We start from the raw sequence: 69,798 nt of genomic DNA on the forward strand, positions 1-69,798 counted from the left end.
AACAAAGTGGTTCAGCTTTATATATATATATATATATATATATATATATACACATATATATATATTATTTTTCATAGTCTTTTCCATGATAGTTTATTACAAGATTTTGAGTATAGTTCCCTGTGCTATACAGCAGGACCTTGTTGTTTATCTATTTTATATTCTTTGCATAAATGTTTAGTAGTTGCCCTAGGTATTACACTATCCACTCATAACTTATCACTGTCTACTGGTCAAGATTTTACCAGTTTCAGTGAAGTGTAGAAAGCTTATCTCTCTTTACATCCTTTTAGCTTCCTCATTTATAATATAATTTTCTTAAATATTTATTCTAAATACTTTTAGAACTACATCAGTGTTACAACTTTTGCTTCCACTGTCAAATATAAATGTATAAAACTCAAGAGAAGAAAGAAAATGTTTTTACTCATATTTTTAGTCTTCTCATTGTCCTTTCTTCCTTTCTGATGTTCCAGAATTCCTTCTTTATCATTTTCTTTCTGTTCAGAGAACACTCTTTAGCCACTCTTTCAGGGTTGGTCTGCTGGTGACAAATTTTTTCAGTTTCTTTTATCTGAGAATGACCTGATTTCTCTTCATCCCTGAAGAAGGTTTTCACTGGATGTAGAATCCTGGTTGGGAGGGCTCTTCTTCAGCACTTGAGAAATATTGTGCCCCTTGTTTCTGGCCTCCATAATTTCTTTCTTTTTTTAAAAAAATTTATTTATTTATTTATTTATTATTATTATCATTATTATTATTTTTGGCTGTGTTGGGTCTTTGTGGCTGCACATGGGCTTTCTCTAGTTGTGGCGAGTGGGGGCTACTCTTCGTTGTGGTGTGTGGGCTTCTCATTGCGGTGGCTTCTCTTTTTGTGGAGCACGGGCTCTGGGCATGCAGGCTTCAGTAGTTGTGGCATGCAGGCCCAGTTGTTGTGGCTCGCGGGCTCTAGAGTGCAGGCTCAGTAGTTGTGGTGCATGGGCTTAGTTGCTCTGTGACACGTGGGATCTTCCCGGACCGGGGCTTGAACCTGTGTCCCCTGCATTGGCAGGCGGATTCTTAATCACTGCACCACCAGGGAAGTCCCTGGCCTCTGTAATTTCTGAAATTGGTAACATTCAGATTTTTTAAAAATAAATCTTTATTACTTTTTATCAAATTGTTTTTTTTCTATTATACGCAAGATGTCAGATCTCTCTCATTGCTTTCAAGAGTTTTCCATATTTTCAGTTTTTAGAATCTTTGCTATGATATGTCTGGGTGTGTATTTCTTTGGTCCTATCCTGTATGTTCAGCTTCCTGAATGTATAGGGGTTTATGACTTTTGCGGAACTTTGGGAACTTTTCAGTCATTGTTTCTTCAAGTACTTTGTAGCGCCATCCTCTTTCTCCTCCTCTTCTGGGACTCTAAGGACAGAAATCTTTTGTGTAGCCCCGCAGGTCCCTTGGGCTCTGTTCACTTTGTTCCGTCTGTTTTCTCAGTGTTGTTTGAATCGGGTGATTTCTCTTGTCCTACCTTCCAGGCCACTTATCCTTTCATCTGATCGCTCCAGGGCGGTTTAAAATTTTTAGTTATTTAGTTAAGTTCATTTGGCCCTTCTTTATATCATGTATATGTATATATATTCATATATGTATATTTGTCTTTTGCTGAGACTTTCTCTTTTTTTTGGCCCTGTGGCATGTGGGATCTTAGTTCCCCGACCAGGGATCAAACCCGTGCCCCCTGCAGTGGAAGCACAGAGTCTTAACTGCTGGACCATCAGGGAAGTCCCCCAGAGACTTTCTTAACTGAGAGTTGCTAACTTTCCATTTGTTTCTAATGTGTTTGTAATTGCTCACTGAAACACTTCAAATAAGGCTGCATTAGTCAGAGTTCTCTAAATACACAGAACCAATAGGAGGTTATATAAATAATATGTATTTGTTATAAGGAATTGGCTCACATGGTTATGGAGGCTGAGAAGTTCCAATATCTGCAGTCAGCAAGCTGGAGACCCCAGAGGAGACAAGGTTTCAGTTCAAATCCAAGGGCCGGAAAAGATGTCCCAGCTCAAGGCAGTCGGGCAGGGGGACTTCCTCTCGCTTGTGGGAGGGCCAGCCTTTTTATTCTATGCGGGCCTTCGACAGATTGGATGGCTCTTTTTGGCTGTGCCTGTTGGTGTTTCTGTGTCGCTGGCATCTCCAATAGCAGGTCTGGTGTATGAAAGGCAAAAATTACAAACAGAACGAAACAGGGGACTCATCACCAAGTTTTTCTGAGGGCCCTGGCTGGTCTGCCTTCCCCTCTCTGCCTTTCAGAGTTTCCTTATATTAGTTTTGTATATAATGTCCAGGGGTTTGAGTTAGACTTAGCTAGAGGAATAGAGAAAAGCACATCTATCATTTTCCCAGACTAACACTGCTGCTTTCGAGCATGTGTTAAATGTACGCTTGTCCAGCCTGTGCACAGCTGCTCAGGTGGTTTTGCCATGACAGAAGGTTCTAGGGTTTCTTCACTTCCTCCTTTGAGTAAAAGGTGTCAGCGAGAGGACAGCGGGCATGCTCCCTTCCCTGGATCCCAGGTGTGCCAGGTGTGCCGGGTGTGGACAAGGGCCCAGGAGCCCCACCCAGCTCAGCCCGTAGTCCATGGTAGCGAGAGCATGAAGGAGGCTGGTAAGTGATGTGTGGATGTGTGACTCCAAGACCCACAGGAAGCAGTTATTTGGCACCTACTGCGTGCCCGCCAGTGTTCCAGGAGAACAAAACAGACCAAGCTCCCTGCCCAAGAAGCTCCTGCTCTAGTGGGAGGGGATTGAGAGTGCACAGAACAGGTAAGAGGCCCGTACGTACTAGAGGCACAAGTGCAGGTGAGGAAACAGGACAGCGAGGAGGAGGGGAGGTGGGTGTGGGGTGTGGGGTCCGGTTTTACAGCAGCGGGAGGGGAGGCAGCCTGAGAGGAGGACTCTGAACCAAGCCCTTGAAGATGTGCTCTCTGGGGAACAGGTGTTCCAGGTGGGGGGGGGGCGGGGCGGCAGCAGGTGCAAAGGCCCTGTGGAGGCACCTGCCTAGCAAGGAGGCCAGTGTGTCCTGAGCAGCAGTGTGGGCAGGAGGGAGCAGCGGGGAGCGGGCAGGTGATAAGAGCTGCAGACTTCATCCTGGGAGTCTGACCCTTCTCAGAGTGAAACCAGACAGGGAGACTCAACAGGAATCCACCCCAGTGACCAGAGAGCCGATGGTGGCCAGGACCAGGTGGGGGGGTGGGGCACAGTCCAACACCGGGTGTGTCTGGGGAGGGATTTGCTTAATGTAGAGAACAATCTTATGGGGACCAAGGGGGGAGAGGCGAAGGGATAAACTGGGAGGTTGAGATTGACATATACACATTACTATATATAAAACAGATAACTAATAAGGACCTACTGTAGAGCACAGGGAGCTCTGCTCAATACTCTGTAATGACCTCTATGGGAAAAGAATCTAAAGAAGAGTGGATAAATGTATCTGTATAACTGACTCACTTTGCTGTACAGCAGAAACGAACACAACATTGTAGATAACTATACACCAACAAAAAATTTTTAAAATAAAATAAAAATACTAAGAGACAGAGGAAAAGGAAAGGTTGGCTGTGGGTGTGAGAAGCAGGGAGGAGCCCTGGTAACGGGAGGGATGGGGTCATCGTCAGCTGAGACCGGGAAGCCTTGGGAGGGTCAGGCTGGGAGGCGGACCACGTGACGTGAGACTGAGGGCTGGCCTGTGGACTGAGCCAGTCACAGGTCACCAGTGAGCTTGCCGACCCCAGAGCCATTTGAGAAGTGGGGTGCAGCCCCGGAGAGGGGGGCAGGTGGGGGCAGGGCTGCGAGGTGCACACCCCCTGAGAGGGCAGCAGGGTAGGGGGAAGGCCAGCACGTGTGCACCTGGGGAGGGACCCAGCCCAGGCGGGGATCCCATGGTGGAGCTGGGAGGGAGGCCTGGAGCCACCAACGGCCTCGCGTGGCCCCCGGAACGTGTGGCTGGGAGCACGGCCAGTTCACGGCCCACCCCTCTGTCTGGCTCAGGCCTCCACCTCAAAATGTGGCTCCTGGGGCGTCCACATTGCCTGGGAGCTGCAAGTGCAGAGTCCCAGGTCTGCAGAGTCGGATGCTCTGGGGAGGGTCCAGCAACCTATGTTTCCACAAGGCCTGTGGGGTGGGGTGGGGCAGGGCTGGGTGCTGACATTGGAGAGGGGGCTCTGAGCAGGGGGAGGGAGCAGCCGGGAAAGGCAGCACCGGGGACTCTCTCTTGTTCTGCTCTTAGACCACTGGTTCTATAAAATCGACCTTTATTTTCGGTAGAAATTCTAGAGCGCTACAGCCGTGACAAGATGAATCTGCAGGCTCCTCTCCTTGGTGAGTCCCCGTTTTGCCTTTACTGAGCTATAGTTTCCCTGCCGTGCCGTGCACGGATCTGAGTGCCTGTCTGAGTCTGGCAGGTGGGCCCACCCGTGTAACTCACACCCCTATCACCGTACAGAACATTTCCATCTCTCCAGAGAGTTCCTTGGTGCCACCTCTTGGTAGGGACCTCTGATCTACCTTGGGTCACTGTGGATTCCTTTTGCCTGTTCTGGAACTTTCTATAAAGGGAACAGTCTGGTATGAAACTTTACCCATTTGACTTCTTTCACTCTGAGTACGTCTGGGTTCTTCCATGTGGCTGTGAGTGCTGGTTCTTCATTCCTTCCACTGTCTGGAACTCCCAAGCTTGTTCATCCGCTCACCTGTTGAGGACATCTGGGCTGCTGTGGACAAAACTAATGTGAACCTTCTTGTCCAAGTCCTTGTTGGACCAAGGTTTTCAGTTCTCTTGGGTAAGTAAATAGCTAGGAGTGGAATTCCTGGGCCATAGGGTAGATATGAATTTAGGGAGCGCAGAGTTTTCCAAAACAACTGTGCCATTTTGCATCCCCACCAGCAACATGTGAGGGTTCCAGTTGTTCCACATCCTCACAACTCCTGGTGATGTCTGATTATGGCTATTCTGCTGGGTATATGGTGGCATCTCACTGTGGCTTTGATTTGAATTTCCCTGATGACTAATATTCTTGTGCTATTGGCCACTGGTGTATCTTCCTGTGCAAAATGTCTGTTCAAGTCTTTTGCCTGTTTTAAAAAATGGTTTGCTTGTATCATTAATTTGTCAAGAGTTCTTTACATATTCTATATATGGATATTTGTCAGATATTGTGAAAATGTTTCGAGTATTTTCTCTGAGTCTGGGAGTTGCCATTTCATCTTCTTAGGTTTTGGTATCTCCTGGCCACAGCCTGCAGCCCTGCCCAGCCCCTGCCAGGCCCATCCTCTGCAGGATCAGGACATGTTAAGTGGACAAGAGGATGAGCCCTCACCCAGCTGGGGAGCCAGCCTGGGAAGTGCTGATGGCCTGGCGCTGGGAAGAGCATGACCTTGGAGTGACAGGACGGGGACCCAGCCAACACTGCACAGGAGCAGAAAGCGTGGAGGGAGTTTCCAGGTCAAAGAGCCTCTGGCTGGCATAGCCACATCAGTGTCCTCATCCGCCTCCGCCTGTGGCCCTGAATCCCCTGTGCAGATGCTGGCCACCCACTGGCCCCACCGGGAGTCTGGCAGGCTGGGACCTGGGCCATGGTGGGCCGTGGAAATGCACACTGACACCAGTGTTCTTTGGGGACATCCCTTCCAGCAGGTCCCCACCAACTCCCGTCCCGCTGAGTGTGCAGGGAATAAAGCAGAAAAGTGACCTGCTCCGGGGTCAAAGAGGAGCCCCCTGCGGATTAAGTGTGAGGGAGAAGGAAAGGAAACCCCCAAAATGACCCTCAGCAGAGACAGGTTAGCATCAAGGCCACCCCTCCAGACAATGGCCGAGCCAGGGGGAAGGTGGGGCGGCTGCAGGGTGTGCTGCAAATTTCCATGCGGTGTGTACAGGGTGACTCGATTATTGTGATGAAAACAAGAGAAGGAAAAATAAAACCTCTCCGTCTGGAAGGAGACAAAACAGGTGCGAGCCCTGGGGCAGGCGGGAGATGGTGGGATGGGGCTTCACTAGTTCATCTGTACACTTAAATATGATTTGAATTTAATAACATGCACAGATTAGTTTTTACATGAAAAATAGGAAATAAAGTATAATGGAAAATATTCATAGCACCAAGTAAAATATCAGATAATTAGGAATAAAGATAGGAAGAAATCTGCTGTACCCACATTTTACGTTTTATTTATTTTTATTATTTATTTATTTATTTGCTTGTATCTCTTTTTATTAAGGTATAATTAACATATATAATTTTTTAAAAAGAAGGAACAGAAAGATACACCATGCTTCTGGATTTCATTTCTTAATTGCATTTTAAAAGGCAGTTCTTCCTATCTACGGAACAGAAACAGACTCACAGACATAGAGAACAGACTTGTGGTTGCCAACGGAGCTGGGGGGTGGGGGATGGATGGAGTGGGAGTTTGGGGTCAGCAGACGCAAACGACTGTATATAGAATGGATAAACAACAAGGGCCTACTGTAGGGCACAGGGAACTATATTCGGTATTCTCCAATAAACCATAATGGAAAAGAATATGAAAAAGAATATATATATGTATAACAAATCACTTTGCTGTATAGCAGAAATTAACACAACATTGTAAATCAACTATACTTCAATAAAATTTTTTTTAAAAGGCAGTTCTTCCTTAATTATTCTCTAAAGCTAATGTAATTCCAGTTGAATTACTAAAGGGGGTTTAGAAGTTGAGTCTCATGTTCTTTTGGAAGATGAATGGGCAAGAGACAAGACACTTTTGAAGAGGATCAAGCTGCCTCAGATAAAGTAGTAAAAAGCTACAGTGAGGGCTTCCCTGGTGGCGCAGTGGTTGAGAGTCCGCCTGCCGACGCAGGGGATGCGGGTTCGTGCCCCGGTCTGGGAAGATCCCACATGCTGCGGAGCCATGGCTGCTGAGCCTGCACGTCCGGAGCCTGTGCTCCACCAACAGGAGAGGCCACAACAGTGAGAGGCCCGCGTACGGCAAAAAAAAAAAAAAAAAAAAAAAAAAAAAACTACAGTGAGGAGGGCGGGAGGACTGGTGCCGTGAGACACAGATTGCTGGTGTGAAATGCAAAGCTTAGCACGATATCCAAACACAACTGTGGATTGTTAGGTAACAAATGCCTTGCATGGAATATGTTGGAGGGGGGACTAGATGGACCCGTTGATGAATCATCTTCAGACAAACTAATCAGTGCAAAAAGCGTGCCAAATACCAAAGAAGATCCTGACTAGAATAAAGATGTGTTTACCAAATGAAATAAAAAATGCTAGTATCATTCTGTGGTGGAGAGGGAATGTTTAAGTATGATAGGAAAAGCAAAAACCATGACAGAAAAGACAAAGGCAAGATACTTGTGTATAAAATATTAAAACATTAAAATCAATATAACAAGCTGAAGAAAGTAGTTGTGACATGTATATGAGGATTAGGTAATATCTTTAACATAGAGAATTCTCAAATCCATAAGAAAAAGACAAATACTCAAGAGTTTAAAAAGGAAAAGAAACAGAGAAGAGAGACCTGATTTTCCTAAGTTTTATTCCACAGCCCAACAGCAACAGGGGCTGGAATCCAGCATCGTTTCACCATCAACTTTGGGACTTTTTGAATATCAGTCTATAAAAACTTATAGCCTGTGCACAGATAATAAAAATGGTGTTTTCCACTGAGTGTTTATAAATGTACTGTAAGGGGACTCCCTTGGCGTAAGTGGGCTTGGAGGAAGGGCAGGTTAAATCCAGTAAGCTGGTGGGTCATCGCCATGTTCTCAGGGACATCAGTGCAATGACGTCACCATGAACGGGGGGGCCCAGACAGCAGCCCTGCTCCCAAGGCTCCCCCACGGCAGCTCTGGATGGGGTGCTGTTGGGAAGGGGAGGTGCAGTGACCTGGTGGTGCCCTAAGGCCTCTCATCAGGCAGTTGGGAAGATGTGCAGTCACCGTTTTAGCCAGAAGGGGGGGATGTCTGGTCACTTTTGTGGGTGGCGGAAGACCTGGCTTTTGTGCTCAGACAGATTGGGAAGGGGTCTTGTCTTTTCCACTCCCCTCATCTCTGCACAGAGTGGCCTGTCTGAGGCTGTGCCCTGTGAGGTTGATGGCATCCACCGGGACCACCAGGACACCTGGCTGCAAGGCCAGGCCCTTCTGAGCTGTCAGTGGCTGCCTTCTCTCTCTCTGCATATTTAAAGCATCATTAGTGGTCAAGACAGCGGCAGGCTGGGCGGAGGGTCGGACCAGAGCCTGAGGACCAGTGGGTCACCTTGTGGTCACGCCAACACAAGGGCAAATTCCTCTTTTACCCCCACTGCACTTTGTCTTGGGGAGAAGAATGAATGTTCGTTCATCCATCCATCCATTCCCCCAAGAGCATCACAAAACACCACCACTCGCCTCCCACTAGCGTGAGGTGGGTCATGTGACCTGATATGGTAACTGAAACATGGGCGGGTCCCTGTGTTCCCTTCCCCTGCCCTGGCTGCACATTCCAGATAGAAGAGGGCACTGGCCGTCAGTCTGCCCCACAGGGGCCGGGACCATGAGGGTCAGGAGGAGGGCACAGGACACCAGCCTCTGCTGCTGCAGCCCTGGGCCCTGGGTCGTCAGTGCTGAGGCCTAACCAGCCCACCTGCCCACGTGCCCAGCCTTGGGCCGACAGCCGGCAGCTTCTCCCACCCTCCAGAAGCACGGTCATGGGCAGCCTTGGGAACAGGATGCCCTGGTCAGATTGGTTGGGGCCAGGCGGTATACCATCCCCTGCTTGGAGGTTCGCAACTTCCATCACTGAGCCTTCCATCATAAAGGCTCTGATACGTCCCACAGGAAACACACCCACTTAACATTCCACTTCCCTCAACGCTATTTCAACAGAGACTCTTCCCTTCATGGAACATTTATAGACACTGCATGTGGAGTTGTATGCCTGAAGCACCAGTGTGGGAATCATCTCCAGACCCGCAGGATGACTGAGCCCAGCCGGTCTCCCCAGGAGCCTGTCTCCCCGGGAGCTTACCGTGCAGTGAAAGCATGAAGGCCTGGAGTCGCGAGCCCGCTTAGTGGGGGCGCTGGGCTTTGCACCCCCCATTTCATCCCACGCCCTGGCCCACAGCCCGGGAGATGGGGGGTCTCTGCAGTGCCTCCGCCTGAATGACCTACAAGCAGCCAGGAGCCCAGGCCTGACACCTGCAGGCAAAGGAAAAGATCTGAACCCCAGTCCCTGATGGCCCTCGTGCTCTTGTGGCTTCCCTCATACAGCTTCTGGACAGTGCTCCCATCGTCCCCCACCAGTGTGCGCTCCCAGAGAGGCATGGCTCCACCCGCTGCCAGGCCCCCCCTCTGCTTCATGTGCCCCCCAATCCTCTCCAGATGCCTGTGAGACCCCCTGCTACTCTGGGGCTGCGCAGGAATGCAGAAGGACAGCATGCGGACCGAGCGGTGTAGGGGGTCTCTCCCCATTGCCAGGAAACCTGGTCGGTGCCCTGGCACCAGGACAGGATCCTCCTAGGCCGTACATAGCTGCCCCCAGACCCAGCCTTGGGTGAGGGGCCAAGCCCAACAGGAGTCAGGTGCCGTTCAGGATGCCTTTGGGCCCAAAAGCCTCTGAACTGAACTGAACTGAGATCAAGCTGTGGGTCACCCTGTCAGGCCAGCACCCAGAGGGTGACCACCAGGCCAGGCGGGACCTAACCACAGGCCCACCGTGGCTCTGAGGGTGTGGAGGTTCATGCAGGGGTGTCAGCAGGTCCTCACTGGGCCCGCGCCAGCCCTGCAGAAGTCCCGGCCAGGGAAGGCAGGGGTGTTAGGCAGACTGGGCTGTGTTGGGAGGGACTGGGTTTCACCCAGGAAGCTTCAGAACTGCCCCTCGCAGAGCGTGGCCACTGATGGGTGCGGGGCCATAGGGGGAGTTTGAGCTGGCAGGTGGTCCCCATGGAGATGGAGGCCTGCTTTGTGTCCTGCCCTTTGCTCCCACGCATGTGATTTTCGGGTTTCCTGGGGTGTCCATGAGTGAGGACAGGGGTACCCTTGGCCGGCAGAGGGTCCTGACATGTCAGGGTCTGATGCTGGTGGTGGCCTCAGAGACTGAGCTGGTCACCAAGAGGCCAGCTCCTCTGAGGCCTGTTTCCAAACCACTAGGGCCCCCCCACACACCCCAGACAGTGCTGGTGTCTGCCAAGCTGCAGCAGGGCATACGGTGACCCGAGACCCTGACAGGAAGGCACCTGCCTGGGAGTGTCCTGGGTTCCCCCCACCCCCGTACATGTCCATGTACCCTAGGTGGAACCTCTTCACGTCACCAGGTCAGGTGATCTTGCCCCCAGGCCACCCTCCCTGCTGTTCGGGTCCAACAATGAGAAGACAGTCCCTTCCGTGGAGCTGGAATGGGTCCCTGGAATTCCCACATTCCCCTTCTGTTACAGGAACAACATGGACAGGGCAGAGTGGGGAGCAGTGGCGTGAGATGGGAGTTGGGTGGTGTGGTCAGTTGACAGAGAGGCCTGAACCCCAGTCACTACTGATCCTTATAATAATGTTTAATCTGGTGTCCTAGTTAAAAAACAAAGCTAAATTAAGTAAAAGGAGGAGAAGGCAATCAAGACAATATACTCAAACATGGGGAAAATGATTTCATCGTCGTCATCAGTATTCTCTTCCCTCCACTAAAAAAAGTTTTAATAAACTCTTGTAGAATAAATATTCTAAAATATTTAGAAAGATATGCTCATGGATTGAAAGAATTAATGTTGTTAAAATAACCATATTAGCCAAGGCAATCTACAGATTTGATGAAACCCTTATCAAAATTCCAATGGCAGTTTTCACAGGAATAGAAAAAACAATCCAAAAATTTACGTAGAACCACAAAGACCATGAATTGCCAAAGCAATCTTGAGAAAGAAGAACAAAGCTAGAGGTGTCACACACCCTGATTTCAAACTATGTTACAGAGCTACTGTAATTAAAACAGTATGGTACTGGCACAAAAACAGACACATAGATCAATGGAACAGAATAGAAAGCACAGAAGTAAACCCACGTATATATGGAAAATTAATTTATGACAAAGGAGCCAAGAATATACAATGGGGAAAGAAGAGTCTCTCCAATTAATGGTGTTGGGGAACACTGGACAGCTACATGCCAAAGAATGAAACTGGACCACTATCTTACACCACACACAAAGATTAACTCAAAATGGATTTAAGACTTGAACATAAGACCTGAAACCACAAACTCCTAGAAGAGAACATAGGTGGTAAACTCCTTGACATCAGTCTTGGCAATGGTTTTTTGGATTTGACACCAAAAGCGAAGGCAACAAAAGCAAAAATAAACAAATGAGACTATAATCATACTAAAAAATCTTCTGCACTACAAAGGAAACCATCAACAAAATGAAAATGCAATGTACTGAATGGGAGAAAATATTTGAAAATCATATATCTAATAAGGGGTTAATATCCAAAATATATAAAGAATTCATATAGCTCAATAGCAAAACAACAAACAATTTGATATAAAATCTAGGCAAGGAATCTGGATAGATGTTTTTCCAAAGAAGACATACAGATGGCCAACAGGTACATGAAAATGTGCTCAACATCACTCATCATTAGGGAAATGAAAATCAAGACCGCAGTGAGTTACCACCTCACACCTGTCAGAGTGGCTAGTATCCAAAAGACAAGAAATAACAAGTGCTGGGGAAGGTGTGGAGAAAAGGGGACCCTTGTGTACAGTTGTGAGAATGTAAACTGGTGCAGCGACCATGGGAAACAGTATGGAGGTTCCTCAAAAAAGAAAAAATAGAACTACCATACAATCCAGCAATTCCATTTCTGGATATTCATCCAAAAACAAGGAAACACTAATTTGAGAAGATATCTGCACCCCCATGTTCAGCATTATTTACAGTATTCAAGACATGGAAACACCCTAAGTGCCCATGAATGGATGAATGGATAAAGAAAATATGGTGTATGTATACAATGGAATATTACTCAGCTGTAAAAAAGAATGAAATTTTGCCACTTGTGACAACATGGATTGACCTTGAGGGCATTATGCTAAGTGAAACAAGTCAGACAGAGAAAGAAAAATACCATATGATCTCACTTACCTGTGGAATTAAAAAAAAAAAAAACCTGGGACTTCCTTAGTGGTCCAGTGGTTACAACTCTTCACTCCCAATGCAGGGGGCCCAGGTTCGATTCCTGGTCAGGGAACTAGATCCCGCCGCAACTAAAGATCCCGCATGCCACAACTAAGACCCGGTGCAGCCAAATCAATCAATAAATATTTTTTAAAAATCATAGAAACAGAGAAGGTGGTTGCCAGAGGTGAGGACTGAGGGATGGGCAAATGGGTGAAGAGGGTCAAAAGATACAAATTTCCAGTTATAAATAAATTCCCATAGATACGGATGTGATATACCGGCATGGCGACCATAGTCAATAATACTGTGTTGTTAAAAACAGAGACTATTTTAGAATAGTTTGTATCTACGGAACATTTGTGAAGCTAGGACAGAATTCCCCAAAACCCCACCCCGTCTCCCCTATTATTAACATCTTGCATTAGTGTGATACAATTGTTACAATTAATGAACCCATACTGATACAACATTCACTACACTGAGAAGCCATAGTCTACTAGATGCCCTTGGTTTTCCCCTAATGTCCTTTTTCTGTCCCATTTGGTCACCATGCCTCCTTACGCTCTTCTTGACTGTGACAGTTTTTCCGATTTTCTCTGCTTTTGATGACAGTTTTGAGGAGTCCTGGGCAGGTATTTTGTACGTTCCTGCCCTGGAATTTTCTGGTATTTTTCGCACGGGTGGAGGCAGGGTCACCGTGCGGAGGGAGCCCGCAGAGGTGACAGGCCACCCTCATCTCAGCGCCTCCAGGGCAGTACCGTCCACTCCACTCTTGACGTCGACCTTGACCCCTTGGCAGAGCTGTGTTTGTCAGGTTTCTCACTGCAAAGTTACCCCTGCCTCGTGCAGAGTTTTTGACGGGAAAGTCGGGAGGCCCGGCCCACACCCCAGCAGAGGGGGGAGTTATGTCCCCTCCAGGCCCAAGCTGAGCCCCTTCTCCCTCTGCCCCTTGGCCCCTCCCACCGCAGTAAACGCCCCCCCCCAACCCTTACCCGGCACCTTCACCCCCGCCCTTGAGCTCCCTAAGCCCACTGAACTCCCTCTGCTCACACCTGCCCTCCTGCCACTCCCCCAAGACCTCAGTCCCGCCCCTAAACCCCCCACTCCCACACTCAGTGCCCCATTACTGAGCCCCCCTCACCCAGCCCACACGGCTCTCTTCACCTCTCCCCACCCTGGGGACTCTCCTCCCCCTCCCCGCTCCCCAGACTCCCTAACCGCACCCAACAGGAGCGAGCCCACACGAGCCCCCCCACCCTTCCAGCCAACACCCAGTGGCACTGAGGGCTCCCCCGCCCCTCCCCACTCCCCCGCCCCCGCACGTCACGTCACCCTTCGCACCCCCTTCGCCCAGCAGGCCCAGCACCCCGGGTTCCTGCTGGTTTCTGGAAGGCCCCTTCCCAGGTTCCATGGCCCTCTCTTCCCCGGGGAACCCTGAGCCTGGAAACCCTGGATGGCTCGGAGCTTGACCCGGCCCCGCTGCTGAAAGGGGAGCCGTGTCCCCCGCCCTGTGAAATCAGTGAGGCCCTTTCTCCTTCTCCATAGCCCCCCTGCCTTTGAGGGTCGGGTGGGAGAGACCACAGGCTGGGGTTTGGGGGACAGTGGGGTGGCAGGAGCATGGAGGTGGCTGAGGGGTGCACAGCCAGGGAGGACACAGGAGGAGGGAGGGGCCGTGGTGGACCCTGGGCCCTTCGAGGCCCCCTGCCCTCCCATTTGTGGGGAGAAGCGGCCCACCTGTCCGCGCCCACTGAGCCCCCTCTCGAGGTTGGCACTCCCCACCGGTCTTCCTGCCCCTTGACCCTGGGGGTCGAGAGGGGTATGTCATGGTGGGAGGTGGGTAGGGGCCGGGCTGGGTGGTCTGCTCAGTCCCCATGCTGGGGGTCTGGGGCTCCAAGACGGAGGCTGATGGGACACTTTCTCCCTGTCTGGTGTGCGTCCTGTCTCCTGGTTTGGTGTCCCCGTGGCCACTGCTGCAGTCCTGGACCCGGAAGCAGAGCACAGCATGGACATCACCCTGGTGGGCTCCAGCGAGCAGTCATCCCCACCGTCACCCAGGCTCCACAGAGGTGAGGGCTCATTCAGGTACTGGATCCATCACTTGGGGTGCTGACCCCAGGCCTGGGCAGTGTCTAGGGTTCCCGGCTTCTGGAATACTCCCACATCATTCAGGAGCAGAAGGGCCCCACTCGAAGCCTCCCCCACCCCACCCCACCAGCTCAGATGTTTAACATGTCACCATGAAAGGCAGAGGGGACTGGGGGGAGGTGGTGGCGCTGATCCTCTGGTTCCTGTGACTTCGGAAGTCCTTCACCAAGGACTTGTGAGGCTCATCTCTTGAGGTGTCTAAATTAGGAGACAGGCAGAGGAAGGGGCTACTTATTTTCTTTTCCAGATCTTATTGCATATGAAGTCAAGGTTAACCAGCGAGACATAGAAGGTGAGCATTGCACACCTGCCCAGGTGAAGGGCAGCCAGCTGAGGAAAGACTTGCAGCCTCATTCATTGTCCATCCATGGAAGAGGGCAGTGTATGCCACGGGTGCCCAGCTCGTATCCCCTCCACCTGCCCCAAGGACCCTGACACTTCATTTGAAGCGTACACTTCAGTGTCTTTTAGTGTAATCACAGATATGTGTACCCATCACTACAATCTAATTTTAGGGCATTTTCGTCATGCGCAAAAGAAACTGGTACCCATCCGCAGTCCGTCCTCCTTCCTCACCCCTCTGCCTCCCCTCTTTCAACCCCAGGCAACCATGCATCTACTTTCTCTCTCTTTGCGTTTGCCCATTCTGGATCCCCTGCATTTACATATGAATTTTAGGATCATCTTAGCAATTTCTAAAAAAAAAAAAAAAGAAAGAAAGAAAGAAAGGAAAAGGCCAGCTGGGATTTTTGAGAAGGATTTTGGGGAGGCTGTCCATTTTAACACTATTTAGTCTTCTGATCCATGAATATGGGATGCCCTCCCATCTGTTTGACCATTAATTTCTTTCAAGACTAGTTTGTGGTTTTCAGTGTACAGGTCTTGCCCTTTTTTTGTTATTGTTAAACTTGTTCCTAAGTCTGTTGCTGTGCCTGACGGCATTGTGACACGTTGCCCTGTGGGTTTTCGCCTCAGACGTGTGTATCTGCTGCGGAAGTTTCCAGGTGCACACGCAGCACCCTCTGTTTGAGGGAGGGATGTGCACTCCGTGTAAGGTAAGCAGGGAGGCATGGGGTGGCTTTGTGGAGGCCTTGGAGCAAAGGAGGCAGCCTGGCTGTGCCCTCACCAAGGACAAGTTCCTGGAGTGCCTCTTCTTGTACGACGAGGACGGGTACCAGTCCTACTGCTCCATATGCTGTGCGGGAGAGACGCTGCTCATCTGCGAGAGCCCCGACTGCACGCGGTGAGGCCAGGGGCCCTGGGGGTCCGGGCAAGGGGTGAAGGACCACGGCCCACAAGCCTAGGAAACTCCCATTCTTCTCCGTTCTGCATCCCGGAGTCCCAGGGGGTTCACCCCCCAAAAGTATGACTTTCTCCAAAGCTATCCATTTCCATGTCAAATGTTTCATTTGGTGTATAGCCTTGACCTAGGGGAGAGGGATGTCAGACGATCTGTGCTTGTGATTTTTCTTTCTGTTTTTATCGCCAAGACATAGCTGCTCCCTCCGTGGTTAAGTAGGGCAGTGACAGGAAACCCACGCGGCTGGGGTCAGGCAAGGCGTATTCATTCCCTGCTACATGCCAGCCTGAGCTTCACCCGTGGTCCCCTCCCCTCAGTCCTTCTGGGCCGTCCTGGTATTGACTGCTGCCCTGCCCCAAGTCTGCAGCCCCCACCCACCCCGCAGTGGGTGCACCTGCAGAGATCTTGCCTGGTTTCTCAGGATCTGGAGTTTGGAGGAGGGAGCCAGCTGGTTTCGGGGAGTCTTTGAAAACTGTCACTGCCCACAGACACCCTGCAGCCTCCTGCAGATGGCTGGGTTCCCATCACTCCTGGTCTCCAAGAGGGACCCGTTCCCCTTCCCCGGGCCACAGCCTCGCCTCCCGCCCCTGCCAGCTCTGTCTTTTCACCTGAGCCCGCGTGTGGCTTCCACCCCTCACTCCGGAGCAAGGAGCAGGCTCTCCTCTGCCTGCAGGACCACCGGGGTTTCACCTGGCGGCCAAGGCAGTGGCAGGCCTGTCGCTGTGATTCTCTGTTTGACTCCAGGTGCTTCTGTTTCGAGTGCCTCGACAGCCTGGTGGGCCCTGGGACCTCGGGGAAAGTGCAGGCCATGAATCAATGGGTCTGCTTCCTGTGCCTGCCTTTCCCCCGCAGCGGGCTGCTGCAGAGGAGGAAGAAGTGGCGGGGGTGGCTGAAGGCCTTCTGCGACCGGGAGGCGGTGAGGAAACGGCCGGTGCTCGGCGGCCCTAACTTGGTCCCTTTCCTCTGGTGACGGGCTGCAAAATGCCCATCCGCTCCCTTACGCAATGAAGTTAAGGGCTTTTAAGCAAATGCGCTTTTCCCATCTCCTCTTTGTCCGCTAGATGCTCTGTCTTCTACAAGTCACTTTATTTTTAAAAATATTTTTCTTTTTTTGAAATTAATTTATTGATTTTTGGCTGCGTTGGGTCTTCGTTGCGGTGCGTGGGCTTCTCATTGTGGTGGCTTCTCTTGTTGCGGAGCACAGGCTCTAGGCTCATGGGCTTCAGTAGTTGTGGCACATGGGCTTCAGTAGTTGTGGCTCGTGGGCTCAGTAGTTGTGGCTCACGGGCTCTAGAGCGCAGGCTCAGTAGTTGTCACGCACGGGCTTAGTTGTTCCATGGCACGTGGGATCTTCCCGGACCGGGGCTCGAACCCCTGCTCCCTTCATTGGCAGGCAGATTCCTAACCACTGTGCCACCAGGGAAGTCCCTCTACAAATCACTTTCGCATGGCAGTTTTGTTTCTTCCGAGCCTGGGAATGAGGCATTTGTAGGACGTAGGAGAGGGGCCCAGCAGAGGTGTGCCTCTAGGTCCAGAAAATGGGAGCCAACGCCCGGGCAGGGTCTCCTGGTCCAGCCTGGACAGCTGGCACAGACGTGGGTCCTCTCCAGGATCAAGGCCGGGAGCTGGGAGCTAGGCAGGAGTATGGGCTCATCATGGTGGGTTGAGCTCTGTCCCCCAAAGATACATCCAAGTCCCTGTTACCTGTGAACATGGCCTATGTTGGAAACGGGGTCTTTGCAGACGTAATTTAGTTAAGAATCTTAAGGTAAGGTCATCCTGGATTAGGGTGACATGAAATGCAATGATTGGTGTCATCTAACAGGAAGGAAGGGGACAGAGATGCACAGAGGGAGGGTGGCCATGTGATGGGGAGGGCTGGGTGCTCACCGGGGCGGCCTGAGTCTCGGGCTCTCTCCCCTGTGGCGCGTGGCCAGGCTGGTTCTGGAGAGTTGCCATGCACGGCATTGCTGGGCCACCACAGGGGCACACGGTAGCCCCACCACCCAGCGCTCCCTGAAACCAGATGGGAGCAGGTGCCTTTATGGTGCTTTTAGGAACAAGGTGCCTGCACTCCCCGTAGAGCCTTCTCTAGGTCCGGTGAGCGGCAGAAACCCTCCCTCTCAGGGCAGAAAGACCCCGTGCCGGCAGACTGCAGGACGAGTTTCTCACCGAAGGGAGAGGGGGTTGCCGCTCACAACTGGGATTGCTGCCACTAGAGCTGGAGCACAGCGGGAAGGAGGCACTGCGCCTGCGGCTGCCGCGGGGGGCCAGGACGTGTGTCCCCAAGTGTCCCTCAGGGCTGTGCCTGCGCCGGATCCGCCCTGCCCTCCTCACCTCCCCACGCCTCCTCTGGGCAGCCTGCCCTCCCCTACACTCGCCCGCCACTTCACTCGCTGCCTGCGTTGGGCGCTGTCCACCTGCTCCAGCCCTGGGCAGACCCTTTCCCGTGGGGCTCGGGGTCTCTTGGGACCCCCCCTCCCCCGACCCCAGGCAGTGCCCCTGCCTAGGCCTGGAATCCCATCCGCAGCTCATGGGAGGCCAGGCACTCCCACGTGCAACCTCCTTTTCCTCGCACCTGCCTTTCCTTTGCTAGAGATGGCCCAGGTTGGGGGCTTGGTGTGGAAGGCAGAGGCCCTCGTCCTGGGGGATGGGTGCGGTCTCCTGGAGGCCTGGGGGTCAGTGCAGTCAGGGCGGGGCCAGCCGCCTCGGCAGGTGTGTCATCATTCATCAGGGGAAAAGCTTCTGCAGAGCCAGAAAGAATGTTTCTTGTCACTCATGGGCTCTACAGCCAAGCAGTCATCAGAACATCCTTGTTTTTTTTACAAAATAAATAGGAGAGTCCCCTTGAGATGTACAAAACCGTGCCCGTGTGGAAGAGAGAACCCGTCCGGGTGCTGTCCCTTTTTGGGGACATCAAGAAAGGTGGGTGCAGCGATGTCTGAGGACTGACAATGGAAGATGCGTCTGCCTGGAGCGAGACCCACGGGGGGGCTGGGGGAGTGGGCGGTGAGCGGGGTCGAAATGTCCCCTATGCTGCACTTCACTTGCTGCATGTTTGAGGCTGGGGACCTGAGGGTCACCTTCAGGAGGGGAGGGTTGCGGGAGCGCCTGGGGCTCCTTCCTTCAGCAGGGATGCCTTGGAAAGAAAATTCACGTAGCAGGACGGTGGGTGTGAAACGCTGTAGTGAGGGCCATGGGGCCCAGGCTCTCTGCCTAGGACAGCCCTGCCCACGGCCACCAAACCTCAGACACCTCCACATACCTGGCCACCTTATAGGGCTGCCCCACCCCTCGCAGGGCTCCCTGCACCCTCCCTCTCTACCCAAATCTCCCAGATTGCCCAGGCTGGTCACGTGCTGCATTCCAGCCTTGCCTGGGTGTCCTGCCCCTCTGTACCCTGAGCAGACCCCACCTGCTGGTGCCTTTGGAAATCCTATGGATTCTCCTGGGCCCGGAAGATGTAAGAAGAATCCGTGAAAATATGCCTTGTCTCTGGCCAAATGGAATGGGGGGAGGGGGCGTCCACCCCGCTTCTGGCACTATGCCCCGTGTCTTGCGTAGTGTGGTCACAGTGGCCTCATGCACACCCGTGTTAGGGACCTGGGGGCTGAGGCGCACAGAGTGGGCACAGCTTTCCCCTGAAGGAAGCCCATGGCCGCCCAGTCTTCAAGTCCCTGCCCGGATGATGCATCCTTAGTTCAATTTGTTAAGATTCTTTCTGGGCTAGTTGTCCCATGCCCAGGCTGCAAACTCCCCTGCAACCCAGCCGTGTCACACAGCCTGACCAGGTGACATCAGCGTGGACTGCCACCACCCAGTGGTTTCCTAACCCAGAGAGTGACACTGCAGCCAGGAGGGCGTGGTTTTGCAACAAATTGCTTGACTTTCTGAAATCAGTTCTCAGTGGAGTTTGCTTGCTCGCCCCTGTCGTGCGATTGAAAAGATAAAGTCTGCTTGCTGAGGGCAGCCCTTTAGTTCCACATGGGGTCAAAAACCAACGTCAGCCCTGTGTGTCCCCTTTGTTCCCCACCCAGAGCTGATGAGTCTGGGCTTTTTGGAATATGGTTCTGAGCCGGGAAAACTGAAGCATTTGGATGATGTCACCAACGTAGTGAGAAGGGACGTAAGTACTGCTGTGTTCCTCCAGGCGCCAAGGGGTGAGAGAGACTGGGGGGAGGGGGTGCGCCGGGGGCGGGGGACTGGACAGGAGGAGGAGGGGGAGGTGCAGCCCGGATGCTCTGTCCCCAGCAGGGCCCACCTGGGTGGGTGTCGGCCCCCCACGGCGGGAGAGCTGAGAGAGGCATGTCCGTAGCCCCCCGCTGCCCACCGCCCAGAGGAGAACCATTGGCCAAGGCTCCTGCCCGACTTGTTGAAATCCAAGGGGCCTATCCCACCACCTGTGACGATGCAGCCCTGGGAGGGGGATTCCCCCCCTAAAATAAAGTGCTGAGTCTTGAACACAGCCACCACTGATGGTTTGAAAACATTCTCCGAGCACTGTCATGAAACGTTCTGGCTCCCTTGAAGGCTATTTCCTGCTGTCCTGGACGGCGGCCTTGGAGGAAGGGCCTAAAAATGACTCAGCAGCTGGGCCTCCAGCCACCGAGGATGGGAAAGGGCCGGGACGCCTCCTCTGTGGCCTCAGGGCAGGAAGACCTAGTCCGTCACCCGCTCACCCACGCAGCCTCTCACAGGAGAATTAGAGCCCGTAATCCCCAGAGCCCAACAACCACAGACACGGGGTCAGAGGGGCCGGAGCACTGGCCATAGAAGGTGGCAGCAAGGAAGCAGCCAATGTGGGGGGACCCACTTCACCCCCCGGGTGCCGGCAGGGCCTCTCAGCTCTTCTCCCCATCTGGCCAGGGGGCCGTGTCCCAGGGGCCAGCCCTCCTCTCTGGCTGAGACTGGAGATGCCCCCCTCCTCCGTCCCCCTGGGGTCTGCCCTGCCCCGAAGCCCAGGACAGCTCTCTTCTTGCCCTCCGGCCCCTTCGAATGTCCCACCAGGAAGCATTTCTGGAGCCTGCGCCCACCCGCACACTCGTCCCAGGCTCCCCAGGGCGGGGTCCTCCCTCCCACGGCAGGACGGTCAAGGCGGGACCGGAGGGTGACACGAGCCCTCTCCAAGTAGCAGGGCTGCAAGAACAGATCAGACATGGAGGGGCTCTCGCTGGTGCAGCCAAGGGTCCAGACACTCCCTCCTGTCACAAGCTTTCGCGTCTCAGGGGTGACAGTGGCTCACGTGTGGCGTCATCACTCGGTTCCCCAACGACCAGTCCTGGCTTCACTCCTTTTTCACAAGGCCTGTAAAATGGGCCTTCCCACCGTGCAGCCCACCCTAGAGGTGGGGGTGTCCGGCTTCCACGTCTACACAGCCATACCTGGCCACGGGTTTTGGGGGATTTAAAGTGCACACTGGCGGGTTCTCGGGGACAGCGGGGTGTTCCCTCTAAGACCTTGCTTCCTTCACGACCTTTCCTGGGGTCATTTCAGCAGCCACCTTCGTGTAGAGTGCTGGGATGCAGGTCCCGGGCCCCCAGCCCATGCTCACCTCCTCTAGCCCCCTTGCCCCTTCCCTGTCCAGACCCCCTGCTGTACTTGTGCCGGTCAGCAGGCTTCACCGGAGCCCGGTGCCCATTTGCCACCAGGAGTTCGTCTGGGTCAGGGTCAGAGCTGACTGTGACAAGGCATGTCAGGCTGGGGACACGTGAGGCTGGAGGCTAATGCTGGGTGTCGGCTCCTGTTAAGTGACTTGGGGAGGGTCCGGGGAAGCCACGTCTGCTCTGGACGGGCTGCTGTCAGAAAGCCAGGGATCCAGTGTTTGAGTCTCTCAATTGTTTTCCAAGAAGAGTGACACGGGCTAGAGTCTCTAACCGGGTCCCTCAGTTACCTGGGCCCCTGATGGGGGAAGGGAATCCTCAGCGTCTCAGCTCAGGTGGGATTGTAGGGGCCTGGACGGGGCTGGGGGGCGGGGGAGGTGTAGCAGGGGCGGCTTGCGCTCGCCAGGGAAGGCTGCCTGCTGCCCAGTGACCCATCGGGGCTTCCAGCTGTATTTCCCAGCAACATACAGAATCCACATGAATCCTTGGGGGCCCCGAGCCACCCTCCCTGGAGGGTCTGTGAGGGCCACGCCCGGCACAAAGGAATCACCGCGCTCCCCAGGGCTCTGCTGAGGAGCCGGCCTCCCCGAGATGATAGAGAAAGCGGGGCTCCCTGCACCCCCTGAACCAAGGGGCAGGTCTGACCCGCTGGGTTTCACCTCCCCCCGACCCCTTCCATGAGGGTCAGCCTGAATCACACGGTCAGACAGAAAAGTTGCCCGGCCCCGGGGGAGCTCTCTGCCCTCCTGAGCCACCTGCGCTCTCCTGCAGGTGGAAGCATGGGGCCCCTTCGACCTCACCTACGGCTCTACGCCCACGCTGGGCCACGCCTGCGGCCAGCCCCCAGGTAAGAGGCCTGGCCATCTGCTCAGACTCCAGAGCCTCTTGTCCGCCACGCCCTCCCACGCACCCCAGCCCTCCTCAGGGAGGGCAGGAATTGCAAACTGTCTGCATTCTTAAAAAATCAGCTTTATTGGGGTATCAGAGACATAGGTCAATTGTCCGTATTCAGTGAGTATAGCGTGGTGGGTTTTGAAGTGCGAACCCTGTGAGCCATCACCACAACCAAGACAGCGAGTGGGTCCGTCACCCCAGGGCGGCCTGGAGCCCCTCCCACCCCATCCGCAGGGCTGTGTGTCCCTGTGGGGCGACACCCAGCCTCCTGCACCTGTGCCCTCGAGGCTGCTGCGGGAGCAGGACTGCCCTGGGGAGCAGGCGGCCCCGCCCCCACCAGAGCCCCACCCTTGCGTCCCGGGTCCCTCCAGGCAGAGCCCAGACCCACCTGATTGCTCCCCACCCAGCGTGGTACCTGTACCAGTTCCACCGCATCCTGCGGTACGCGAGGCCCCGGCCAGGCAGCCCCCAGCCCTTCTTCTGGATGTTCGTGGACAACTTGGTGCTGACCAAGGACGACCGCGTCGTGGCCACTCGCTTTCTGGAGGTGGGTGCGGGCCGCGGCCTCCCCGAGGGACACTTGGGGCCCATGGGGGCACCACTCAGGTCCCGGTCCCGAGGCCTGGGATTTCAGAGTTCACAGGCCCCACGAGGGCCGTCTCACCACTGAGATCCCAGGTGCCTTTGCCCTGCTCTGGATTTAAGATGCCGCCACCTCGGCTCATGTCCTTCTCCTCCCCGCCACCCCATCTGTGCGCATGCACACTCACACGTGCACACGCATCACACTCGCACACCACAATGTGCAGTGCGCCGGTCAGTTACACACACACACACTCAAACCCATCCTGGGGCACCGACGGCCTTGCTGTTTCTGTCCTCAGGCCCAAGTCCTGACCATTAGGGCAGCCACTTTTGGACTCAGTGACCGGTTTGTCCAGGGCTGACCTGGCCCGTCCCTCCCAGCTGACCCCCACACAGGGCAGCCCCAGGCCAGGCCCGGAGTCTCCGCAGTGAAAGTCTCCTGTCTTCCCCACCCCTGCTGTCCCCACTGCACTTGACTTCGGGTCCTTGGCCACCTCCAGGACGTCTCCACAAACCTACACATCTGCCCGCCCCGCTGCCCTGCGTCGGGCTTTTTTCACTTAACCGTTACCTTGGAAATCGTTCTGTTGGAAAAGTACCTTTCTCACTCTTTGTTTTGACGTATGTGTTTGTTTTGTGCAGTTTGACTTTGTATGGATGTGAAAAATGCCTTTAACCTGTTCCCGGGAACAGATAGCTGGGCTGTTTCCAATCTCTTGCTCTTACAAACAGTGCTATGAGGACGAGGCGTGAGGGGGGACATCCGCGGGGTGGATTCCGGAAGTGAGGCCGGGGGGTCCATGTGCCGTTTTCGGGGTTGCTGCCACTGCCCCAGGAGGGTGTCCACGCAGACCCCCCCGGCGGCCGAGCCGCCGTTCCCCTCACCTGCCCACGGGGTGTCCCCCGCTCTGCGTTCCCTCGCCTTGCCTCCCAAATGTCCCGTCTTCTTCCCTCCTATGCAGCTGGGATTTTCCATTTTGTATCTTACTGGTTTGATTCAAGAAACTATCGATCTCTCTACATTAATTTAGCTTCCGCTGCCTTCTTGGATTACCTTGTGGATGGTAGTGGTTTATAGTTGATTCAGTTAGACTTTCTAGGTATTTGAGCAGATTATCTGCAAGTCATGATCGTTTTTTCTTTCTAATTTTGTACCTCAGATACGTTTCTCTTGTCTCACGTGGCATCACAGTAGTGATGAGACATGCCTGCCTGGTTCCTGACTTTCACGTAAATGTTTCCAGTGTTTCTCTACTAAGCTGATGCTGGCTTTGAGGTTGAGGTTGATAAATTTCACTATGTTAAGGAAATTTCCAGCAGTTTCCCTTGATTTCTATTTTTTGAGCCATTTTATCAAGAATAATTGTTGGATTCTGTCAAATGTTCTTTTTTACGTCTATGGAGAGAATTAAGTTCCTTCTTTAGATCTATTAATAGGATATAATATACTAACAGATTTCCTAACAGTGATCCGTCCTTGCATTCCTGGAAAATACGCACGTAGTCATGGTGTATGGCTGTTCTGACAGATTGCTGAAATCTGGTGAATAGCATTTCCTGTAGGATTTTTTGCTTTGATGAGCACGAGAGGTGGATGTGTGAGGTTTTCTTGTTTTGTGCTATTTTTGTCGGGTTGGGATGTCAATGTTAAGTTTGCTTCATAAAAATATTTTAAAATTTGACAGACTTTTCCTGTGCAGTTGCCGGGATTGATTGTTGTTGCCATTGTTTTAAAATGGAAACAACTCTTCTGTGGGAACTAATCTGTTAAGATTTTCAATCTTTTCTGAGATCAATTTGGTAAGTTATGTTTTCCCGGAATGTCACCCATTTAATTAAAGTTTAAAAATCATTTTCATAGGGTTGAGCAAAGTGGCCTCACGATTCTCTTACTTTCTTCCGCATCTGTGGTTATTTCTGCTTTTTAGGAAGCCTGGAATTTTTAAATACTGACATGTCACCACATCTCAGCAGTCATGATGAGGCTTGTAAGGTGACCTGTTTACTGAAAACTCTATGAATAGTAATCATGAGTCTAGACAAAAAGCACAGTCTCCAAACCTGGGTGCCAGCCGTCAGCAAACTTGGAGGACAGCAAGGATACTGACTCTTGATCGTTTTGTGAGCACATTTGGTAGATCGGAATTGGTCCCAAATCAGAAGTAGGCAAAAAAGAGACCTTCCCATGTGTCCTGTCACTGCTCCCATCTTGCTGTGGAACCACATTCCTGCTGACGGCAGGCAATAGCTAGACGTGCCCAATACAGGACTGTCTCTTTCTGCCCTGCGCCTGATGGTACATTCAGGTGTGAGCTCTCCTCCCGGCCAGGGGTCTGGACACGGGAGGAGACTGATGTGTCCAGGGATGGTCAGACTTGGGAACGGTCCACGTGGGCCTTTCTGCACACCCCACCACTCCGAGTCCAGAGAGGTAGAGTTCAGGCCACCTGGTTGGGTGTCGGGGACTGGATGACCTCCCTCCTGCCACGACTCCCCCCCAGCCCCTCCTTCCCTGACCTTCCGGTGCTTCCTAGGGAGACTGCGGCCCCAGGATCCAGCCACTCCCTCGGCCCCTGTGGGCATCGTGAAGCATCGGCCCTTTAGGAAACTCTGCTGTCTGCCCGCAAAGCCTCTTATCTGCCTGAGATGACGTATCTCTTGGCTCAAAGGACAAGGACTTCTTTGTCCTTTATGGGGATCCACCTCTGCCGTGGAGCAGGCGGGGAGTCCCTGGGCCAGGTGACCTGTGGGAGAGAAAATAACCTACCAGTTAAAAGGTCTAAAATAGGGCCTCCCTGGTGGCGCAGTGGTTGAGAGTCCGCCTGCCGATGCAGGGGATACGGGTTCGTGCCCCGGTCTGGGAGGATCCCATATGCCGCGGAGCGGCTGGGCCCGTGAGCCATGGCCGCTGGGCCTGCGCGTCCGGAGCCTGTGCTCCGCAACGGGAGAGGCCACAACAGTGAGAGGCCCGCATACCGCAAAAAGAAAAAAAAAAAAAAAAAAAAAAAAGGTCTAAAATAATATCTCGGCTTTTTTCCTTATAAGGTGATACATAAGAAAAAAGATGTGACGTGTAAGCAATGTTGAGTGGGAGACATACTCGGTCTAGGAGGCCTGGGACGCTGTTCTGGGCTCAGGTGTGGTGCCCACGGTGGCTGAGGCCTGTGGGTCCCCCCAGTTCATAGTTGATGTTTTTATCCCTCAGACTGACCCGGTGACCATCCAGGACGTCCATGGCAGTACCATCCAGAACGCCGTGCACGTGTGGAGCAATATTCCCGCCGTGAAGAGGTATTTCCTGTGCATTTGCGGTCCCTGGAAGCTTGGAGGGACACCGGGTGCTTCGGGTTCACCAGGGAAACAAGTCTGAGAGTGCAAGAGAGCAGAGGGTTTTCTACACAGAGCCGTGCCCGGGGCAGCCTCTGTGCCCAGGTCAGGGGCCGCCCCACAAATCCTGGACAAGCTCAAGGTCAGCGGTGCCCCCTTTCCACCTCGGGGACCTTCTCCCCGCTTTGCACTGGTGCCTCTGAGCGTCTCACCTCCGGATGAACCCCTGGACGGGAGCCACGCGGCACGTGTGCCCCGGTCCCGGTCCCCACTCCCCAGGCTCCGGGCACCTGCCTCGCCCCGCACAGCCCCACGCTCACAAGCACACACCCGCTGTCTCACAGGCTCACACTCATCACACACAGAGCACACACTCACACAAGCCCACATCCTCACGGGCACCCCACTGTGTGCGTTTGGGCCGCACTGATCTTCTTTCAGCCCCTCAGACAGGCCTGCCTTGGGCTTTCACACACACACATACACACACACACACGCGTGCACACACACATACGAGGGCACAAGTGCACATGCACACACGCATTCGTGCACACACAGACGGGCACACACACGCACACACGGCCTTCGGTGCTCCTGGAACATTCTCAGGACTGGTGATTCTCACGCACGTCCCCTCACCAGCCCTGCACACCCACAGCCCTGGTCCGGCCACCCCGCTGCTTCAGGCAGCCTTTCTGCTCCCGGGACCCTGCTCTCCTCCACTGTCCCTGCCACACACCGCCCCCCAGAGCCCTTGAGGAGAAGGCCGCCTCCTCCCCCAAGCCCCACGCGTCTGGCCTTTGCCTTTGTGTTGGACCAACGTGGCCTGCATCTTCCAGGACAGTAAGTCATGGGTCCGCCCCCTGGCAGTGCCTGGAAACTTCTTTTCATCACCTCCCGGTGCCAGTCTTTGCGCCGCTCACGCTGTGGCACCCACCAGGCCCCCAGCCAGGGCTGTAGCGGGGAGGTGGGGAGCTAGGTGAAGCAGGTTCCGAAACTTTATCTTTTCGGAAGACCTGAGGGTCACCCCACCTCCTCCACGGCGTCTCCCCACTTCTCTCCCCTGGAGGTGGGTGATGGGGCCTGGGCCCCAGGAACACAGCAGGGGCTTCCCTTGAGGCTCACGTTGCCTCAGTCGTGAGGGAGGCCCCCCCTCACTGGAATAGGGACCATTGTGCTGGGATGATGGGCAGCTGCCTTCAGACGGCACCGGCCTCCCGTGGACAGTGGAGGTGCCCCGAGGAGGCGGGCAGGGAGGGCACCGGGAGGGGCGCTGTGTGTTTCTGGCACCTTGTCCATGGCCTTCACCACCACCCCCAAACTGAGCCGAGAAATGTTCCCCGAGTCCAGAGAGGTGCCAGGCGCCACGTCTGCAAGACTTGAGTCCCAGGGTTGCATCACACGATGAGTGGGGTCCCTGCCGCGTGGCCCTCCGGCACAGGCAGCCCAGGGCCCGCAGGCAGCCGTGCTCAGCTCGGGTGCAGCAGGACCCTCGGAAGGGCCATGGAACACCGCTTGACCAGCCTTGCCCACAAGTCCCGCACTCCCTTCTCTGTGGGTCTGCTCCGAGGTGGCCTCTCCACCCTGAAAGTGAGACCTGCTGAGCTGGGCCAGTGGTCTGCCCTTGGGGACCCTCTGTGCACCCGTCTCGAGTGACAGGCCCCTCCCTGGGAGGGGTGTGGGAGTCATCGTCCCCTACTGCCCAGGACATGCTTGTCATCCCACCATGGGGTGAAAAACTCACAGAAGGCAGGTGGGGTCTTTCTCTCAGAGACCTCAGGTAATCTAGCGAGACTGGCACCCCCCAGCTTTCCAGGTGGCCGCCCTGCCCACGGTCTCCCAGGAGCCCTTGGGTGGGTACCAAGCCCCCGCTCTCCTTCACAGCAGGCATTCGGCTCTGGATTCCCGGAAGGAATTATCCCTGCTGGCTCAGGACAGGCAGAGAGCAAAGCCCCCCACTCAGGGCCCAGCCATGCTGGTGAAGAATTGTTTTCTCCCCCTGAGAGAATATTTCAAGTATTTTTCAACAGAACTCACTTCCTCTTTATAAATGAGTCATTATACCGTGAAAAAAAAAAAAGACTTTTCCTAGAACAAAGACAACTTTCCTTACATTGTTTTTTTCCTTTTCAAATTATTATTTTATTTGCTTAACTTTGGATTTCCCGTGGTTGCTACAGGCCCATCATCCCTTTGGGTCTGGAGATACAGGGCCCTACTCCCACCATGACCCTCGGTGGGAGGGGCCGAAGCCTCAGGTCTAACGGTGGACAAGACCCTGACATTATCGTTGCTGGAAATGTTTCTTTGTGCCAGTTGGGAAGTTAAAATATATTTATTATGATCGTTGTGGGTCCTGTTTTGGTGTTTTTGTGTACAAGCACAGCCTTTATTTTATTCTGTAGGACACAGGAAACTATGTGAGAAAGACGAGCAGGACACATTGTTATAGCCGCGCGCTGCACCTGTGCCATTTGTACACGTAGCCAATGCTGTCACGGCTGCCACGTGCCTTGATGGTTAAAATCACCCACCCTGACTAGAGCCACAGGAAACATCCTAAACCTTCGCAAAGTGTAGATATCCACTCGGTCAGCCAAGTAGGACAGGCTGAACAGAGGGCACGGAGGCCAAGGCCAGGTCCGCTCGTGAAGCATGAGACCTTTGGTCCACCTTAACCCGGAGGGACTTGCTTGCAGAAGGCGGGGTCCCAGTTCGCCCCAGGCTCTGGTGAAGACAGGACCACTGGCACATTGACAGAGCCGGCTTCAAATCACGTGTGATGATTCCCAAAGGGGCCTTTCCAGGTTAACCAGAAAACTCCCCAAAGGGACCCAGACTCAGATAGGCACATAGATTCTGCTTGTCCTGGGCGTTACACTGTGACCTGGGGAAGCTTGGGGCCAGTGCTGGTGCTGATAGTGGTTTGTGGAAGAAAGGTGGGGTTACAGTTGGGCTTTGTGAAGGGTGTTTTAAAAGTATCTTGAAATAGAATAGAAGTTGTGATGGTTAATTTCATGTGTTGCCTTGGCTGGGCCACGGTGCCCAGACATTTGTTCAAACATTATCCTGGAGGTTTCTGTGAAGGGTTTTTTGGATTACACTGATACTTAAATCAGTGGACTTTGAGTAAAGCAGGTTACTCTCCACAGTGCAGGTGGGTGCTGTGGTCTGAACTCATCTGTTGATCCTAACCTAACCTAAGCTCCAAGGTGACCGTATTAGGAGGTTGGGCCTTTGAGAGGTGACTCCAGAATGGGATTAGTGCCCTTACAAAAGAGGCCCCAGGGAGCTCCCTCACCCCCGCCCACGTGTGTGTGACCGTGAGAGGGGCCCTCACCCCACCCTGCCAGTACCTGATCTGCCACTGGCAGCCTCCAGAACCGCGAGCAGGACGTTTCTGTTGTTTATAAGCTGCCGAGTGTGTGGAATTTCATTATCGTGGCCGCATCGGACGGAGACAGTTCCAAGCCATCAAAGGCCTAATCTTCCCTGAGCGAGAAGGAATTCTCTCCGAGCACAACGCTTCCCAGGCCTCCAGCTGGCCAGCTCACCCTGCAGGTTTTGGGTTTATCAGGCCTCCATAACTACATGGCCAATTCCTTGAATAAACTGTCTCTCTTCCTGTCTCTCTCTCTGAGCACAGATGAGACCCTCCAGGGAGGCCAAGCTCTGGGACCAAACTGACCACAGAGACGGGCACTCGTGTCAGCGGTTGACGGGACAGGGCTGGGAACAGCTGCTTCCACCCAAGGCAGCCAGCGCCGAGGGGCCCGATCTGTCAGTGTTAGCTCTATGTCAGCTGCTCCCAGGCAGGGCCCAGAGCCTCTCAAAGCAGCTTTATATCTTCTGCTCCCTCTCAAACACCTTGAGATTCTGCCTCTAAGTATTTAATCCCACTTACAGAGGCCCCTTGTGACCCCCTGTGGTCATCTGAATAATGGCCCCAGAAAGATGTTCCTGTCCTAAATCCCAGAACCTGTGAATGTCACCATATAGGGCAAAAAAGGACTTGGCCGCTGTGATGAGATGGAAATGGGGAGACTGTGCTGGATTATGTGTGATCCCAAAGGCCCTCGCCAGGGGTGGCAGAGGAGACCTGACCCCGTATAGAGAAGGCCATTGCCGTGGGGCAGAGATGCAGCTGCAAGACAGCGGGCACCTGGGGCACCCGGGGCGGAAGAGTCAGGAAGGACCCTCACCTCCAGCCCCCCAGAGAAGCGCTGGTTCAGGCATCCCGCCTCCAGAACTTGAGAGGGTGCATTTCTGTTGTTTTAAGCCCCAAGTTTGAGGTAATGGGGTCTTGCTTCTGTGTCTGCACCCAGAGCCTTGAATCTTCAGCACAGAAGCAACTCCAGCTTGGTTCCCAGGTTGGCCTAGATAGCCTTCCAGGTGGGCTTCTCTCTCCGGCCCCCCCCAACACCCCCCCCCACCCCGCTGCCTGAGAAACAATCACGGGTGAAGGGCAAGAGGGGAAAACCTAACCTCACCCTCAGGAAGTCTCCTGAGGGCTGTTCTGTGTGTTCATTCGTCTTGAAATCCTCTGTTTATAAGCCACGTGCCGGTATTGGTGTGAATGCTTTATGTGTATATTCACTCACAATAACCACGTATCAACTTAGCTGCTTTATGAGGAAGACGTTATAACTATCACCACTTCGCAAACGGGGAAACACAGGCACAGAGGGGTTACCAGTCGGAGGTTCCCGGGGCTGGTCATCTGCCCGCTCCCAGGGTGTCCCCCCGCCCCGCCCCGGTCCTGCTCGGACGTCCCCTTCCAGCCCAGCTGCACTCCCTACCGCTTGCCTGCCTGCTCAATAAACAGCGTGTTCCTTGGGCCCAGGGTGCCCACTCTTGGGTGGGCCTGGCAGCAGCACTTGGCCCTCCGGGGTCCGGGGAGGAGGGCTGCCCAGGAAGCCAAGCCTGACCCCTTCCCCACAGCAGCCGGCCGCTCCGCGGTGTTCGCCCCCGGAAGCCCACCGCGCTCCCTCCCCCGCTGCCCTGGGGCTGTGCCCCCACCGCACTGTAGGGCTGCAGCCTGGGACGCCGACTGGGCACCTTTCCTTCCCCGCTCCACGTGAGCCGACACTGTGAGGGTGGCTTTAACCGAGGGGGCCTCTCCATCCCCCAGGACCCGAGGTTGCGTGTGGGGTCCACCCCTTCCACTCCCCAGCTCTGCGGGTAGGGTGGGGGGCGATCTTGGTGGGAGCGGGACTGGACCCAGGAAGGCGGGAGGTGTCGGACCCAGCCGGTCCCTTGTCCCTTCCTCCTCACCTGCGCGTGATGCTGGGTTGGCCCTCCCCACACGCGGTCCTCCTCTGCCAGCTGCTGCCAACCCCGGGGGAGGGGATCTAAGGCCACCGATATCATGCCCGCTCCGGCCCTGCCGGCCCTGATACGGTGACCACCCCACCACCAAGTGTCCCCGCTGCATCTCTTCTAGATGCGGCACTGGTTTTCTGGCTCTGGGGATGCGCAGCGCCCTGAGACCCCACCTCTGATCTGATTTATCCCCACGCCCGGTTCTCCTGGCCAGATCTTACTTTTCCTCCCGGCCCCCATCTTTCAACCCCTTCCTGACGCCCCCCACCCAAGTTCAGGCTGTCTGTGCCCTCACTGGACACTTGAACGGGAGTCCTGGCCGGGACCCCTCTCCCTTCTCTTCCCCCCGCCAAAGGGAGGATAGATCCTGCTTGGCCTCTCTAAATCCCCCACCCCAACCTGCAGCCTGACCTGGGAGGGGTGAAGTCCCTGCGCTTTAGGACCACAGGCCCACCTCCCTCCCTGGCCACCCGCAGCCCCCATCCTCCTCCTCAGCAGCATCCCCATCTCCCAGCCCAGCTCTTTGGCTTCCTTGTCTTGTTTGCTCTTGTCGGCCACAGAAATGTTAATTTCCACCAGGCAGAGGTTCTCTTATTTTAAGCTTTTCTCTTTAGCACTCACATAGGCCGCGTGTGGTAGGTGGGCACTAAATCTTTGTTGAAAGAAAGACAGCTTGCAGGTGGCTGGGGCCAGGGGAGCCCCCTGGGCTCTGCCCTCACTTTACACCCTGCCTGTCCTGCTCCCCAAAGGCTGGCCTCAGCATCCCCATCAGCCTGGGCCGCAGGACACACCCCTCGCGCCTCCACCGACAGGAGCCTCCAGACCTGAGGTGGGTGCCTGGGAGCCCAGGCCCTTCCGGGGACGGGACGGCCTCTTGCCTCATGGCTCCACCCACTCACCTCGCCGGCACCCACCTGGCCGGTGCGGGAGGAGGACGGGGAGCACTAACGCAGCTGGGCCTGCAGAGAGGAGGCCGTGTGGACTGGGAGGGCTGGGCAAGGAAGGAAACAGGGCGTTTGCCCCCAGCGCCGGGGCTCCGCGCCGCCTTTCCCAGACCAGAAAAAAAAAAAAAAGAGTGACAAGTCCCACACGCTTGGAGGAGCAAAGACAACTGGTTTCCACGCGGAAGGCTTTTCAGAACCTTTAATAGGCAAATATGCTGCGGCAGGTGGCCCAGGACGGACAAAGGACGCGGCAGCACGGCTGGCTGGGGGGAGACTAGGGCGGGACTGGAAGGTGGAGCCCGCCGGCCGGCCTTCCCTCCTTCCCGCCACCCATTCATTCGTCCCTGAACAGCCGTGGAGCTCTGACTTCACCTGGCGCTGGAGGTCCTGACTGCGTCCCGAGAGCGGGAGGGAGGACGGGAGCCTGACTTTCAGCCCGCCGCGCCCCGCTGGCTCTCAGGCCGCAGGGGCAGGGGGCAAGCGCAGGCGGAGCCGGGGCGCTTGGGGGCGCGGACGTTCTGCGCGACTCCGGGGCAGCACTGAGGCTCCCACGGCCCCTCCAGCTGGGCAAACCCTCCCGCAGCGCCCTCGGCCGCCCTCCTCCACCGGACCTTCCCTGCCGCCGAATTGCCGGGGCACCTACTGCGCCCAGGCTCCAGGCCCGGCGGACCTGGAGCCCCAACCTGCAACCCGCAGGGCCCGATTTACGCCCTCTCCTGGGAAGGGCTGAGCTTTCGGGAGTCACTGTCCAAGCTTCCGTTCCCTCGCGCCGGGCCCGTGGCCAAGGCCGTGGGAGGGACCGGGCCGGGGGTGGGACCAGGGGCGGGGCCAGGATCGGGAGGGCGGTGGGCCGGCGACCAGCTCCGCGCCCACAGCCTCCGAGGCGCGGACGGGAGCGCAGCGAGTGCCGGCCGCTCCGAGGGCTCCCGTGGCCCGCGGTCGCTCGTGCTCGTGCTCGGAGCTCTCCCGCGGCCCGACGGCTTCCGCGGCCCGAGGTCGCTCGTGCTCGTGCTCGGAGCTCTCCCGCCGCCCGACGGCTTCCGCGGCCCGAGGTCTCTAGGGCTCCGAGATCTCCCACCGTCCGAGTTCCCCCGTGGCCCGGGGTCTCCGCCCCCACCATGCGGCCGAGCAGGTGAGTGTGTGCGCGGACGCGCCCTCTGGGCGCGGGGAACCGAGCCTGGTGGCACAGCGGAGGCCTCGGGCTCCGGGAGCGGGGCGGCACCGCGCGGGGCCGCGGGAGAAGCGGTTACCTGCCGGCGTTGTCCGCCCGGCGGCGCGGGACGCGGTCAGTACGCGGGTGTACCCGGGGCGGGGTCCCTGCCGAGGAAGGGAAAGAGGAAAGCTGGGAGAGAAGACGTAGCGACCCGCTCTCACTTCCCGCCCCTCCCCTCCCCGCCCCCGGCCGGCGGTGGCCCAGAGGACAGAAGGGTGTGACTCTGCTGCGCCAAGTCGCTCTTATTTACCTCGAATGCCGTCTGGTGCCCACCAACTGGTGACGTGCCCCCCGCACGCCTGGGTTTTCCCCCTCCTGCATCAGCAAAGGCAAACTGGGGAAGGTGCCGGCCAGCTGGTCACTCCTGGTCTCTCGCCAGCTGAGGGGAAGGCAACAGCTTTTTGCCAAAATGCCCCCTTCTGGGCAGTCTTAGCGTCGGCAGCCTGTGCTTCCCTTGATGAGCTGATGAGGTACCCCATTCCCAGGTGTCCCCCACGCACAGCCCAGAAGCCCACCCACCCCAGGGTCCCACCACCCAGTTCTCCCCAGTTGGAAATGCAAATAAAGCCTATTCCCTCAAGAATGGGAAAATAAAAATACTGCCATGTCACAGCCACCAGCCACCCACACCCCTGAGCAGGGGGCCCCGTCTGTGCTTTCTCCTATCTGACCCAACGAGGAGTGGGCTGGGGCAGGTGCAGAGTGGTGACAGGTGAGGCAGGGGCCACCGCTGAGGCGTGCAGGGTACAGAGGCTCCCAGGCTGAAGGTGCCAGGAGCCTGGGAGTCATGAGAGGGATCTGCCGGCCCCCAGGGCTGAGCTGTCCACCAGCTCCGGTGGAGCCACCAGATCTGGATTCAGATTGTTCACGTTCCTTCAGGAGGTTGTCCTGGGGCTCACCCGACCCTGGCGCGGGGAGGGGGGGGCGCATCTTACATCTTCTCTGTCTCTCAAACTTCAAATGCCCCGAAAGTGGGTTTTTTTCTGATTTTATACAATTTCTTAGACTCCATCTGTGCAAAGCCAGGCCACCAGGGGGCTGGTGATTCCTCTCCATACCCTTTGTCACACTCTCATAATTGCTTTGAGGGGCGGTTTATTAACTTGGGAGCTGGTCCCTTGCAGGGGCTGCCAGCCCCCTGGGGCTTGCCTGCCGGGCAGGGAGGGGTTGGTACTGTCTCCGCTCCTTGAATGCCTGGCTGCCCGGGTAGCCTGGGCTGATGGGCTGGCTGTGGGTGTATTCCCACTGGGATGGTGGGTGCGATCGGCTCCTGCCCCCACTGGGGAGAGGCAGGACTCACCTGCCTTTTTTCTGGTTGCTTTTTCCCAGCCCTGGACTGCTGTTGCTGCTGCTCTGCGGCCTGCGAGCTGGTAAGTGCAGACGGTGCTCTTTCTGGAGACTTCCAAGCCCTTCAGTGCTGAGCAGTGAGGATCATGGGGTACAGGTGTCAGGGGGGTCCTCCCCACAGCCCTGCTTGCTTTTCCAGGGGCCCTTGTGAGAAAGCGGGGCCCCCAAGCCCAGGACAATTGCTGGCATTAAGAGCCACAGAGGGGAGGGCTCGGCCAGACCCCGTGGTTCTCCTTTTGTGCTGTGTTTGGGGCAGGCAGAGCGCAGTTCCCCCCAAGCGTTTCAGAACCTCCGCTTTCCAGAGGAGCTGGGAGCTGGGCTTCCTGTTTCTCGTGACCCCTTTGCTCCCCAAAGCCACCAGCTTCCAGAAGAGCGCAGAATGGGGATATGGCACCACAGCGGAGACTGAGGCCTTGCCTGGCCTTCCAGCCCACAGGGCGACGGGTCAGGGCACACAGCCACTTTCCCTGCTGGCATTTGAGTGGTTGTAACAGAACCTCGCCGGGCCTTCTCGGATGGAGTTGCAAACCCTACTATAATGATGTGGTTGAGAAGCTGATGTTTTCTTTTCAAATGTCTGAGTTTTTTTAAAACACCTTTTTATTTTGAATTCATTGTAAACTCCCAAGAAGTAGCAAAAACAGGAGTCCTGGCTGGCTCCCGGCGTGATGACAGGAAACCGACCCTGGCGATACATCAGAGCAGCTTACGGCCAGTGTCCGAGTTTTTAAACTATTGTTGCTTTCCTATGTGCATCTTAGTATTAATACATTCCTTTCCTACTGAAATGAGTCAGAATTGGGGTTTGAGTCTTGCAACCCAGAGGCTCCCCCGCCCCTCAAAAGGGTGACTTCAAAGTTACGAGTCAAGTGCGGAAGATGAATTCTGTTCTTTCTGGATGCTTGCAGAGATTCAAGAAGAAGAAGAAGTCAGAGCGATGGTGGGCAGTGACGTCTGGCTCAGCTGCATTTACCCTAAAGGAAACAGCTTCGATTTAAATGACCTTTATGTTTACTGGCAAATCAGTGTGCCGGGCAAACGGAACACCAACTCTGTGGTGACTTACTACCTCTCGGGAAACAGCTCTGCCGGCCACGGTGACAACCACTACAAAGACCGGGCCCGGCTGTCCCTGGACGGCATGAAGCAGGGCAACTTCTCTCTACACCTGCACAATGTCACTCCCCAGGACGAACAGAAGTTCAGCTGCCTGGTGTTTCGGAAATCCTTAGAATTAGAAAAGATTTTGGAAGTCACGGTCACGCTCAACGTGGCAGGTAAGACGGGGGAGCTGCCGAGTCGATTCCAGCCCAGCCTTACGTCCCGGAAGAAGTGTCAGTAAGACCTGTTTTCTGTGGCCCGTTCACCCGTGTCTTCCCTGAAAGGAGATCCAGATCCCTCTAGCGGGCTTCTATTTAAACGACGTGTGCAGCTTAGGTGGTGGAAATATCGTTCGGCTCCTAAGAAAGTTTTCCAGTAGCCAAGGTGCCTCCTTCCTCACAAGAGCTCCTAAGCTTGCTGTCCTTGCCTTGAAACTCTCCAATTCAACCCAAACTAGACGTTTTCATGAAATTAGGAGGCAGTGGTATAAGGCACTAAATGAGGTCAGAGTTTAGGAAGAAAATTAAAGCCCCTCCACCAAGTTGCTTGGGGCACCATTCAGTGGAGAGACGGGTGAATTGCCAGCTGACTGTGTCACTAGACTCAGAGGAGGCCAACCCCCTTGGGGTGGGATGTGGGTGCTGGTCACTGCCTGCCCGGCTCATAGCGCCCCTGTTGGTGGGTTGGGGGGCGTGACTCTGGTAGAACAGGGCCTGTGCTGCTGCCCAGACCACAGCCTTGGTCCCGGCCCTGCTCCGGTGTCCGGGGCACGACGGCTGCCTCCCCGCTACCCTGGCCCTTGGCACTGTGTGCCCCCCCTTCTCTGACCTTCGGAACCTGGCACCCCTCAGCCTGTTTCCCTCCCCTGCAGCAAACTACAGCATGCCAGTGGTCAGCGGCCCATCCCAGGACGAGGAGTTCATCTTCACGTGCACGTCCACGAATGGCTACCCGCGGCCCAACGTGTACTGGATCAACAAGACGGACAACAGCCTGCTGGACGACACCCTGCAGAACAGCACCGTGTCCCTAAACGCGCGGGGCCTGTACAACGTGGTCAGTGTCCTGCGGATCGGGCGCAGCCCCACCATCGACGTGGGCTGCTGCATCGAGAATGTGCTTCTTCACCAGAACCTGACCAGCGGCCAGACAGGTGAGGTTCCGGGGTCTGCACAGTGACCCCAACCCAAGGCTGGGGGCCAGGGGTGACTTTGGGGATCTTCTCAGGTGGAAGACAAAGCCCCTATGAGGTGACTCGGCAGCGGCTTCAGAGGTGGTGACAGGGAGAGGAGGTGACAGGCATCACCGTGCGACGGAGGGCAGGGGCCGGCCAGGTGCTCGGGGCGCATAATCCTCACGCACCTGGGTGGGTGTGTGTGTGTGTGTGTGGGGTCAGTTTTGCTGACCCATTTCACAGATGAGGGACTGAGGCTCCGAAAGGTCATGTAACACTTCAGAAGCCGCAGGCTGAGGCGGCGGCAGCATCAGGATTGAAGCCCCTCCTGCACAGCCACCACCCCAGCTCCTTGGACGTGTGCCCCCTGGGAAGCCATAACCCCTCCTCCACCAGGGGGTCCGGCTGGGCCTGGCTGCCGTCCCAGGTCCCCTGTGGAAGGGTGCAGGCGGGTGACTCCTTCGTAGAAGCCACAGGCTCTCTCAGCCTGTGTGTCCCTGTCACCAGTGTTGAGACGCCCGGGAAGGAGGAGCAGGAGAGCTGGAGGATGGGGGTGTCGGGGGCCTGCCTGCCGCCGAGAAGCTGCCCAGCTGCCGGGAGCCCCTGTGCCCAGGCACTCGCCTTTCTGGAATGCAGGCGCAGCCCTGGGACTCAGCGGTCACGGTCTTCTGGCTGCACCAAAGGCCTCCGCTGGCCTCTGCGTCCCAGCAGGGCAGCCGGATGCAGGGGAAGGGGAACGGGAGGGTCTCCTGGGGCCGTAGTCTCGGCCCAGCTGCTCTGGGGGACAACTGGGAAGCCTGTCAACCCCCATCACCCCGCCCTGTGCCCAGACCCTCTGAATCAGCACCTCTGGGCTGTCCAGGCAACAGGACATGTTGAAAAGCTTCCAGATGGTTCTCAGGTGCGTGGGAGGCCTATCCACTGTCTGGCTCATGGCTCCTTTGGGTTTCGGCAAACACGAGACGCTTGTAACAAGCTTCCCGGGGAAGTTATTGCTTGTCTGCCCATGAGAACCACTCTCAAGGGACACAATGGTTGGACACTGGGACAGGAGGATTGGCCCCCTCGTGCACTGCCAGCGGGATGGGAAATGGTGCAGCCGCCGTGAAGAACAGTCTGCTGGTTCCTTAAAAATTAGCATGTGACCCAGCAATTCCACCCCAAGGTATGCACCCCAGAGCGCTGGAAACGAGAGTCAAACAAATACTTGTACATGAATGTTCACAGCAGCTTATTCACAATATCCAAAAGGTGGGAGCAGCCCAAGTGTCCACGGATGGACGAAGGGATGTGTCCATCCACACAGTGGAGCATTACTCAGCCACGAAAAGGAATGAGGCACTGACCACGCTGCAACGTGGATGAGCCACGCACATGATGCTCAGTGAGAGAAGCCAGACACAAAGGCCACATAGTGTGTGATTCCATTTGTACGAGGTGTCCCGTATAGGTAAATCCAAACAGACAGAAATTAGATTAGAGTTTGCCAGGGGCTGGGAGAGAGATTGAGAAGTGACCACTGAGGGGTAGGGGGTTTCCTTTTGTGGTGGTGGAAAGTTCTGGAATTAGATAATGGTTTTGGCTGCATGACCCTGTGAATGTACTAAATGCCACTGAATTGTTCATTTTAAAATGGTTAAGTTTATGTTATGTGAATTTCATCATCATTTTTTTTAAAGCCAGCAATTAAGCTAGAAAGAATTAATTAAAATAAGTTTAGTTTAAAAAGCCAGGAAGACTGTGCTTCCCACCACGCCCATTCCCAGGCGTGGACCTTTAGGAAGGGCTGGGATTACAGGTCACACAGGTAGGGTGAGGAGGAGTGACATCCCAGGAAGAGATGAAGGCTCACCTGAAAGAGGACACCCTTCTCTCTGTCAGCTTTGTAGCTTAAAAATCACAAAATACCTCTGGGAAAGTTTGGTGGATCAGTACTTCCCTTAGCGCTCTCTCCTTCAGGATGAAGAAACGCCCTTTTCCTCCTGACCCTGTAAGTCCTGGGTTACTTTCCTTTTCTGCAGAAATGTTCACGGGAACCAAGGACAGCATCACAGAGGACCCAGTGGACGACACCCAAGATGCGGTGAAGCGGCCGGTTCTCAGCGTCCTTGTCGTGCTGTTCGTGGCCATGGCCCTGGCTGTGGCCACGGGCTGGCTGTGCAGGCGGAGATGTCCCTACAGAAGCTACGCAGGTATCGGAGAAGCCCGCGCTGCAGACAGCGCACACTTATTTTCTTGGGGTGAGGGCTGGCCTTTCCCAGGATGTTTACAAGCCCTGCGTGGTGCTGCCCTCACGGGAAGCGCGCTTTAATCGTGCTCACGCGCGTGAGGATAGCAGCCCCAGTGCTCCTGGGTGTGACCTCCGCCTCCGAGATCTGCACCCCAGAAGGGAAGTCCGGCCTCTGGGTCTGGGGGGGACGGCGGACTCCGAGTGTGGACGTGGTGTCTGTGGAAGCCGAGTTGCCTTCAGCCCCTCAAGACCGTCTGTCCAGTTCTGGCCAAGCTCAAAGACAGATCCAGAAAGTCTGGGTTGTGACCGTGTAAAACGAAGAAGCAGAACCCACAGTGGGCAGCAGAAGAGCCTACAATGTGGACCCTGGGGCCACCCAGGTGTCCCAAGAGGGCCTGAGGGCTGGGGCCTCAGGGGAACCCCTCGGGGGGGGCCAGCACAGTCTCCCCAGGTCGGCCTGGTGGTGGAGGTCAGCGGGCATCCCCAAAGGTCTTATTAACTAAGTCGGGCTCCTCCTGGACTCCTGGGAGGGTGGGGAAAGGGAGCGCGGCTGGATTGCAGAGCCTGCGCACAGTGGGAGCTCTGCCTGATGGGAGGGGTTTCTGCATGCCGCCTGGAGCTTCCACTTGGTTGCCAATGCCATCTACCCAGAAATACTGCCCACGGCCCCACTGCCGACCCAGCCAGGCCGCTGAAGGCCCTTGAGCATCTTGAAGCATTTCCCACCCTGACCTCTTACAAAGTCTTGTCCTGGAAATGAGGGCGGCCTAAGGAGCCCTCACCCGAGCAGGAAGCCGGAGGAGTGTGGAGTCGGGCGCTGCTGAGTGCGGGGCCCCTGGGGTCTTCAGAGAGGCCCCCTCACGGCCCGTCCTGAGTGTTTCTGGTTTGTCCCAACAGGCGCCCAGGCTGCGAGGCCGGAGCTGGAGCTCACGGGTCAGTTTGCCAGGAGGGAAGGAGACCCGTGGAGGAAGCGCGGGTCCAGGGGCTCGGGCGAGCTGGGCACTCCACTCTCTCTGTGCCCGCCTTTCAGCACGGGTGCTACTCGATGACCAGGAAATAGGCGTTTCCAGTTTCTGAGACGGTGAAACCCCAAGCGAAGGCCTGTCCCCCTGGCCTTCCTTGGCGTGTAAGCCCGTCCTCTTGCTGACATTGTGCTATGGGATTTTCCAAACGTACAGCTACACGTACACGTCAGCAGAGAGCCTGGGACCACAGCCCCGCTGCCCCTCCCCAGCTGCCCGGCTGGTCCTCCTGTTCTCCCTCCATCTCAGCCCCACCCCTCGGGGGCGGGGGCTCTCCAGCGAGTCCAGACCCTTTGTGCGGGCACCTCACTGTCCCAGAGCAAAGGTCAGAGTGATTCCCCGCCCCAGTTTGGGAAAGTAGCCACACGCAGGGCCTTCAGTTTCGGTTTCCCACTGGCAGGTGCCTCAGGCTGCCAGGGCCTTTGTGGTCAGGCCTGTGGGCTCCGTGCCTGAGGCCAACGACCATACCTCTGAGCCCCGTCTCTCCACCTGTGAGAAGGGTCGTCAGGAGAGGGTGGGCCTGAGGTGAGCACGACCCACACGGCAGTGCCCGCCCACCTGTTCACCCAGGTGATTCTGGGGCACGCAGCTGCCTGGTGCCGCAGCAGATTCCCTCCTGAGGCCACTTTCAGACGAGGCGGGACACAGCTTGCTAAAGAATCCGGGCCTGCTGACCTGAGAGTCCGATGGGGCGCCCGTCTGCAGGCGTTTTCAACCCTGTTTTCACTGTCCTGCTTCCTGAGAAGATGAGTCTCTGCCTCCAGAGTGAGAAGGAGCCGCCTCTGTGCTCACGCCCCCTCCCCTCTTTCCTTCCAAGAGCACGTGTGACAACAGCCCCCCCAGGACGTGCCACCAGCGGGGATGTCGGGTGGCAGCTCGAGAATTGACCCAGGCAGGCTGGGCAGAGGACACCGTCTGCGCCCGTACTGGGGGCTGCGTGGACACTGGGCCACCTGGCCTTGTGGAGACACACGGGCGCCCCCTGGAAGGGCCACGCTGACCCCAGGGAGCACGTGGCGGGCACTGCCCTGACCCTGGCAGCCCTTTCAAAAGGTCAGCAACTCCTCGGGGATACACGTGCCCCCAAGTAGGTGGGCTCCCCACCTTCACTGGACCAGACGGGCTTCTGAGGCCACTCTCTTCCGGGATGACCTGTGCTAGGCCATGTTCGCCCCAGGTGCAGGGGCCACGTGCTGGCTCTGCCGGTCAGTCTCCTGCCCCACCTCCGCCCCGAAGACCCGGCGTCTGTGCACACGTGTCCTGAAGCACTGAGCGGGCGGCACCGGAAAAGTCCCTGGAATTCATGTCCCTCCAGAACGCTCCCTGGGAGGAAAACCCGACCTCATTTGTTTTGGTCAAAAGCTAGGTTTCCCTCCTGAAAAAAACAATGAAAAAACAAACAAAAAAAAAACAATGGAATTTTGGGAGAAGGTCTGTGCTGGGCATGGTGGCCTGGGGCTCAGGCTCCGCTGCAGGGAACAGGCAGGCAGGACTGGGACACACGTCTCCAGCAGACACCAGCATGGACAGGTGACCGTCACAGTCCTTCAAACTGGGGCCGTGAGTGGATGGTGGGCGGCCTTCCGGCCGCATGGCAGCCTTTCTTCAAACGCAGCAGCAATTCCCTCGAATCTTGCTGGGCAGCCCCTGCCGGCCCCGCACCGTCACCCAGGGCCCCTCGCAGGCCTCCCCTGGGGACCTGCACGGTCGTGACGGAGACTTCACCTCACGTGCCGGGTTCCTCGGAGCCCGCCGGGCCCCCTGGGCGACTGGAGTGGGCCAGTGGCCAAGTCCACGGGGGCAGCAGCCTGACACCCTGGCCCTGCCCAGGCGGTTTCCATGTCGATTCCTGGATTGCATCTAGCAGTTCAGTGTTTCCAGAGGGTTCTGCAAAGATGGCTGCCAGGTAACCCCGGTGGGCACGTCCCCAGGAAACGGGTCCGTTGCCCCTGTGGTCATTCAGCCCTGACGGGCACGTGAGGCCTGCGCTCCCCAGACCCAGACTCGCAGCAAACAACAAGGCCGGCTCAGCGCGGAACCTGAGCCAACCGTGTTCCAAGAAACTGTGCGTCTGTTTGTCTGTTTTTGTACCAAGGAGCCCTCACATGGCTTTTCAATAGGTGTGATGAGGGACCCACACAGACTTTAGCATGAAAGCATTAGAAGACAAGTGTGGTTCCTCAAAGAAGGGCAGAAGGTCACATGACATCACGAGCAAGAAGCCTGAGGGGCCCTTGAGTGCAGCAGGTGGGGTGCCTCAGGTGGCCGCAGGCCTGTCCCCAGTGACTGTGATGTGACCCCAGGACAGGTGCGCCCAGGGGCCTCTCCACCGTCCTGTCCGAGGCCCAGCCTGCAGACCCTGAGAGGCCCCTGGAGCTGGGCGGGACGGGGCAGACGCAGGGAGACTGAGTGTGCTTCCAGCTTTCCTATCAGAAGGGGTTTCCTTCTTGGGGAAGCGGCTAGGCCGGCCTCCCGCTCAGACTCCATCATGCGGCTGTCCGGGGCTCTCCTCCCACGCGCTTGCGGGCTCTGCCCGGGCCCTGGACTCCCGGGCGGTCGAGGCCACGCCCTCCAGGCTCCGGACCCTGAGTCATCAACTCCCCGCTGGGCCCCAACGGACCCTCGCCGCTCCCTCCGGCCTCTGGGGCCACGGTGCGCTCTGCCCAGCTCGCATGGGTCACCCTTGGCCTGTCCACCCTGGGGGCTGCTGCTTTGCACCTCACGCTGTGTCGTGGACAGCGTGTGAGTGCCACGTTTTGACGTTTCTGGAAGCCTGGTTTTGGAGAACACAAGCAGTCGGCGTGCCTGCGTCTGGCAGCTTTGGTCAGTGTGCACGCAGGCTCGGTCCACTCAGCCCATCCTGACTGCCGTCGGGGACCCTGCCCTTGCCCCGTCCATCCTCACCCGGGTGGCCCCGTTCCCCAGGGGACGTTGGTCAGCATGGAGGCATTTTGGTTGTCACTCTTGGGGGTTCCTACTGGCTTCTAACGGGTGGTAAGCGGGACAGTGCTTGATGTCCCACCACGGACGGGGACCCAGAGGTCAGTGACCCGAGGTTGAGGATCCCGTGTCACCTTCCCGGGGAGGGCAGGACAGCGAGCCGCTGTCCCGGTCCCCACCGCACGGGGCACAGGAGAGGCGACTCATGGTTCAAGGTCAGGCCCGGGGAACGTTCCGGGTGCAAGAGTCCGAGGTGCTGGCACTGCCATGGGGGCAGAGGCCACCTGGCCGTCCCAGCAGCCGGAGTCCTGGTCTCTGGGGCCCCGTGGCCCCTGCCCCCAGCGCCCTGCTCACAGTAGCTGCGCAGTGAACACCCGTCAGGGAGGCGGAGCCAGGCCAGCAGATGGAGGCTCGTCTCGAGGGCAGGGTTCAGAAGGGATGTAGCTGCCACGGGACCAGAGCGCCTCACCCTCCCGCGAGGTGAGAAGGCTGGAGCCAGGTTCTGCCTGCAGCTCGCACCCTCCCCGTGACTGCAGCCCTCACCCTGCGGAGGGCCGCCGAGGCTTTGGAGAACCTCGGGAGAAAGCCACCCTCCTCTGCCACTGCCTGGCGTGGCCCCAGTGCTGTGACGCTGGCCGCTGGTCAGCGGCGGGGCCCGCCGGCGGCTCCGGGCAGTGCTGGTGCTGGACAGGCACATCCTGTGTTCACATCTCCCTCCAGGCCCGACTTTTCAGAAAGAGGCCGCTTCCACCGAGAAGGCAGCTTACGTGATCTGGGGTGACTCTGTCCTTGGTGACGGACGCCCCGCACCGCAGCCCGAAGAGCATCTGCAGCTGAAGGGGGCAGTCTTGCCCCCCTAGGGTGGCCTTCCTGGCCCACAGCCATCCTGCCTGCCCCAACGTGTCCGTTCTCCAGCCCTGACACAGCCCCGCCCCTTCCAGACTCCCGAGTCCCAAGGGGAGAGAGCCTCTGTAGTTACTAGTAAACATGGCATGGTTTCCTTGAATCCGTGTTGGTCCTGCCGTCATCAGGGAGAAGCAAGAGGCCGGGGTCTTCGGTGTCAGGAATTCAGGGGCTTGTCCCAGTGACCAGAGGTGCGGCCCACCCTGAGCTCTGGGGAGGGGGCTTCTGGCACACCCCTGTTGGGAGGGTACAGTGCTCATTTCCTGGGGGGAGGGGGGGATGGGCCCCGCAAGACGGACATTGACAAGCTGCAAGGCCCAGGAGCTGCACAGGCCTCTGGTCAGCCAGCCCATGTCAGGGCCAGACACAGGGCCACACCAGGATCCAAGGCTCCAAAGACCCCGATCTGGGTCTTGGGGGAGTGGCCAAGGAGCGTGCAGGCCAGGAACTGACCGGGCTCCTCCTCCCCTCCCCCCCTGCCCTCCCTCCTCCCCTTCCTGGCCCTTCTCTACCCCCTGACACTGTCCTGTGGCCTGAGCCCGGCCCTCCCCACCCCCCAGCCAGAGAGTGATTCATCGCTCATCCCTGCTCCGTGGGCCTCCTGACCCCAAGGTCTCAGGTGCCCGAGGCTGCTGGGAGGGGGCCGACCAGGAAGGGGGGGCACCTGTCACACCAGAGTGGGGTTTCCTGGCCCGGGACCGGGCAGGGGGGAGGGGTAGTCCCCCACAAAGGCACGGGCTATGCTCTGAGAGGCAGCTGGAGGGGGGACTCAGGAAGCTGCTGGCCTAGAGGAAGGGGAGTTTCTCCGAGAACACAGCTGTGCACCTGTGATTCAAAATGTCCCAAATGCACTGCCTCATGGGCGCTCAGCAGATCCAGGGCCGGTCCCCCTCACCTGAACCCAGAAAAGGACACTGTGATTTGGCTAAAATGCAGCCTGGGAGGGCTGCTGGACCCAGACCCAGGGACCCCGACAGGCAGGGCCTCTGTGCGGGGTCTGCCTGCCATGGGGGGTGTCGTTGGGACTCACCCAGGCTGTGAGGCTGTGTGCTCCTGGTGGGGGCAGGTGGCTTAAACAACAGAACCCCACTCCCTCTCCGCCTGGAGGGCCAGAGTCCAAGATGAAGTTGTCGGCAGGGCTGCTTCCCTGACCTTTCCGTGTCTCGTCCAGCTTCTGGTGGCTGCAGGGGGCCCCTGGCGCAGCCCACAGCCCTCAGTCTCTGGCACTCTGCTTCCCTTACAAGGACGCCAGTCACTGCATTGAGGGCCACCCGACCCGGGGTGACCCCATCTTCACTGGTGACATCGGCAGAGACCCTGCTTCCAAGTGAGGTCCTGGGACGTGAGTTTGGGGGACCCTGTGCGACTCACTACAGCTCCCGAGAAGCGGAGAGAGAAGGATGGAGAGATCGGGAAGGGACACGAGGAGGAAACGGCAGAGACGGCGGGCGGGGGGGCGAGAGGGAGGGTGGGGACCTGGGCACCGGCCTGCAGCCGGGCTGAGGTCCAGACCCGAAGGCACGGCCCAGCGGCCGCCGCTCCTTTGTCCCGTGTGACAGCTGTGCACGGTTACGGCCCTCTTCGTGCCTCCACTGCAAGGGGTACCCACCACCAGCTGGGCCCGGCGGGCGAACCCCAGCCCTCGCCCCCCGAGCGGGTCGGGTCCTGCCCCTGCCCCTGCAGGAGCGTCCTCATGGGGCATCACAGCAGGGACCACGATTCCCTTTGCCCGGGCACTGGCCCTGGCACCCCAGGTCGTCCACACCGTGATCCCCACTCCTGGCCAGTCTCCTGCAGTCGGCACCGAGCCCACAGGGGTGGCTAAGGAGGCTGGCGCAGCCTAGGGAGGGGCAGGCCCGCACCTTGCGCTGGGCCTTCCTTGGGACCTGTGCCCCCGGCCCGCTGGGTCGGAGCCCTTCAGGTGGGTGGGCAGCCCCCCAGGACGTGCACTTGGACGTGGCCCCACTGCAAAGGATGCTGGGAAACGGAGTCTTTGATCTCAGGGGGCGGCAGGGACCAGGCTGAGGCTGGAGGGAGCTGAAGGTGAGGACAGGCAGGGCGGGGGGTCCTTCGAAAGAGAAGTGGCTGACCCTGGAGGAGTGACAGGGAAGATGCAGCCGTGGCCAAGGCGGCTGACGAGGGACTGTGAGAGTGACGGGGCCCAGGCTCGGGAGGACCTCAGTCCAGCACATCCTCTTTAACCCCAAATGCCAGGCCCTGTGTCCTCAGTGGCTCCCGCCCCTCCCTCCTCGGCCAGGGCCAGGGTCACTGCAGAACCCCTGCCCTACAAGGCCCGGTGCCTGTGGAGGCCAGCCTCTACCCCGACCCAGACAGAAATGTCACTATCGGGATTCCACTCCAGACTCCAAAATCAAGAGGCTTCAGAGCCACTCTTTAGTTGTTTAGGGGGAAAATTTACTTAAAAAAAAAAAAAAAAAAAAAAAACACTTCCTAAAACACAGGGGTGGGGTATGAATTGCAGAGTTTGGACTCTAACCAAGTTTTCACTTAATTGTGAGTGAAGCACAGCACGGGAGGAGAGGGCAGCACGGCCAGCATCCCAGAGAGCAGACCCCGCCCCGCAGAGCACGCTCGGGTCTGGTGTGTCCGGACCTGGAAGACGCAGCAATTCCTGCCCTGAAAGTGGTGCCGTCTGCGGGAGGGACCCCCGGCCTCAGCAATAACTTGAGGGCCGCTCCTGTGGGGACTGGGTCAGGCAGCATGACACACAAGAAGGGGGGCGGCTGCAACCAGAGCATAGGAAGGCACGGGTCCCTGACGTCTCAGCCCGCCCAGGAGCCTCGCACCTGAGTCGCCGGGGACTTTCCGCCTCTGCCCCCAACCGCTGGACACGTCGGGGCTGTGTGCACAGAAGCGTGTAGCAACCTGAGACATCTTCCGTTTATACCGACGTCTGCGATCGTAACCTTGGAACCTTCTACTTTTGTTAACTGATTGGGTTCTCTGATCATCTTCCAATGAAACCTCCAAATCTGAAAAAGAAACTCATTTCCTGGGTGTCTAAGCAGACCCCTTTGGGAAGGAAAAGCGTTCACGTCACCGTGTGGATTTAGTGTGTCCTTTTTGGGGGGCCAGGTGGGAACGGGTAGGTGAAGGGGGGAAGGGGGAGAGTTGGCCAGGGTCAGGGGATGTTGATGGGAGAACCTGCACTTTGTGCTTTGGAGGGCCGCAAAATCTCCCCAACTTGGGAAGGATTCTTTATAAACCATTACTTAATGATGGGATAAACCCGGGAATCCCTCACCCTCTATAATAAAATAAAGCATCAAGCAGAAAGTAGTGGTAACAGGGCTTCCCTGGTGGCACAGTGGTTGAGAGTCCGCCTGCCAATGCAGGGGACGCAGGTTCGTGCCCTGGTCTGGGAGGATCCCACATGCCGTGGAGCAAATAAGCCCGTGTGCCACAACTACTGAGCCTGCGCTCTAGAGCCCGCGAGCCACAACTACTGAGCCCGCGTGTCACAACTACAGAGGCCCGCCCGCCTAGAGCCCGTGCTCCACAACAAGAGGGGCCACCATGATGAGAAGCCCGCGCACCGCAACCAAGAGTGACCTCCGCTGGCCGCAACTAGAGAAAGCCCACGCACAGCAACGAAGACCCAACACAGCCAAAAATAAATAAATAAATATATTTTTTTAAAAAAGTAGTGGTAACGTATTGTGACAAAGGGCACTGGAAAAGCTGTAAATTACAAGGTTCCAGGTCTGGGAAAGGCTATTGGCTGTAGATGAGGGGCCCACAGTTCGGGGTGGGGCATCCCACGGCCAGAGGGAAACCTTATACTCAGGGGAGACCCCGCAGCCAGGAGAGCCACAGCCAGAGCGGGACCTGCCATGTACTGAAGAAGGCCTGATCCTGCATTCTTTTTCACTGGGAAGAGTCATGACACAGAATCAGACTTAGTTACTTTGACTTTAGCAAGACGTTCCTGGAAGGACTGTGTGGAGGGACGGCTGGCTGGCGTCCTGGCCCTGGCAGTGCCATCCTTCTGGTGCCATCCTTCTTGGGGGCAGCGGCCCTGTCTACAGGGCGAGTGGGTGCCATGTGGGCATCTGCTCCAGGCGGGGTCTGGGCTTCGGGGTTGACGGATGGGGGGTCACGGGGGCACGTCTGCACCGGGCTGTAACCGTCGTGCACACCTGCCTGGGCCCGAGGCATCCCTGACAATCACCGGCCCGCAGGCTGGGAGAATCGCAATAAAGCTCAGCCCGGTTAGAGGCAAAGCAACAGACTTGGTTGAAATCACTTCCCAAACTTCCTGTCTGCCTTTAGCACCTAAAAAAGGAAGTGACACTTTCGTAGTCAAGAAGCCAAGTCAGAAAGGACCCTCTTACATGTGCGGCACTCCCAAAGCTAGCCTGGCGCTCCTTCCAGAACCGGGAGAATGGCGGGCAGCCCCTGGTTCCCAGAAGGTGTGAGGGCAGCTCTGCGGCCTCAGCGAGGGGCCTGGGTCTGGGATGGGCCAGCCAGGCCCCTCCACCGGGGGCAATGCTGCACTCTGGCCACCCGCCCACCCGGGGCTCTGTGAGGACCAATGAGAAAGGGCTTGTGCTGCTCAGGAAAGTGACAGGATGCTGTTAGGATGTTAGGTCTGCGTTTACGCTTATACGGTCCTCCTCCTCCAGGGAGACGGGGTGGGGGGCTGCAGTCTATGGGGGGCAGCACTGTCAGATACTGGGGGACGGGGAGAGCGGGAGCCTGTCTGCCCCAGTGTCCAGCTGTCCTCAGGCTGGGCTGTGACAACCCCACCCTGGGGGAGGGACCACCAGGCCCGGCCACCGAGGCAGACCTTCTGGTCAGAGCTGGGGCAGCCTTTCTGCCAGGTGGGCTCAACTCCACACATGCAGCTCAGCGCTGCCCGAATCCCGTGCCCGGACCTGCCAGTTCCAGCTCTCAGCCGTCCGGCTGCCCCTTGGCCTCGCTCCAGGGGCTTCCCAGGGAGACTGCAAGGTGTCTGATGAGAAGCTGGGCCGTGAGGTTGGGGGAAGGGCGGCTCGTCCCTCCCGGACCTCTGTTGAAGTCCTTCAGAGGAAGTGGGTCTGGCCCAAGGACAGTCCGTCAGGATGTGCAGCCTGGACGCTCCAGGGTCCATCCCTTAGGCCACAGGGTCCCTGGAGCCCTGGGCATGTCAGCAGGTGCAGATCACCGATTACCTGCAGATGTGCATCCCTAGGCAGGTAGGTCAGGGAGGCAAGTGCAGGCACGAAGCAGACACAGAGGTTAAGGTGTAGATGGCAAACCACGGTGGATGGAAAGGTGTGATTAGATACATACACAAACTAGTTTTAAATTGTTTGTATCAAATTCCAAACTGCCTGCAGTTTTTTTCTGAAACAATTCCAGACTAGTCAGACTCCACTAGACTCTCAGGCTGACCTCCTGCTTTCACCCCGTAAGGAAGAGATCAGGCTCCTTTGTTCAGACAAGAACACCTGGGGGGGACCTCGGATCACAGGACCATGCCTGGCTCTTCCCTCCCCTTTGGGTTCAGCCAGTGGGAGTGGGGGCAGAAGAGCGGAAGGACGGGCATCTCCCCAGCTCCCCCCAAGGGGTCAGGCTGTGTCCTGGTCCAGGCCTCCATCAGAGTGGTGGCCACTCTGCAGGTGCTCACCCAGAGGGCAGAGCCCGTCACGCTCGGGCGCCTGTGTGCATGACCCCCCAGCCTGTGTCTTCCTAAAGCCACACCGTGACTAGCGAGCATTTGCATGGCACAGAAGTCACAGCTTCCTAATACATTGTCATGCAAGTGGGACACGCATGATTGCTGCTTCCCGGGGGGAGGCCGAGCATCACCCACCGCCCGTCACAGTGCTGAAGGCAGAATCTTCCGATGCCATAGTCTAGCCTCTTCCTGCTGTGCCCAAGACGCCCCTGCTGCACCATCTGGGCTGCTGGGTGTCCCCCAGAGGGTTAGATTTTGGGTACACACCCCAAGTCCCGTTAAGGCTGCCTGGGAGCTTTCAGCAAAGTTGCAAACCAGGCCAATTACAGCGGAAGGCCTGGGCTGGGCCGCAGGCTAAGAACCGCTGCTGCTGATGCCCCAGGAAACCTGGCTCCCAGGACTGGGCAACGCAGCTAACCATGGCTCCCGCCTCCTAATTTTACAGAAGGAAGACAAAGCCCAGGGGGCTTGCGAGCAAGCCAGTGACCGAGCTGGCCCGAGAACAGGGCCACCCCCGGCCGAGACAAGCAAGGCACCCGGGGCACCAGAAGTCCAAGGTGGGCTCAGCCACGGACCCGAGGCTGCGCACTTGAACCTGCGTGTGCCTTCCTCCTGCAGCTGGGCTCTCTGGGCACCACAGACCCCAGGTGGTGGGAAACAGCCTCTAATATTCAGTTAGTTTGCAGCCGGTTGTGATAAGGCTGGTAGCTTGCAAAGAACTGCAGGGAGAAGCCAGGCACACACATGCGGGCTGGGGGAGCGCAGGCTCCTGGGTCTCTGACGCCCGCTCTTAGCTCAGGACCCTCCCCCAAATGATTTATCTGGATCCTTGCATTTCCTGTCCTATTGTCCTACCCGGTGAAGTGCTATTCTGTCCCCCAAAATCCCCAGTAGAAACTGGCCAAGGGCACTTTCCCTAAATAACGCCCCTCTGCATGGGGCGCATCATTTATTCGCCAAATCCAGGAACAGATTGTCTGTGTCCTTTCTTTTTCAAAGCCTGCTGAGTGCCTGCAGACCTCCACTCACAGCCTCTCCCCCGGAAAGTCCCCAGAGGTGGCATATTCTTTGCTCAAGCAACAGTCCTCAACTCCTGGACATCACTTCTGTGGCTTGAATTGCAGCAGCTCCTTTCGATTAAGGGAATTTCCATCCGTTGGTTACAAACACTTTTTTAACGGCCTCTATTTTTAACACCGAGGTTTCTCAGCCTAGGCCCCCTGTTTGGTGAAGTTCACGCTCCCAGAGATTTCTCTTCTCGTGCGGCTGGTCCCCTGCAGCACTCTGGGTGCTGGGCAGGCGCCAGTTCTGTTCATGTACTCATCCATTCAGGGTCACTCATTCAGCCCCACCCCGACCCCCAGGAGGGGATGTGCTCAAGGAGAGCCATGTAGGGGGCAGGAACCGTTCCAGGCATCAGGTCATAGGTGAGCTGCACAGAAGTCAGGTAAACGTGACGACACGGAGAGATCAGAGCTCTAGAGGGAATAAAAGAGGAGACGGGGTTGAGGGGCTGTGTCCTAGAGTTCTACAGGGGTTTCTTTTTTTTTTAATTTTTTAAATTTATTTATTTTTATTTTTGGCTGCGTTGGGTCTTCACTGCTGCGCACGGGCTTTCTCTAATTGTGGCTGGTGGGAGGAGGGAGCTCTGAGGATTTCCCAGGCTGGTCAGGAGCTTGGGGAACATTCTTCCAGAATCTGCTTCCAGGTGATGACTCATGATGGGCTCTGACACAGCTGACACCCCTGTGCTTCAGCCGGAGAAAGGCCTGGAAATGACCTGTCAGTGCCCTTGGCTTTCAGAGGTCCCAGTGGCCACGTCAGGTGTCTATGTGCAAGTGTTGGGGTCCTTTTCTGTGGTTCTGACCCCCAGGGACCATCTCTGAGGCTTTGACACCACTGGGGCTCTGCTCTGTGGTCCTAAACCCCCCAGTGCCCTTCTCTGTGGTCCTGACCGGCCCCCCCAGGGCCCTGCTCTGTGGTCCTGACCCCCCAGGGCCCTGCCCTGTGGTCCTAAACCCCCCAGGGCCCTGCTTTGTGGTGATGGAACAAGCCAGACATTTATCTTCTGACCTGGAGGCACGTGAGAAAGCTACTTTAGAATAAGTAGCCCAGAATAACCCCTTAAGAACAGCCCTGCCCGTGGGCCCAGGGGGACGTGCACCTGTGCGAGCACACAGGCGTGGGAGGGACATGCGGGAGAACACCTGCGAGGGGCCATCATCCAGGCCAACCTCCCGAGGCTGGGCCTTCATCCCCTCCTCCCTGGTCAGCTTCACGCACATTCCAGCCACACAGCTGTGTTAGGGGCCCCCGTCCCAGACCTGCAGGGCTCCGTGCCCCCTGCTCCCTTCACGCCCGCCTCCAGGGGCTCAGGCCGTCCCTGGCCGCCAAGAGGCCCTGATCCCACCCACCCCGGGCTTCCCCCCAGAGCGTCCTCCCCGGTCCGGCCTCTGCTCCCCTCCTGGGCCCATGTCCCCGAGGAGCCTTCCCCGCAGCTCCAGTGGGGACTGATGTGGCAGGAGCCCAGCTCCTCAACAGGAGGCAGAAAGGCCCCGTGGGCCCCCAGGCCTGGCACCCCACGGGGCTCTGATGCGCCGGGCTGACACCTTCGCCCTCTGTGGTCCACTCGGAGGCCGTGCACCCCAGGAAGGAGGGCGGGTCACCCCCCAGAGGGCCCGGGAGCAACGTCTCCAGGGGAGGGAGAAGGAGGCGGACGCAGACGGCGGGGCCACGGTGCAGGGCTGGAAAGAGAGGAGAGTGGGCTCGCGGGTGTGCAGCAGGGGCCGGTCACGGACGGGGCGCGGCCACCGCACAGACTGGGCGGCGGACGCAAGACAGAGCCAGTATGAGGAAGTCAGCGCATCTCTAGTCCAGAGCAGGGCCCCCACTCAGCACCCTGGACGTTTGGGGTCATGTCACTCTGTCCCGGGCCCTGCGGCTGCTGAGCAGCACCCTGGCACCACCCACCACCCGGCAGTGACAACCCAAAATGTCTCCGGACATTGCAGGTCAAAGTCATGCCAGGTGACAACTCTGGTGTCCACCGAGCCGCATCCCCAGACAACGACCGTGTCTGAGCCGCCGGCCCCCGGGGTCCGAGTCAGTGGTCCGGCTGCTGGGGGGTGTGATGCTGGCTGCACGCTGCGCACAGCAGACGCGCCCGCCTCCCTGACCCCAAGCCAGCGTTGGGGACAAACACGCCAGTGAATGAACCAGTGAAAGAAGAACGGAAGAGAGGGCAGAAGAGATGCTATGTCACCCCAGCCCTGGCCTCCCTGCCCTGGAGGTGATGTCACCGTCCCACTTTGGAAAACCCCTCCAGGAAAGATGAGAGCAAGAGCAGGTGTCGTTTATGCTCGGGAGGAGCCAGAGACGAGGGTGACGCATCAACGCTTGGGCGGCCACCTGCAGCCGGCTTAGAGGACCCCTCTCTGCACAGATGGAGGGCTCAGAGCCCAGCTGGTCCCCTTGCGCCCAGCGTGCCTTGCTGGGCTGCTGAGTCTCTGGGCCAGCAGCTGGGGAGTGAGTGGGGTGGGCCCAGGACAGAGCCACCCTCGGGAGAGGGCCGAAGTCACCGCAGTGTCCCCGTCGCCCACAGAGCCATCCTGAGCCCAGCCTCCGCCGACGCCCGCTAGGGTTACTATTACTGCCTTTGTCGTCATCTGTGCCTTTATTGATTTCAACAGCCTGGGCTGGGGAGCTGGCATTTGGGTCGGGGGACATGGAAGGAGGGGAGGGGCGGCAGGCTGGTGGACGTGGCTGGAGACGGCAGCCACCTGCTCAGCCTGGCCTGAGCCGGGGCAGCGGCCTGCGGTTCGCGGCCCGGGGCCCCAGCTGCGACGTCCCTGCACTGCCGCCGAGGCGGCCCCGGGGACACAGAGCCTCCAGGTTCTGGCGGGGACGCAGACCTTCCCTCGGCCCTCAGCGTGGCCCTGGGCCGGGGGGCCTGGTGCAGCCCGAGGAGCCTCAACGCCAACCTCACCCGCCAGGCCGCCTCGTTAGGAAGCCAGCCGGTCCCGCCAAGCTGGCACCGACGCCCGTCCCAGCCGTTTCCTGAGGCTCCCGTGTGTGTCTCCTCCTCAAGGCCCCGCAGCCAGGGCCTCACCAGACCCGAGCAGACCTGCTTGGGGATCATTTTCTTCTGGTTCCAAAGCTGTTGTGCCTTGTGGGGTTAAAGCCACTTTGACTTAGTTTTTTATTTTCCTCAATCACGAGTACATGATGGGGCAGGTGCTCAGATCAGCAGCCAAGAGACTCGTTTCACATCCAGAAGCTTCTATTTTGCCATCCCTATATCATGCGTGTAAAAGATAATCTTCAAAAAGAGGCAAAATCGTGACTCTCAAGCAGGTTTAAAACGAACGCACGTTAAAGATTTTATTTAACTCAATTTAGCGAAGGAACTGGTAAGATGGTCCAGCCAGTTCAAAGGAGAGTGAAAAAGCATCCGTTTACAGGGAGAAAAGGAGTGGACGGAGCCGGCTGGTCCACGGATGGGGTGGCGGGAACTGACTGGCTCCGAATTCACCTGCGAGCAAACTGGCCTCTGGGGCACAGGCCGACCGCTTAAAACAGCAGAGATTTGCTGTCCCACAGTTCCCGAGGCCAGAGTCCTATCAAGGTGTCACAGGCTGATTCCTTCTGGAGGCTCTGGGGGTCCTTCCTTGCCTCTTCCAGCGTCTGACGGTTACCAGTAATCCCTGGTGTTCCCGGTCCTGTAAATACAGCGCTGCAGTCACCGCCTCCATCTTCCCATGGCTTCTCCCTCTGTGTTCACGTGCCTCAAATCTCCTTTTCCTCTCTCTGGCGAAGACCACAGTCGCGGCATTTAGGGTCCATCCTAAACCAGGATGACCTGATGCCAAGATCCTTACCTGATTATATCTGCAAAGACTATTCCCCAAATCAGGTCATATGCGTGGGTACCAGGGTTTAGGGTGTGAACATATCTCTTTGGGGGCACCATGCAACCCACTGTCTATAAATAAGACTTACCTGTATTGCTATCAGTTATCTAATGTTCACAGAAGCAATAAGAGACTAGACTCAGAAACCCCAGAAGGAGTCATTGCCCCTCGTCTCTGAATCTCTGTTTCTTTTCCAAATTTCCTTACACTTGGCCCTCAGAAATCGTTTCTAGGCTCCCAGAATGACAGACGTGTTTTTTTATGCCCTTTGGTCACCAGGGGCTGCAGGCACGGGACCTGGGGGACCTGGTAGGCTGTGTTGTGAACAGGGGTCTGAGGGTCCGAGGGACCGACCTTGAAAACCCAAACCTCCACCACGCAACCCCGACCTTCTGCCCTCCCCTCCTCCCCTTCCTGCAGTTCCTTCAGCTGGCCGAGGGCACGCCTGCCTCAGGGCCTTTGCACGTGCTGCTTCCTCTCCTAAGGGGCCGGCAGGCACACCCCGCTCACTTCAGTAGTTTCTGCTCGGAGAGACCCACCCTCCCCCTGCACCGCACTCATGGCCGCTCTGCTCTGCACTTGCCTCAGGCCCGAGCTCCGGGACTCTGCCCTCTCCACCCCATGTCCCCAGCGCCTAGGACAGTGCCTGTCCCGCAGCCGTCACCGTCAACACCTGTCGAAGGATGAGGGGCCACCCTCGCTCTGGGCCTGGGAGGGGAAGTGGCTCCCTCCTCGCCTCCCCTCCCCCATCCCGGGTCATCTCAGTTGCAGACCCGCCCGGCCTCAGGCCCCTCAGGTTGGGACCAGCCCACTCACCCTGGTGAGCAGACGACTGCCCTGCCCTCCCTCTGCAGCATCTCTGAGGCTGCTCCCCGCTGGCCTGGGGACCAGGGAGCACACAGGATGAAGTCCCAGTCCTCCCGGGGCCTGGGTGGAGAGGTTGGGAGGAGGAGGGGATGGACAGCCCAGCAGGGACACACAGGACGCAGCCCCTGGCTGGCGGGGACAGCAGGTGTATTTCCAGCCCAAGGGATGAGGCCACCACAGGTAGAGGAGGAGGGGAGAGAGGACCCGCCTACACTTAGAGGTGGGGAGGAGGGTCAGCCAGGCTCAGCGTAGGGCAGCGCCGGCCGAGAGGGCGACCCTCCCTCACCCTGCTCAGTGTGTATTTATGGGCAGCCTGCCTGGCTCTCCCAGGAGAGGGGCCTGCTTGGGTGTTTCTCAGCTGTGGACACATCCCAAAAGCATCTGCTGTTTCTTCTTCTTTGACATCCTAGAGTTTTGAAAATCCTCAGTGGTTTTGGCCTCCTGTGCCGTGGGGAGAAGGTTTGACCAAAGTGTTAAGGGGACCCAGGGCACAGCCCCAAGGGACAGAAGATGCTCGGTGGATGCCGGCATGACACCCCCGCCCCCAACAGGGATCTTCACTCCCAGACCCCTGCTTTGCCAGGCTCCCAAGGTGGGCTGGGCAGGGGTGGCAGGGGGCAACAGTCCTGGCCTGGGTGGCTGTCTCAGGAGCAAAATGAACCCCTGACACAGTCTGCCTGCATTCAGGAATTTAGAGGGCCCCCAGCACGAGGTCAGTACACCCCCCTGGATCCTTATCGTCTCGTTCTTGGAGACAGCAGACGACCAAGGGTCATCCGGTGACATAAAAGAGAGACCAAGACACAGAGGAAAATAAAGATGCTTAGGGAAACAGGTAAGTCAAGGAAGGAGGAGAACTTACCAAAATCGAGCACCCTGCTGCTAACATCCCCAGAGAAGACATTGCCCCCATAAACCAGGACTGAGTACAAGAAAAAGCTTCTAGAAAACTAAAATAAAAGCACTACTGAAAATTCAAGGGGCTGGAGATAAAGACGAAGTCTCTCTGAAAGCAGACAAAGAAGACAGGAAGTAAGAAAGAAAGGACAGGAGACAGTGAGGATCCATAGAAGAGGTCAGATGCACAATGACCCAAAATTCTGGCAAGGGAAACCAGAGCAAAATGGGGTGAGGAGGCTGTCAAAGGTGTAACAGAAGGGAGTTTCTCCAACTGAAGCGATGTGCGTTTTCAGGCTGCAAGGATCCACTTGAGTGACCAAAAAAATGAATGATAATAACAGTAAAGCCCCCATCAGATGCACCATCGTGAATTTCAGAATATCAAGGGGGAAAAGGAGACCCTGAAAGATTTCTGAGAAACAGAGTACACGTCACCCACGGAGAGTGAGGATGGACTGCTTGCAGCTTGAGAGGCCGGAAGGCAGCCGGGCAGTTCCTCTGGATGCTGGCAGGAGTTATTTTTGCTGAGAATTCATTCACTGACCAAACTATCCATCAAGTGTGAAAGTGGATAAGGCTGTTTTTAGGCATGTAAACACCCAGAAAATGTACTGCCCACACACCCTTTCGTAGGACACTCCTTGAGGACACACTTCAGCAAAATGAGGAGATAAACCAAGAAAGGAAAAGACATGGGTCCCTAAAACAGTCTCTCCAACTCATGGGGAGAGTGTCGGGAAATCCAAGAAAATCCTTTCAGCAGGTCTGGAGAGCAGCCCATCCAGGGTGGAGCAGGAGGATGGGGGCTCTGGGAGGAAATCCCGGGGGAGTGTGATAGGACACGTGAGGTTATGGGCTGAGTTGTGTCCCCCAGGAAGATACGTGTAAGTCCTAATCCCTGGTCCCTGTGACTGTGACTTATTTGGAAATTAGGGTCTTTGCAGATATAATCAAATTAAGGTGAGGTGACACAGGGTTGGAGTGGGCCCTAACCCAATACGCCTGGTGTCCTTATACGAAGAGGAGAGACAGACACAGAGAGAATGCCAAGTGACCACTAAGGCAGAGATTGAGGTGATATGGCTTCAAGCCAAGGAACTCCAAGGATTGTCAGCAACTGTCAGAAGCTGCAAGAGACGAGGAAGGATCCTCCCCCAGAGGCTTCGCAGAGAGAGCGTGGCCCTGCCGACCCCTTGATTTTGGACTTCTGGCCTCCTTAACTGTGAAAGAATACATCTCTGTTGTGTTAAGGCAACCAGTTTGTGTACTTTGTTTCAGCAGCCACAGGAGACTAACACACCTGACATGATGGAGAGTTAAAAAAAAATGAGGATATGATTAAAACAGTGTAAGGAAAAATACAAAGGCATGTAGAAAGGCCAGGAAAAACATAGAGCAGTATCAGAAAAGAAGTGTAGTCATAGTATACCACTGGCCTTTGCTATGAGCACTATTTTCAATCAAAATAACGTAAACATGGTTTATTGATTAAAAATCATGATGTTGAAAGGATAAGGAGGAGGAATTAGGGTGCAAAAGGGCTAAAATATAATCATTCACAGCAAGAAGCCAACAAACCAGTCTACAAGTTGTAAGCCCAGAAGTAGCCGTATGGACCTGGGTTTCCCTCTCTGCTGTGACAACCCCTTCCCCACTGCCCCCCCCTCCCCGTCCTACTGCCTGGCAGATGGGCTATGCCACGGCTGACCCTCTGGGGTCCCTACAGTCAAAGAGTCATACCATGAAAAGAAATGACACCACCTATCTCGGGCCACAAATAAGGCGTTTACACTACTTCTCCAATGAACTGATCAGGGGCATGTGGCAAAGTTTTATTTCTATTCGGCCACAGGAAGAGAACCAGTTCCATAAGATCTTGTACATGGATTCTTCTTGACAGAGATATTTTAGAGAAAAGACAAAAGATGGTTGGATGATTGCTGTTAGACTAAGTTTTTTTGGTTTTGTTTTTTTCTTTTTTGCGGTACGCGGGCCTCTCACTGTTGTGGCCTCTGCCGTTGCGGAGCACAGGCTCCGGACACGCAGGCTCAGCGGCCATGGCTCACGGGCCCAGCCGCTCCGCGGCATGTGGGATCCTCCCGGACCGGGGCACGAACCCGTGTCCCCTGCATCGGCAGGCAGACTCCCAACCACTGCGCCACCAGGGAAGCCCTAGACTAAGTTTTAAATAAATATATACGTAAAAGCATCCCACAAAGCTCAGGGTCCTTCGGTTCCCGGGCAGACCAATGATTCGGGTGGAGTAAATCCAGCTTCTCAGAGAGGGGTCTCCAGCCCATCAAAATCCCTCGGAAACATTTTGTCAGGAGTGCCAGTCTCTCCCTAGAAGGGATCCAAAGGGCATCACACAAAATAACACTCCGCCCCAGACCTGGTCTGAGAACATCTTCTTTCTCAACAGTCTATGTGGGATTTTAATATTTGTTTTAGATACCCACATAGATTAATTTATTTTCTTGTAAGAAGCAGCAGGAATGGTAACAATTAAACCCAGTCTCACCACAAAGAACAGCATTCCAAAGGAATGTCACATTCCGAAAAAAAACCCAACAAAGTAGAACTTTTGTTTACTTTGTTCCATCTCATAAACAGCCTCAGCCCTTGGTGCTGATCAAATCACTCCCAGCTGTGAGTGGGATGCTGGCCCGTCCTGAGGAGCCCCTCGATGATGGGGGTCCTGAGAAGTTTGGAGAGAATGACAATGTGACAGATCTGGGTGCCTCTTCGAGGTGTCGACCCCAGTGGTTCAGATGCAGGGTGCAAAGCAGCCTGCATCGTGCTGGTTTCATTTTAGGCGCTCCCCAAACCCCAGTGGTGTGGGGGCAGATGGGAGGGAAAGTGGGGCTGGTCCCCCTTCCAACTGTCCCAGTCCCACTGGGCCTCAGTTTGTTTCTGGAGAGACCAGGCTTCCACAGCAGAAGCCAGCTGGAGCCTGTTTTCCTTGGACACTTGGAAGCCAGCTGCCGGGGTCTGGATAGATGTGTTGTGCTGCGGCCGCCAGCAAGAACACAATGCTGAAACTTCCCTAATAATGCAACTAGGATGAAAATCATCTGACTCTTTTAAGTGGCAAAATAAACATCAGTATCAAGGTCCTGGATGGAGGCCACTCCATTTGTTAAGATGTACTTGCAGCTGTTTATTATTATTAAACAATTATGTCTCGTTTTCAATTTGGCTTTTCTTAAATGCAGTCTTGTTATGCCAGTTTCTGTAACCACTGCACAAATGTCTTCAATCATTCTGCTTAAGGATGTTTTATGGCTATTTTGATAACAAGAATATATTAGTTTCCTAATAAATTACCACCACTGAGTGGCTCAAGACAACACGAATTTACTATCTTGCAGATACAGAGGTCAGGAGTCAACCTCAGTGGGCTGGATCGATGTGTGGAGGCTGCATTCCTTCGGGGGAGGCGGGGGAGGGCACAGGGTAGGGTCATTTCCTGCCTTTTCCAGCTCCCGGAGGCGCTTGCCTATGCTTGGCTTGTGGCTTCCTTCTCCATCTTGAAGGACGCAGCATCATGTTTTCTGCCCTCTCTGGTCTGTTTCCATCATCACTTCTCTCTCTGACCTTTCCGCCTCCTGATAAGGATAATCTCCCATCTCAAGAACCTTAATTTAATCCCATCTGCGAAGCCCCTTTTACCCTGCTAGGTGACATAGTCACAGGTTCCAGAGATTAAGATGTGAACCCCTCTGGGGGACCACGATTCCGGGCACCTCAACTAGATTTTGTCCAAGTTTGCAGCAAAGTTTTCCAGTTAAATAGGGAAGTATTTGACAGTGAAAAAAATACAAAGAACAGCAGAGATGACCCTCAGAGAAGAGTTACACGTGGTCATCTCAGGGGACCAGCCCCAGAGGGGGAAGGTTGGGAACAGAGAGTGTCTTGTACATTCCAGATTTGTTTGTTTGTTTTACTGAGTGCACTTATTATAAAATAATATTTCTTTAATTACAAAAAAAAAGAATGCTGGGGCTTCCCTGGTGGCGCAGGCGTTGAGAGTCCACCTGCCGATGCAGGGGATACAGGTTCATGCCCTGGTCCGGGAGGATCCCGCATGCCCCTGAGCGGCTGGGGCCGTGAGCCACGGCCGCTGAGCCTGTGCATCCGGAGCCTGTGGTCCACAACAGGAGAAGCCACAATGGTGAGAGGCCCGCGTACCGCAAAAAAAAAAAAAAAAAAAGAATGCTATGTCTCCCTTTCCCCAGGATGCTGGCAGTCGAGGGAGATGAGCCTACATGTGATACACTGAGATACATGTGACCGTGCAGTGGAGGAGCTGGTACCCAGGGCCAGGTGAGCCCGGGGGGATGAGGAGCCAGGAGAGAGGGGGCTCTCTAGGCTGGTGGCCTTCAAACTGGGGGCACAGAAGTGCCGAACTCTTTCCTGGGGATACAAGGAGGGGACCAGGTGCCGGAGCTTCAACATCCCTGTGTTCCATTCTGGAGTCAGCTCACAGGGGGCCCTGCCCCGGCATCCCTGGTGGCCTGCACACGTCCCCAGGGACCCCGAGTGAGGGGGCAGGAGGGGAGGCGATGCTCTGGGGCCCCCAACTGTGGTCAAGGAGCCAGTCCCTGGGGGACCCCAACACTGACTCTCCAAGCTCAGAGGTGCCCACCTTCTCGGCTAATCCCAACACCCCTCCAAGGCTGTGACACGGGGGGAGGAAAAGCACCCAGACACCGACGGTTCAGGCAAGGCTCTGACCTGTGAGTGGGTGGGACAGCTTCCTGCACGGCCGCGTCTTCACACCACCCTGGGCAGAAGTAGCGTTTCCTTGTCCGGAAGAAGCAAGCTGCTTCCCAGCCGGGTCCCCACCCGCAGGATGTGACACCCGCCCCCTCGTCTGCTGAAAACATGGGAAAGCTGACCTCTGGGCTGATGGGGTCAGTCCTGCTACCTGATTCACACGGGATTCTTGTTTGATAACTGATGAGCACGGAGTCCAGTGCACCCCCAGCACACACACACGTGCACGCACATGCACGCTCATTCACGGGCTCACACGCGAGCTCCCCCACACACTCACCCCTCACCAGGAGCACCATGCCTGGGGCAGCCCCCGCTTCACGAAGAGCCCACCCTTTAGCCACGCATGACATTGTGTTGCTGAAACACGGTGAGAGGACAAAGCACGTTGATGCTCCGTGTTCATGATTCATTGAGGAAGTCAATTCCGAGTGACCCTCATCTTGGTCCATACAACACACGCTGGCACACAGTTAAGAGAATGACCTCAGAGTTATTGTCTCAGTGTTGGTTTCTACAATATGTCAGATGCTACCACTTAAATTTAGGAGGAGAAATTTTAGTTGTTAGAGACTGAATTTACCCATGGACCATGGCCAGACAGCATAAAAGATGAAACTCTGACCCACAACCTGCAGCCACCTGCCCGGGTGGCCAAACCGCCATCTCCAGGACCAGCTGGGACGGGCCTGTGAGTCACAGAGGCTCAAGGCCAGACTGCCATCATCTGCGAGTCCAGGAAGCCAGACAACAACCAGTAAAAATTAGCTGAGGGGGCTTCCCTGGTAGCGCAGTGGTTGAGAGTCTGCCTGCCGATGCAGGGGACATGGGTTCATGCCCTGGTCCGGGAAGATCCCACATGCCGCGGAGCGGCTGGGCCCGTGAGCCATGGCCGCTGAGCCTGCGCGTCCGGAGCCTGTGCTCCGCAATGGGAGAGGCCACAACAGTGAGAGGCCCGCGTACCGCAAAAAAAAAAAAAAAAAATGTACTGGGGACCACAGAATTTCTCAAGACTCCTTTAGGGGCCTGTGAAGGACACTGGTCTGGGAAAGGGGGGGAGGGGCAGTGCCAGCTGGGGAGGGGTCTGGAGGCCGCCTGAGACCACGTCGGTGGGGGCATGGGGGGCGCAGCACTGGAGACCCAGGGGCAGGTGAGAGGCAGCCCCATGGACAGCCGGGTCAGCCTCAGCACTCAAATGTCATCCCATGGGCCATCAGGGACCAAGGGGCTCACAGAAGGTGAGAGGTGGGTGCCTGCAGAAGAGTGTGCTAGCTGCAGGTGGGGCCCCAGTGGACCTGCAGGCACGGGAGGCGGCCACCTGCTGGGGCGGAGTGGGGGGTTGTGCCTCACTCTGCTCCACCCCCCCAGGCTCATCCTACAGCCAAGGCAGGTCTCCCGTCCCCAGGTAAGCAGGTGCCTGTGGTTTAACTCAAGGCAAGTTTGCGTCTTAGCTGGTCAGAGTCCAGTCTAGGACGTCTGCTCCACGTAGCCCCTGGGGGTCCCAGGCTCCTCCCCTCTCATGGCTCCGCCCTCCTGCCACCCAGACTGGACTAGGAGCAGTTGGGGTTGGGGGCTCAGGCGGGGGAGGGCTTTAGGGCCAGGCCTGGGGGTGACATGTCACTTCTGCCTGAATGCCACCAGCTTGCACTCAGACCCACACCTGACCGGGAGGGAGGCTGGGGCATGGATCAGCCCTGTTCCCAGAAGGAGGAGGAGCGGCCTCGTACACATGAAGGCCATCAGGGTCACAGCGAGACAGAGGACATTTCTCCGTCTCCACCCCTGCCCCTTGGAACTCCCTCCTGGCCAGGATCAGATGACATGTCATCCCCAGAACCACCTCTCGTGTGTTTTCACTGGTCACTTGAATTTGGATTCTGGGTCCTCCCTGCTCACCACCCCCTGCCATGCCACTAAGTACTGTGTCCTCCTCATTTACTTCATGGCCTCTGTCATGTGACACGTTGGTATCCTCTCTCAAAATAAATCTGGCATCTCAAATTCTACTGTTAGCTATTCTTTCCTTTGTGTTGTTGTAGTAGTCAGCGTTTGCTGCAGTAACAAACATCCCCAGCATCTCAGAGGCTTACATTACATTATGTGAGGACTGAGTCCACTGTAGCAGAGGGCTTGGTTGGCTCCAAGTGACTGCTTGTTCCAGGATCTCCTGGGACCTCTGTTGTCACCATGGATGAGAGAGCAAGAGGGGAAGAACTGAACATGTGGACTATTTTGGCTCAGACATGCCTAATTCCACTGGCCAAAGCAAGTCGTGTGGTCAAGCTCAATGCCTGTGGGGTCAGGGAGACACTGACCACTGTGGGTGAGCAGTGCACTGGCCACACTCCCCCATCCATCTTCCTTCAAGCCACATCCATGTCTCCCACAGCAGGGGGTGGATTAGGGTGTTGGTCACTCCTCCCTGCCCGCTCCCCAGCAGAAAAGCATAAATGGGATGCATGGAATCGGGCCAGGGAGCAGGACTGAGCAGGAAGGGGCAGGGGAGGGGAGGGGAGGCCCCGAGCCAGGACAGCCAACAGCTTCTGTCATCACCGACCTGGTCAGTCTCTCCCGGCGGGACCCTGAGAAGAGCTGCCTCCCAAGGTGGTCAGGTCCTGAGATCTGATGTGCCTGGGGTGGGACGTTCTCCTGCAGGCCCAAGGGGCCCCCTAAGACATCAATCCCGGGTGCTGGGTGCTGGGGGAGGGAGGGAGGCCAAGGATCAGTCCGGGGCTGCTCGCAGGTCCATCTGGGGTGGTGCACTTCCTCTTGGGTTTCCTGGGACTCTGTGGGGACAGAAAAGAAAGCCTCTCTGCTGCTTCAGGAACTCTCAGCAGAAGGCCTTTCTGGACACCAAGCCTGGCGACCCCTGGGCACTGGCTTGTGATGTCTGAGCTTGTGCATCTGGGGAGACTCGTGGGAGCCACTTCCGCGCCTACAGCAGCTGGACGGTTCCGAGACAGAAGCTGGGTGGGCGGAGGGTGGTGCGCCAGGCAGCCCCATCCAGGCAGCGGGGGCAGAGCCTGGGTTTTCTGAGGCTGTGAGGAAGCACTTGTCACTTTCCTAGGTGTGGCCCTATATCTGGTCACCACCACGTGCCGTGGGATTGAACTGAACAGGGGCGGAAGAGGACCACACCTGGAGGGACCCGGCTGCAGATGTACAACTGGGCCTGCCCCGTGGTCCGAGGAGTGAGTCCACACGGCCCCCCTGTGTGGAGCAGGCCACCTGTCCAGCTGTGTTGCCAAGCCCCTGGGACACAGAGGAGGGACACAAGCCCCTCCCATGGGGGAGGAGATGGACCCCTTGCCCCAGGGAAGTCCAGTCCCCAGGCCTGACCCCCAAGAGGGCACCCATCTTGGCTGGAACCTTTGAGCTGTGGAACCAGAGCTGGGACACCTGCATATGCGGGAGCCCAGAGAGGGTGCCATGGTCTCTTGGCCATGAGGCTGGTGTGAGACGGGCCTGGTAAGGGTGAGGGTGAGGACGCGGAGGCCCTGCCACTTCCCTCTCTGCTTCCGTGTTCTTCCTCTAAAAAATGAGCATACGACAGGTGCCCCGGGAGGTCAGTGTGGTGTCACCATGGTGCCATGCACACAGGGTCAAAGCACAGCCAGCCGGGGTCGGTGCCCCACTGCAGCCACCCACCGGGTGACCTGGGGTCCCCCTCCCAGGCCCACTCACAGCCGCCTGGTGCCCGGGGCCCCTGCTCTGCATCCATTCATGTGACATCACAGCAATGGATGAGGGAGATGCTTTTCCAGCCCTGTGTCCAGGGAGGGAGGGGCTTCTCCCTCTACACAGGCTCCCTCCCTGGCCCCTCCCCAGTCCCCAGACCACAGAAGGTGCCGCCTCCCCAGAGACCCCAGATAGTGCCCAAGCCCAGAGCACACAGGCCCAGAGATGCGAGCCGTGCATCATGCAGCCGTTCTGGGTGACCAACGAGACCAAGAATGACCTGCCGCCAAGGGCAAGATCAGTGACCAGACTGGGCAGCCCAGCAGGGACCAGCCCAGGCCTAAGGCCAAGCGAGGAGGGGAGGGCCAGCAGGTCCAGGGCACTGGCTGGGGTGTCTCGTGGTGAAGGGAACCCAAGTCCTTGCAGAGGAAGAGGAACAAGAAACATCATTCAGGAGCCACTGTTGGGCTCTCTGGCTCACCAGACCTCGGCCATCGTACCTGGTCAGTGAGCTGTGTGCCGCTCTCAGCCTTTCTCAGCACCCCATTTCCCTTGCCTGTCTGCTGCTAGCTTGGGAGGGGGCCAGGTGGGAGGGGGCAATGGGGCAGCCTCAGGATAGTGGGGACCAGGGGTATCACAGTGTGAACAAGCCAGAACCCATGCCCTCAGCCAGCCTTCCCACTGCCAGTGAGCAAGCAAGGAACTGGTACAGGGGCAGGACGTTGTCAGATTTCCATCTGAATGTGGATTTTATTGTTTTTAGCTGAGACTCATCAAGTGGTTTAGGATGCCTAGGACTGTCTCTGTGTTCACTTGCATCCAAGCCAAGATTAAACAAATGGTCTTAATCAAACATTCACTCTGTCCCAGGCCCACATGGTGCCAGAAGCACAGCTGGAGGCAAGCAAAACTAGGACGCAGGAAAATATCCAGTGAAAAAAGCACAGTGAACTCTTCCTGAAGAAGCCCACCAACGTATTCACGAGCAAAAGAATGAAGCTGGGCCCTCACCTCACGCATGGCACATACAAAACTTTTCTCAAACCAGACCAAAGACCTAAATGTAGGACTAAAACTGTAAAACTCTTAAATGAAAACAGAGGAAAGGCTTCATGACATTGGATTGGGCAATGGTTTCTTGGATCTGACACCAGAAGCACAAACCAACAAAAGAAAAGAACTAGAGAAATTAGATTACATCAAAATTAAAATCTATTGTGCATCAAAGGACATGATCAGGGCTTCCCTGGTGGCACAGTGTTTGAGAGTCCTCCTGCTGATGCAGGGGACACGGGTTCGTGTCCTGGTCCGGGAAGATCCCACATGCCGCAGAGTGGCTGGACCCATGAACCATGGCCGCTGAGCCTGCGCGTCCGGAGCCTGTGCTCCGCAACAGGAGAGGCCACAACAGTGAGAGGCCCGCGTACCGCAAACAAACAAACAAACAAACAAACAAACAAACAAAACAAAGGACACGATCAACAGAGTGAAAAGGCAAACCACAGAATGAGGGAAATATTTACACATCATGTGTCTGATAAGGGGCTAAGATACAAAATAGACAACTTCTAAAACAACAACAAAGAAAAACAAGGAATGCTGACTTAAAAATGGGCAAAGGACTTGAATAGGAATTCCTCCAAAGAAGATATAAAAATTGACACTAAGCACGTGAAAAGCTGCTCAGTATCACAAATCACCGGGGAAATGGAAATCAGAACCAGAACTACCACTTCATATCCAGCAGCATGGCCATTACGAAAACGACGAAAATAACAAACAAAAAAGAAAAACAAAGTGTGGGCAAAGATGTAAAGAAAGTGGAACCCTTGGGCACTGCTGGTGAGAACGTAAAATGGTGCAGCTGCCATGGAAAATAGTGTAGTGATTCCTCAGAACATTAAACACAGAAGTACCATATCATCCAGCAAGTCCACTCTGGGTGTGTACTCCAAAGGAATGAAAGCAGAGACTTGAATAGATATTTGCACACCCATGTTCACAGCAGTGTATTCACAAAAGCAAAAGATGGAATGTAAACAACCCTCACACCCATCAGCGATGACGGATAAACAAAATGTGGTCCTTCCACACAGTGGAATCTTATTCAGACTTAAAAAGGAAGGACACTCTGACACCTGCTACAATATGGGTGAACCTTGAGGACATTAGGCTCAGTGACATAAGCCAGACACAAAAGGACAAATCGTGTGCGATCCACTTACTTGAGGTCCCTGAAGGAGCCAGATTCACGGAGCCAGAACAGTGGTTGCCAGGGGCTGGGGTACGGGAATTGCTCAACAGGTGTAGAGTTTCAGTTTTGCAACATGAAAAAGTCCTGGAGATGGACAACAATGCTGGCTGCACAACAAAGTGAATGTACTTAATGCCACTGAACTGTACATTCAAAATGGTTGAAATGGTAAATTTCATGTGGTATACATTCTACCACAATTTAAAAAAATAAAGAGGCTAAACTTAACTACATATATATTTTATAATAGAATGTTAAGCTTTACAGAGCAAGTTCTTTATAGACGTATCAAAGTTAACATTAAGCTATAATGTAGCGAAACAACAAAAAATTTAATAGAAATAATGCACTCTATCAATGTTCTTGTATTAGTTCTCTTTAAAATTAAGTTTAGGGGCTTCCCTGGTGGCGCAGTGGTTGAGAGTCCGCCTGCCGATGCAGGGGACACGGGTTCGTGCCCCGGTCCAGGAAGATCCCACATGCGCGGAGCGGCTAGGCCCATGAGCCATGGCCACTGAGCCTCAGCGTCCAGAGCCTGTGCTCCACAATGGGAGAGGCCACAACAGTGAGAGGCCCACGTACCGCAAAAAAAAAAAAAAAAAAAAAAAAAAAAAAAAAAAAAAAGAAAAAAAAAAATTAAGTTTAGGAATGACCTATTATTTCTATTAGAGTTGTGATTTTAAGCTGAGAGATGTTAAATAATTTAAGTGTGTAAAACAGTATTAGAATGTGCATGTGAACTTAATATAAGCTTAATTTATTACATAAATAAGAGTAATTTAAGTGTTTGAGAGGTTTGGTGTGTTTGTGGTGTAAATGCTTCTTGTCAAGTATTTGAAATGCTTAAAAAGAAAAAAGAATATATTAAATTATAATAGAACTTAAGACATTAAAGGGAATTTAACCTTAATAAAAAGCTGATGAATAACAATCAGTGTTTCAAAGACATGAACTGTGCATTAGGAAGGCTGGAAATTACCCAAGCTTGCTGGCCCTGAACTTGATTAACCAGTTTTCAAATAATAAGATAATATCTAGTGAAGACTATTCCAAAGGGGTGGGGTGGCAATGGCATTTCCTGATTTAGATGCTAAAGATAATGCCCTTCTCACCTGTCCCTAAAAATGTGTTATTGTACTGCCCTGAAAACACACCCCATTGTTTTCTTCCAAAGTGAGAGTGTCCTATCAGTAAGCACAGCCATGTGACAGTCTGACATAATCCAAAGGGAGACCTCGGACCCAAGCTGGGCCCATGGCCCCTGCCCGACCCCTGCCCAGAGTTGTGGTAGAGAGGTGGGCAGGGAAGCGGGGCTGGGCAGAAGAGGGAGTCAAGCCCATCCCCATGAAAATATGGAGGAAATGGTTGCTCTCCTAGCAAAACAGAAATTACCAAAATCAATCCTAGAAGAACTGGGACATTTATAAAGTCCAACTTCCACAGAAGAAATTAGAAAGGTGACTAAAGATCTATCTTTGGACAAATTCCAGTCCTGAATTTCAAATTCAACTAAATTTTATTTACTTTTTAAACAGATATTTCGAACTTGTGTAAACTTTTCTAGGCCACAGAAAAAAGATGGAAAGCCTCCTTTAATTTGTGAAAACATAACTTTCATAAAGGTAGCATGTGAAAATGATGCTATTTCACTTATGTCTATTGATGCAAGCACTCTAGATCAAATAGTTGCCAAAAGACTCTACCAATGTATTAACCATTGTGCCAAAGTATCCAATCATCATACACGATCACCAAGAAGGGCTTATGTTAGCAATGCAAGGACGGTTCAAGAGCAGGAAAACTGTCATCATTAAGAAGAAAAATTAGTGATGGAAGAACATGCAGAGAACCCAGGCTAAGCATCAGAGAACAAAAGCCCCCTGGGAGGCCTGAGGGAATACAGAAAGTGTCTGTGGCCTGAGCCAGGGGTGAACAAGGTGGGTGAGTGACAGGAGCACAGGACCTCCACCAAGGGCCTTACCAGGGGGCTCAGTGAAGGCACGGCAAGGTGGAAAATCAGTCCTGTGTCCAGATGGGCTGGGAATCTTCTGGGAGATGGAGAACATCGTGTCGTTGGAGGGACCGAAGGATAGGAGAAGGGTTTGCTCTTGGTTGTGAAAGTTTGGCTGCAGGTCACGGAACACAGCTCAGTCTTGCAGATGCAGACAGGGAATACATGAGAAGGGTGACTGGGGTGTCCCAGCCCTGGCCGGAAGCAGCAGATGGCAGGCACGCCCAACACTTGGACTCTGGTCTCAGCCCTTCTCTCTGCTCCTTTCTGGGGCAGGACACCCCCTCCCATCGCCCTCTCCTGCTCTAGTCTGCAGGGTGAGAACTTGGGCCACCCCCAATCTGAGAATGTTTCACCCTCAGTCCAGGCATCGTGGGTGGGCGGCTGTAGCCGCAGCTCCACGTTCCTGAGGAAGGGGTCTGATGGGCCTCTGGGCCCTGTGCCCACCCTGGTTAGAGGTCAGGGCCAGGCTGTCCA

General features: G+C 55.9%; 2 protein-coding genes across 3 annotated transcripts; both read left to right on the forward strand.

Annotated features, from left to right (window-relative positions):
* Nucleotides 1-13,809: 13,809 nt before the first annotated feature.
* Nucleotides 13,810-28,136, forward strand: DNMT3L (DNA methyltransferase 3 like; the record flags this gene model as incomplete). Its single annotated transcript, XM_081234724.1, has 11 exons — nt 13,810-14,008; nt 14,169-14,258; nt 14,585-14,629; nt 15,313-15,580; nt 16,382-16,553; nt 18,475-18,562; nt 19,675-19,763; nt 22,009-22,084; nt 22,539-22,678; nt 25,922-26,007; nt 27,928-28,136. 11 exons carry the CDS (start codon nt 13,810-13,812, stop codon nt 28,091-28,093), a joined length of 1,419 nt encoding a protein of 472 aa, XP_081090850.1. The 3' UTR covers nt 28,094-28,136.
* A 5,112-nt stretch (nt 28,137-33,248) lies between these two features.
* ICOSLG (inducible T cell costimulator ligand) lies at nt 33,249-44,322 on the forward strand. Of its 2 annotated transcripts, XM_081234641.1 has the most exons (7): nt 33,249-33,441; nt 34,852-34,892; nt 35,778-36,146; nt 36,842-37,123; nt 39,166-39,336; nt 40,272-40,307; nt 40,967-44,322. In XM_081234641.1, exons 1-7 carry the CDS (start codon nt 33,428-33,430, stop codon nt 41,014-41,016), a joined length of 963 nt encoding a protein of 320 aa, XP_081090767.1. In that variant the 5' UTR covers nt 33,249-33,427; the 3' UTR covers nt 41,017-44,322. The 2 variants fall into 2 exon arrangements, with proteins under 2 accessions (XP_081090767.1, XP_081090766.1); XM_081234640.1 differs by having other exon boundaries at nt 40,272-44,322.
* Nucleotides 44,323-69,798: the final 25,476 nt, after the last annotated feature.

The sequence above is a fragment of the Mesoplodon bidens genome (genome assembly GCF_964165515.1).
Source record: "Mesoplodon bidens genome assembly, chromosome: 5".
NCBI lineage: Eukaryota > Metazoa > Chordata > Mammalia > Artiodactyla > Ziphiidae > Mesoplodon > Mesoplodon bidens.

Bases quoted from the DNA above. Each gene is read 5' to 3' on its own strand.
- ICOSLG (XM_081234640.1), top strand. The intron at 34,893-35,777 runs GTAAGTGCAGAC...GGATGCTTGCAG, and splicing joins GCTCTGCGGCCTGCGAGCTG to AGATTCAAGAAGAAGAAGAA. The intron at 37,124-39,165 runs GTGAGGTTCCGG...CCTTTTCTGCAG, and splicing joins CCTGACCAGCGGCCAGACAG to AAATGTTCACGGGAACCAAG.